General features: G+C 43.9%; 2 protein-coding genes and 1 long non-coding RNA gene across 3 annotated transcripts; all 3 read right to left on the bottom strand.

Moving 5' to 3' along the window:
• Positions 1-9,255: 9,255 nt before the first annotated feature.
• LOC120743238 (ribonuclease inhibitor-like) lies at positions 9,256-40,671 on the bottom strand. The gene is made up of 8 exons (XM_040046811.1): positions 40,079-40,671; positions 19,635-19,808; positions 19,216-19,389; positions 17,131-17,304; positions 16,721-16,827; positions 14,092-14,209; positions 13,767-13,940; positions 9,256-9,316 (listed from the first exon to the last, which is right to left on the bottom strand). Exons 2-8 carry the CDS (start codon positions 19,703-19,705, stop codon positions 9,256-9,258), a joined length of 879 nt encoding a protein of 292 aa, XP_039902745.1. The 5' UTR covers positions 19,706-19,808; positions 40,079-40,671.
• On the bottom strand, positions 32,242-42,298 carry LOC120743239. Its single transcript, XM_040046813.1, has 2 exons — positions 42,286-42,298; positions 32,242-35,114 (listed from the first exon to the last, which is right to left on the bottom strand). The coding sequence occupies exon 2, from the start codon at positions 34,577-34,579 to the stop codon at positions 33,743-33,745; it is 837 nt and encodes a 278-aa protein (XP_039902747.1). The 5' UTR covers positions 34,580-35,114; positions 42,286-42,298; the 3' UTR covers positions 32,242-33,742.
• Positions 42,299-56,688: 14,390 nt separating this feature from the next.
• On the bottom strand, positions 56,689-57,593 carry LOC120743241. The gene is made up of 3 exons (XR_005698119.1): positions 57,542-57,593; positions 57,356-57,457; positions 56,689-56,740 (listed from the first exon to the last, which is right to left on the bottom strand). It is a non-coding gene; the product is annotated as an uncharacterized LOC120743241 (long non-coding RNA).
• Between the last annotated feature and the right edge of the window lie 14,496 nt (positions 57,594-72,089).

Genomic DNA, 72,089 nt, shown 5'->3' on the forward strand with positions numbered 1-72,089 from the left:
TAAAAAAATCTTGTGAAAAAAGCAGCTGATCCTTATCTAGCTCTTCTTGCCTATAGAGCTACACCACTGCAGTCCGGATACAGCCCCGCAGAGCTTTTAATGGGCAGACGTCTGCGAACCACACTGCTGATGCTTCCATCGCAGCTGGAGCCTACACTGCCGGACAACGCACTGCTCGCTCAAAAGGAAAGGGAGAAGAGGATGATGGACATGGCAAACTTCAACAGGCGCCACCGCGCAAAACCTTTATGCAGCCTGTCCCCAGGAGAGCAAGTTTGGGTGACTGATGTCAAAACTACAGGCACTGTTATCCAAAATCACTCTACACCCTGATCATACACAGTGGAGTTACCACAAGGGACTGTGAGGCGTAATCGTGTGCATTTGATTCCTTTAAGTTCACCTGTGCATGAACCTGCTAATGTGCCTGTGTTGCAGAAGCCTCAAACACCCAGTGTGATCCCTGCTACACCTGTTAACACTGATGTGGTCAGAACCAAGTCAGGGAGGCCAATAGTTAAACCTAAAAAGTTAGATCTGTAAGAGAAAAAAAAAAGGTTGTTATATAACTGTGTTATAATGGTTTTGTAGAGCACAGTAAAATAAATCTAAAGAGAGTTGTCAAAAAAAGAAAAGAAAAACAAACAAACAAAAGGTTAAAAATGTAATGCAGATTGTTTGCCAGATGTTCTTGTATGGCTTTGAAAAAGAGAAAAAAAAGAATCAAGAGGTAGTCTGGTTGAAAGTTCTGTCCTGAGAAAAGTAATATTCTGTTTTTGTTTAAAAGGGGAGATGTGGTGTATTCATAATTGTCTCTGGTACATTTGTTGTATGGGCAGTATGTGTTCATTGTTTGATTGTGTAATTACGTGTTACGCACTGGCAAGGCATGCCGGGAGATGGTTATACAGGAAGTAAAAGAGATGGTCTTACCGCACACAGTGGTCCCGCGTACTTATTCAGATTCCGAGTAAGAATAATAATAATAATAATAATAAATTTTATTTATGAGCGCCTTTCAAGTCACCCAAGGACACTTTACAAGAATCACACAATGATCAAACCCCATTAAGAACTGTAATGCTGTAGAGAAGAAAATGCAAATGTTAGCGCTGCGCAGATGTATACACACTTTCTCACAGTAATCTCTGTGAGCAACACACAACACAAACCCATGAATAACACACCCCTGGTAGCTTCACAAACACAGAAAGTGGCATTTACAAGTTAAATCGGTACGGCCAAAGCTCACGCAACCTCAGATGTTGCTGTCATCTTTCTGCTCCTGTAAAAGAAACACACATAAATTCATCCACCCTTTTGTCCTGTCTAGGTGGAGGTTAACCTTGAGTCGTGGTCAAGTCTTGTCAGCTTTTATCAGCTTTTAGCAGTCAGTCAGATTGTTTTATTTCCAGTCATTCATTCATTCATTCATTCATCCATTCTTTCTTTCTTTGCTGATAGTGGAACCCATCGCCCCATTTAGATTTCCGCCCTCAGCAAAATGACGTCATTTCAAAAAGAAAAACAAGAACTTTAGATCGGATTACCTCACTGAATCCTTCTTAGTCAGGGACTCTCATTTTCTAATTGTCCCAAATAAGTGGCTTTCTCCAGAGCCCATTTTAATGTGGAGAAACTCACTTGCAACATTTTTCTTGACGACGTGTAGCGCTTTTAATTCCCGTCGTGCAGATCTGCTTAAAGAAAAGAAATTCACAAACAGAAATCAGTGCACTGTTCAAAAAATAAAATGTAAAATAAAAGATAAAACTGTCAAATAAAAGTAAATAAAAATACAGAAGCCCGGTCTTAGGACTTGTCACTCTTATAAGTGAAAAAATACCAAATCTAAAACTTGGTGCCATGGTAAAACCTTCCCCATACTTCAGAAACAAAAACAAAACAAAACAAAAACAAAAAAACCTGCTAGTTTCACTCATTTAAACTCTGGCTGCAGGATTCTGTTCACCCCTGCTATCATGTTCCCCAAAATAATACTAATTCAGTCATCTATGTATCAGTTCTCAACCCACTCAATAAACCAAACAGGATGATGGTAACAGTATTACCTACTTAAAATTGTGTTTGATCCTAATGAGCTGATCCTAATGAGCTTCATTACGTGTGTGTGTGTTTATGTTAGTCAGGTTAATACATTTTCTACTTCTATGTATCCTTTTATTTACCTTCCCCCTTTTTCCTGAAAGAAAACTCCGTTCACTGCAAATTTTGTTCCAGAAACATCTAAATGAAAAACTCTGTCCTAGTCAGGCACAGCTAAACCCCAAATGCTTGCAGGTTACCATAGGCAACCACGCCGTGTGTTGTTAACCCCTTCTACAAATGCCCTCTTTTAATTTGTCACACTTTATGTATGATTTTGTGTTATCTCTGGTGCATATTATGTGCATGTGTGGTGTCACTTTCCATTGTTCTAACAGTACACTTGCATACCTCAGTGCTTGTCTTCCTCCCCCTTTTGTGGTGGTCTGGACACTGTGTCAATCCTCCACTTCCAGGCAGTCGTTTGTCTCCCCGGATTCCTTAACCCAATTTGATTCCCCACACAAAATCAGCCGCCTCAGTCCTCTTCTGCTCCTCTTCTTCTCTCCCACTTTTCAGTCCAATGGCAGTCAGTTTTCTTCAGCTTTGTCCCATGTATCTCTTTGTCTCACTGTCGCTTTCATTGCCATCTCGCTCCAAACATGGCAAATGTCAAACTCAGACAGTCTTCTCAAAAGTCCTTCACACACAGTGAGGTTGCAGCTTGCTGGAAACGCATCTCCATCCATCCAATCTAGATGGTGGTTCTTCTCTTTCTGATGTCGTTTGCCCACAGCGCTGCTGGACCTTTCTGCTCAGAACTCTGGTATTGTCTCTTGGACTCCTGTCCACTGTTGATGTTCATGCTCGTGCTTCTGGAACTGCACTCGGTGCCTTCAGGGAGAGATCAGCTTCCTTGGAGCTTGCTTGTTCAGGATGAGGACGGGAAGCTGCAAAACAATTCAGCCAAAAATTCAGGCTGGGTGTTTCTATTTTGTTTCTAATGATTTTAACCTATAATTTTCTTCCGACTGCTGCCCGTGGAGAATTGATCCAGGTCCGTTCCCCACCTGTAAACGACAGACTGAGAGACTTTCATTATTCACTGTGACTCCAGATTTTTTAATCACTCCTAAAGCAACACATCTCTACTTATTTTTGTTTTGAACTCTACTGACTTTAAACCCCAAATGTGAAATTTTATTTGTTCTTAACCGTAAACACAAAAATCTTCTTGATGTTGTTATTAATTATTTTTATCCACCACACTCCAAATCATGTTTTCTTTTGTGTCCAGCAGGGGAAGAAGGTGACCTCTACTATCACTGCTTCCCCAGTTGGAGACAATTTCTCACTCACACTTCCACACTTTTTATTTTCTTTGCTTTCATCACTTTCTTTCTCTTTTTTCTTTCCTTTTTTACACGCACACATTAACCTGCTAACTCACTCTTCCAACCTCATTTTCCTTTCACCCCAACAGCTCTCATGCAGTCAGCCACCAAATCCTCCATTCATCCTTGGGTACTTGATCACCTTTAAATGTCACTGTTAATTTTATCAATTTATTTATCATTACCTTAACACTAATCCACTGTTTTAGTTTTCTGCATTTATTTTCAGTTCACTTTCTCCTATTTGATCACTATGATTCCTTGACCATTATTATTTTACAGAAAATCAACTGATCTACTTTTCCTACCTCTTCTGTCATCCAGGAATTCACACACACTCACAGCCTGGTCACTCGGCCCCCACCTTTTCTTTCTCTCTCACAGACACACACACACATTTTACTCCTCGTTCATTCCGCCTGTGAATCCCGCCCCTCGAGGCCGGCTCAGACACACTTCATGCTTTATGCAGTCCCATTCAAACTTTCTGCGAGACACTTCCTTCTCTTCTTATTCTGGACAACGCCCTAGACGGCACACAGAGCGGGTGCCATCCGCTCTTGTGCACCTCACAAATTTTCAAACTGCGCCACGGACTGTATACCGCAGTTTTTCTTCCTTTAAAAAATATAAAACCAAACTCAAGCCCCAATTGACTTCAGAGTTTGCAACAACTCGTGACACGGCCTCCTGCCGCGATTTCTACACACCACAAACACACACTATTTTGTTTAATCCTCATACACTCAGCTTCTGTATTAAATCACTTTCACAGCACACGCCTTCATAATCAATATAAGCAATTCACAAAGCCAATTTACACTTTATTTTATACTCAGACGTGTATAAACATGACAAAAGACACCAGATGCCAAGACAAGTTATTAACAGTTCCTTATTCTTATTCTTATCCTCTGTACTGGTACACCTAACTTTTTGACTAATTTAAAAGCCTCTAAGCCCAGGTCCAACCTTGCTGGTCAATCAACCCGCTTCGGGAACGCCCTCGCCGACAGCGGTCAAATTTCTAAGCCCTAATTAATTTATAACTGCTTCCCATAGCTTGACAGGGAGCTCCACGTCCAGCGTCTAAGCGCTTTTCCGCTTTACTAAAAGCTCACCTGTCAGTCACGTTGAATGGTCACGGCCGAGTCCAACTCTTCTCTCAAATAGCGCAGTACAAAGGTGGTCCTTCACCACCTGGCTTTTAACGGGTGTCCGAAACCCCGCGGGAGCCACCCGAGCTAATCTGGTCGCCGCCAGAGATAACCGCGCATCCACGGTTACCGGTCGTTGCTACACGCTGCACAAAACTGCGCTCTACGGAGTCCAACTCCGGTCTAGACTAATTTACATACTTTTAAAAGCATCACTGTGGACTCCAAGCCTCAACCAGTCTGTTATTTGATGCCCGAACCCAGTTCTGCTGATCAATCTGGGAATAAAATCCCTTAGCCAAATACCCTAACCTAAGCCTTTTACGTCACAGTCAACAAATATAACACATCAATTTAAACACGTAACATATTAACTTAAACACAAAACCTATTAACTTAAAATTCACCCCAGAATTAACAGCAATAAATTTTGTCAGTCAAATATTCCCAAAACTTTTATCACTAATTACCCAAAATCACCAAGGACATTTCCCAGAAACTCTACTGAGTGAACATTTAATTTAGCTTAATTTCAAATTCAGCACCTTTGGATATTACTTTAATCAACAGGTGGTGCTTACCTTTCTATTTCGGGCCCGTCACTCAGTCGACCTGCTGGCTGTCAGTGTTTCCTGCTGCAATTGCTGTAATCTTTTCACAGCAATGAAGAACAATGCTGATCATGTTCAGCAATGAAGATGCTGAACATGGTCCTTTCGGACTCAATGACTCAGTCTCCCTCGGAATGCTGTTGAAGCTCTGCCAGAGGTGTGCGTTGAAGATCTTGCGGACGGGGGCCTCTGCTAGACGTTTCCAGCACACCCTCACTGTACACTTGGATGCGCCAGGTCTATCCAGGGTCCTCCCTCGCCACATGGTCCAACTCACCACCAGGTGGTGATCAGTTGACAGCTCAGCCCCTCTCTATACCCGAGTCTCCAAAACATATGGCCTCAGATCTGGTGATACGATTACAAAATCGATCATCGACCTGTGGCCTAGAGTGTCCTGGTGCCACAGGCACTTATTGTCATGGTCCTGGGCCATGTTGGCCCAGTATTCTTGGTTCCTTGTATTTTCGCTCCTTATTTAGGCCATGTTTTCTGAGGTGTCCTGTTGTGGTGTTCCCTAAGTGTTTTCCCTTTGTGACTCTTACCCCCTGTGTGCCCCTCTGTGTATTTATGAGCTCTCGTCTCTCTTTGTGTTTATTCCATGTTTCCCCCAGTCTGTGTTCTCCCCGTGCTCTCTCTCCTCCTGTCTGAACCTCTGTGTACTTCCTGTTTTACTTTGACAGTCTCTCGTCAGTATGCGTCATGTTGTGTTCACTCCTGCCCTGTCTCGTTATGTTTATCAGTGTCACCTGTGTTCCCCACCTGTGTGTAATCTCCCTGTGTTCTCTGAGTGTATTTAAGTTGTGTCTTCTGTTATGGTAGTTGCTGGTTCGTCTGTGTTGTTTCCCCTCGGTCTCCCTGCGTCTCCCCGTATGTATTTCTCCGGACCTCCCTGCATCCTCATTCTGGTTTGTCTTATTAGTTTACCCAGTTTAGGTTTCCGGTTTCATGTTTTGTCGCCACCGCTGTTTGTACTTACACCCCTGCAAATAAACACTCACGTGCACCAGAGCTGCTGCCTTTTGGGTCCTATTTCATATTCCACACGGCTTGCCCCGGCAAACCGTGACACTTATGGACACTCGTATGTTCGAACATGGTGTTTGTTATGGCCAATCTGTGGTTTGCACAGAAGTCCAATAACAAAACACCGCTCAGGTTCAGATCCGATAGGCTGTTCCTCCCAATCACGCACTTCCAGGTCTCACTGTCGTTGCGCACATGAGCATTGAAGTCTCCCAGTAGGACAACAGAGTCCCCAGGAGGGGCACCCTCTGGTGCCCCACTCAGGGACTCCAAGAAAGCTGGGTACTCTGAACTGCCGCTTGGCGCATAAGCACAGACACCCTCACTGTCTCTGGTAAAGTAGATCCATTTGGCATCTTTCTTGGCCTTCAGACAACAATTCTGATGGCTAAAGATCAAACTAAGAAGACATGCAAAAAAAAAAATTGTATGTAACCATGAATAACGTGTTTTGGAAACTAACTGCAAAACGGGCAGCACTATTAGTTGTCTCAGTCTCCCAGAGTAGCATTTCTAATTTTGATTGAAACTGTCAGAGAAAACGGCAGCCTCGAGCAAGTCAGGATATTAGTTTACAGACGCTGAATTATATGTCTATCATTAAAATGTTGGTGACACAATAATTTCATTCTAATGGTACTGACATATTCATAGAGTTAAGTGTTGAAACAAAATATCATGAGGTACTCTCAGATAATGAGAGGAGAAGGCATGTGTTTGGCTCCTTCACATAGTGGACATTGAGTAGTTGTGTGGGGCACCAGCAGTCCATGTCTGTTTCTGTAACAGTAGTTCATGTTTAGAATAAAATATCCTAGCTCACTGATTTGATAGGGGCAATAGTGTGCCTAAAATGTTGCATAATTTTGCTGAGAGATCTTTTACTTCGTGGTGGTCTAAGATGAGTAGTTTTATGGACAGAAACCACAAGGTTATGCAAAAGAGATGTTGGTGTACTATAACTGAAGCAATGTTGTTAAGTCCTTAAAGTCATATTATTTTATTGTCATGACTGTATTTGAAGCTATTTTTTATTTTTGTATGATACCTGATTTATATGAAATATGGCTGAAGTAAACTAAAGTCTAAAATACTCAGTCATTTGTTTAATAGCAATTTAACATTATATTATTCACATATAAAACTATGAATTATAATTTTAAATGGTTTAAAAGCATGTACCATAGCATATGCAGGCAAGTATATTTCACCTTTTTTTTAAAATCAAGAAGCAAAGACAAAAAGGAAAAAAAAAAAGAAAGAAACGGCAGGTTACGGTGGTATAATCATCCATCCCCACCAATGCCAAAACCAAATCTACGCCCTTGAATCCTGGGATATGTTGGGCCATGAAGTATACCCCCCAACCCATCCTTGAAATCTGTGAAAAAGTACGATGCATTTGTTTCCACATTTGCAGGAGCCTTTGAATTTGGACAGCCAGTCATGTTGCTGTGACGTAATTGCCTACAAATACAGGCATCAAAGCATGCTCCCCCAGAATTTGGACACAGCTGAAGTTTACAGGGAATTATTTAGAACAGTTTAAAACATCAACTGATTGAATCCATGAATCTGAAAATGTGTGTCATGAACCAGCTGTGTGCAGGCAGCAGAGGACCCAATTGCAAACTCACCAAAACCAGGGTTTAACTCAAAATACAGCTTTATTGCTGGATGAAGGTGATATAAAGCAATGCAAAACTAAGCTGGGAAAATCATAACCCAATAACACAAGGAGGCACATAACAGGCAGCCAAGAGGGAGGACGGGACATGGAACTGAGGGAGACGCGGTCATAAATACACAGAAGGATAACAAGGGACATGAGAACACATGAGGAGAACAGCTGACAGGGAGAACCATACGGAGACAGGGGAAGCTAGACTAAACAGAATGAACATGAAAACACGGGACCTTCGCAATAAAACAGGAAACAAGATGCGGGAGTGGGGAGAGGGGAGAGGGAGTGAGGGAACGCAGACATGACGGGCAGGGGAAATGTGGCTAAATATGATGGAAGAAAACACAAGGAGAAACAAGACACAAAACACCTAAATACAAATCCAGATACCCTGGAGGAGACACAGGAGCAAAGATATGAGGGGAATCTAATAATCAAAAGCTAAACAGGGCAACCTAGGTACTATGGAATAAACAGTAGACATAAAACATAAATAATAACACCATATGACAAAAATACAAGAGAACACAAAACACCGGGTCAGAAGTCTCAGGACCATGACATCATGTTTCTGAGTGAAAGAGACAGACATGTACAGACTGAACTATCTGTTCAACAGTCAGAGTGTTTCTCTAACAGGAGACACTCTTTACACTCCACTCAGCACAGGGACACTGAGGAACCAGCAAACATAAACCCAAATCCAGGATAAAGAGTTTGAGTGAATGTAGTGTTGAAGGTGTGGAGGTGGATCAGAGAGTCAGAGGAGACTCTGTAGAAGGACAGAGTGCCAGCAGGACAGTCCACATACACTGCTACTCTGTTAGAGACAGAGGAGGAGGAGGAGGAGGAGGAGATGGATGTTTTTGTCTTATTATGCCAGAAAGACTGATGACCATCATCAGAGCAGATCAGACACCAGGACTGATCATTTTGTCCAAAATCACAGTCCTTACTGCGTCCTTTCCTTCTGATGCTTCTGTAACTCACTGATATAAAAACCTCTCCTCTGCAGTCGACCTCCCAGTAACAGCGACCAGTCAGACCATTAGTACACAACAAATGATAGCTCTGATCAAAACGGTCTACATGATCAGGATATGACTGATCTTTAATAACTTCTGTCACCTTCCTGTTGTTGTCAGACAGTTGAAGGTTTGTGTGTACTGTGTTTGTGTCGATTGTGAGTTGACAGGAATCTGATGGAGAGAACAAACACAATCCAGCTGCAGTTATTGATCCATCATCTGTTCATTGATTGACACTTTGATGATGACTCCTGACATGAGAATGATGAAGATGGTTGAATTTGTGCTGCCTTGTTTTCATGAATCACATCAAAAACACTTACACTTCCTCAGACCTGGTCTCAACCATTGGACTCCAGCAGGCTCCACCCTGAAAGGAGGAGGGGGGTCAGAGCAGCACAGTCAGCATGCACACATGGACATTACATGGCTCTCACACACACACTGTTACACACTGAGGATGGCTCAAAGCTCGGCTCCACTGTTTAATTCAAAGAAATCTACCTATATTTATTAGCACACACAGCTCTCATACACATATTGTTAGACACTGATAAAGGAACATTCCAACATTTTCATAAATACACCTCAATCCATACGTGGATAACTTATTCAAACTGTGACCTTCATTATCTTTATATTCCTCTTCTGTTTAGGTGGAAAGGACACCTTCCTGCCTTTGCTGCCAGCTATTTTTCTCCTCTTTCTGTGTCAGTGTGGTTACTGTACATAACCTCTGACCTCTGAGTGAGAGCAGAATGATAGCAGCAGAGACTGAATACAAGGATAACAACGTGCAATACTGTTTATTTTAACAGATTATTAGAGATTTACTTGGGAAATTCATTATGCAAACTAACTGCAAATAAAAAATCCTACAGAAAATAAACTGAAGATGAATATGCATTAAAACCATTACAATGTCTGATAATAAGAGGTGCCTGTTATAACAACATGACAGAACATTTGGCAAGGAAGCTACTGGGCTTCAGTGTCAGATGAAGCATCACTACTTCCTTCTTAAAGAATAGCACTGTAACTGTTCATTTCTCAACTGCATGAAACAAACAGGAAGTGAGTGAGCGACACAGGAAATGTTTCATCAGACACAAGCTGTGTCTCAATTGGAGGATTGGTCGGGTGTATCCTTCATGGCCCAACCTATCCTAGAATTCATAGTGCAGCCCTGCCTAATCCAGCTTCCGACAATGATGGCAGCTACCATAGTAGTAATATTAGTCGTATTACTCTTTTCAATACTTTAATTAAATTACTATTAAAATATTTTTATAATTATATAAAAAATGCTTTTATAATGTGGGAATGGTGGAGGAGAGAGGCTAAAGAGTCACAAATAAACTTTTAAAATATTTTCAGCCGGGAATGTAGCTGTGTATACTTCAACTCTGTGCTCGCTTTATCAAAACATCACATATTTGCAAAAGTGCTTCAACTTTTTCAGAGACATCTATTACCCACCTGCTCGATAGCTGACTCAGTGGTCAAAGCTCACTAGAGCCAGTGACAACAGCGGACTCCCGGCACATCTTCAGGCCCTGCATGGTCTTTTGCTACTCAGGTTAAACATGATATATAAGTCACTTAGATAACTAAAAAATATTATCGTTCAGCTTTTCCAGTGTTTTATGGGGGTAATCGTAGCTCAAGAGTTGGGAGTTCGCCTTGTAATCGGAAGGTTGCCGGTTCGAGCCCGGGCTTGGACAGCCTCAGTTATTGTGTTTGTTTTTTAACCATTAAAAACTGTTTATCTTGCCTTGTTTGGTGTCATTAGTTTTATTATTTTCAGTACAACTTCAGAAATGAATTCTGAAATTTCAGTTAATTTTTCATTTTGGCTTACTATATTAGCACAATTGATCTAAAGTCAGACAAAAAATTCAAAATCCGAGTAGAAAAAGTTATACTTTTTACTGTAAAACCTACAAACATGTTTAATAAATGATTTTCATAACTTTAAATACAAATATAAATTGTACATTTCTAAAAATTATGCACAAGTTTTGCAAACAGCAAAGTTATATGGTACTATTTACCTAAAAATTCAGCCAAGGCCTCAGGCGTTTTTATATGGTAAATGGTAAATGGCCTGTATTTGTATAGCGCTTTACTAGTCCCGCCTAGGGACCCCAAAGCGCTTTACACATCCAGTCATCCACCCATTCAAACACACACATTCACACACTGGTGGAAGCAAGCTACAGTTGTAGCCACAGCTGCGCTGGAAATAACCATTTAAAGCTATTTACAGAACAATCAGGTGTTCTGCATCAAATAAGAAGGCACACAAATTATTTGTGCAACTCCAAAAAATAGTTTGTGTTCAATATAACACAGAGGAGAACAGCACAGGGATAAATAGCAGCAGGTGTATCAGTTCAGTTTTCCATTTGGGGACAGCGTTTACACTGCAACCTGCCTTTGGTGGCTTTTTTGGAGCAAACATTCACTAGTATAACTGACACAAAACACAAAACAATAACTGCACAACACACTAACTATCAGTGTTGGGCAAGTTACTTTAAAAAAGTTATTCAATTATAGTTACTAGTTACTTCTTCAAAAAAGTAACTGAGTTAGTAACTGAGTTAGAATATTCTGAAAGTAATTAATTACTTGAAAAGTAAATATTGCGTTGCTTTAAAAAAAAAAAAAACGTTTAACCTTCTGGGGTCCATTGTATAATTAGACATTTTTTACTACTTTTGATTTTCCCTCCACATTTTACCTTTACAAACTTTTTACTTTGCCTTGTTTGGTATCATTCCTTTCAGCACAACCTCACATGTCTGAATTTACAGTTATGTTTTCATTTTCACTTACTGTATTAACACAACTGATCTAAAATCAGACAAAAACCATAAAATCAGAGTAGAAAAAGGTACTTTTTTTACTGTAACAACCACAAACATGTGTAATGAATCATATTTCATAACTTTAAATGTAAATATAAATTGTCAATTTTAAAATCCTATGCACAAGTTTTGCAAACAACAAAGTTATTTGCATCCATTTACCTTTTACCCTTTTTTAAAATAACCATTTCAAACTATTTAAAGAACAATCAGCTGTTCTGCATTCAATAAGATGCCGCACAAATTATTTGTGCCACTCCAAAAAAATATTTTCTGGCCCCTATAAAGGAGAACATCACAGCCTGATACCTGCAGGTCTGACAGCAGCAGGTGGATCACTCCTGTTTCTACCTGGAGACAGCAGTCGCCTCATTGTTCTGACACACAACACAAAACTATCCACAACACTACACACTAACTACACAGGACAACACATTAACTACACACTCCAAACACGCCAAACGTCACAAATTGCTCACATCTCAAAACTCGCTCTCTCTCTTTTCCTGCTCTCTCTCTCTCTCTCTCTCTCGCCATCAATCTTAAAACTTCCCCTGTTTTTTTGTTTGTTTTTGTTTTGCTCATAAGCAGAGAGTGCTTGCTAGCGTGAAGGTGACGAAACTATTGAGGAAAAAACGCTGCATATATATTGTTTATCATGACACTTTAAAAACTGGTATATATCACCTTGTTGCTTTGTCTTTAAGTGGTCATGTGACTGGCTTACCAGGACTACTTTATTCTTCTGCTTCAATCAAACAGCAGAACTCATGCAATTGTTTTGCCCCCTTAGCTCCAGGTGTTGTGCTCGACAGTGATCGTGATTACCGTCCGCGGGAGCGCGCAGCTGCTTAAAGCTATACTTACGTAGTCAGCTACTTCCGTGCAACTGATATAAGATTCGGTAAGCTGAACACAGCTTCAACCATCTGTTTGTTGAAAAATAGTAACGGACTGCATTTTCTTGTTAGTAACTGTAACGGCGTTGTAACGATAGGAATAGTAATTAGTTAGATTACTCGTTACTGAAAAAAGTAACGCCGTTACTTGTAACGCTGTTATTCCCATCACTGCTAACTATAGCCTCCAAACACGCTAAACGTCACTAATGTCTCACATATGAAAACTCTCTCTCTCTCTTTTTTTCGATCAACCGCTTACCATCACGGGTGTCACTCCTAAAACTTCCCCTTCTCCCTAAGCAACCAAGTCCCACACGTTGCCATATCATTTTTTTTTGATTGGGTGACATGGTACACTTTAACACCAATAGGGAAGGGGTGCTTTTTCATTTTCTTTTTTCACTCGCAAGCGGACAGTGTTTGCTAGCGCTGTCCTTAGAAAACACAGATTTTACAGTTTCGTCCCAATGTAAACACAACTGTTTTGTTCAGAAAAAAACAAAACAGTTATCATAACTCTGGTTTTACGTGGCCCATCGACACAATTCAAAAACTGGTATATAGTTTGAAGTCCACACTTTCGACCCAAATTGATATGGAGACTCTGAGTGGCTGCATCTTGTAGCTGTGTCAACGTCAATTGATCATGTGATTTTGACGCGCCTACACGTCCGTCGACCCCAGAGGGTTAAAGAGAAGTGTGAGATGGTAGAGAACTCAGTGGAGCTCACGGGCACGTCACTGCAACCCCCCCTGGCTTCTGCTCCGCGGCTGCTGAGTGACCCCTCATCTGGGACTCTCCTCAGCTCTTTCAAGGAGGGTGGCATGGTTGCCCCTCCGTTGGTCTTCCTGGGTCTCTCAGTGTCTGGAGCCTGGATCTCCTCCATACCTGCTTCATGCCCTGGAGGACAGGGCAAATCTAAAGGGTACACTGTCCAATTTCACTGCTGCCTGCTTCCGGGCTTCTCAGTCTTTGGAGACCGCAAAGGCTGGGTCCTCAGAAGGATGCAGCCCCTGAATTGAGACAGAGCTATTCTCTCCATACCTGAGAGTGTCCAGTCTCCAGCCTGGATCCTTCAGTCTAGCCGACAGCTGCTTCATTCCTGAGCCCCCTGGATGATTGTAGCTCAGGTCCAGCTCTCTCAGATGGGAGGGGTTGGAGCTCAGAGCTGAGGCCAGAGATGTACAGCCTTCATCTGTGATCAGACACCCTGACAGACTGCAGACACACAAAACAACAATCCATTTGTCAACAATTATTTTTTCTTAGGTTTTTTTTAAAGACACAATACAATCTATCCATTCCTAACCATCAAATATTATTTACATTTTGTATAACTACAATATAATATCAATGAGAAAGCCCCAACCATAAGACAATCCACTGTGAGCAGCACTTGGTGATGGTGGGAAGGAAGAACTCCCTTTTACGCAAAGATCCTCCCAGTGAAAAAAGGCTCCAGGAGGAACATCTAACATGACTGGTTGCTGGGTGAGGGGGAAGAGAAGAGATGAGCTCAGAGAGACAAGAACAAAACACAAACTAAGGAGAGAGAAGACAAAAGTTAAGATAGTGACTATAAAAGCATCAGGAGTGAGAGGGGAGTGGAGAACAAAGCAGAGCATCATGGGAAGTCCACCAAAAGCCTGAGCCTATAGCAGCATAACTAAGGGATGGTTCAGGGTCACCGAATCCAGCTCTAACTATAAGCTTTATCAAAAAGGAAAGTTTGAAGCTGATTAAAACGTCTTGATGCATTCTCAATCATCCAGGAAAGTAAATCTTAGGACGTACTAAATTTCACGGATCACATTAACTCGGTGGACCGACACATCAAATTCACCAGGGAGGAAATGAAAAGTGGCAGGTTAGCCTTCTTAGACTGTGAGATTTCCATCAGTAATGGGGGACATCTAAAAGCTGACGTGTATCGTAAACCTACACATACGGATCAGTATCTAAGGTTTGACTCTCATCATCCACTGGAGCACAAACTGGGTGTCATCAGGATGCTACAACACAGAGCGAGCACCATCCCCACTGACACAGCGGCTAGGGAGACAGAAGAACAGTACATCAAGAAGGCCCTGAGTAAATGTGGTTATCCCAGCTGGACTTTTGTCAAAGCTGGAAAGGCACCAAAAGAAAACTCCAGCCGATACAGGAGAGAAGGACAACCGCTGCCCAAGCAAAAACCTGTAGTGATCCCATATGTGTCAGGAGTATCGGAACAGTTGAGACGCATTTTTTCTAAACACCGGGTCTCTGTGGATTTTAAACCCCAAAACATGCTGCACCAAAAATTGGTCCACCCCAAGGATCGGGTCCCCCCGACACAAACAGAGTAACTTAGTGTACGCTGTTAAATGCCAGGAGGATTGCCAAGATTTATACATCAGGGAAACCAAACAACCTCTGGCGAAGCGGATGGCACAACACAGAAGAGCTACCTCGTCAGGCCAGGACTCTGCAGTCTATTTACACCTACAGGCCAGTGGACACTCTTTCAATGATGAGGATGTACACATCCAGGACAGGGAAGAACGCTGGTTTGAGCACGGAGTCAAGGAGGCCATTTACGTGAAAAGGGAAAGACCATCTCTGAATTGAGGAGGGGGCCTAAGGATACATCTTTCGCCATCTTACAATGCTGTGATTGCAGCCATTCCCCAACTCTCTGTGAATGGTACTCATGGCTATTGATCAGTGGTCTTTGATCAGTGGGTTTTGGTCAGTGGTTGTTGATCAATGGTCATGAGAATTTGCATAATTATGATTAAGGAACTGACCTCACAGCCCATTGTTCCTTCAGTGGGCTGGTTTCAGTCATTATGCAAATGTACTGTTTATAAGATTGAAACCTCCAGTCAGCTGAGACTGAGGAAGTCACTTGGATGAGTGACGAAACGTTTCTCCCACAAAACGTCCAGATGAACAGAATCAACTTTTGGAGATTTGAAGCTGATCTTAAAAGTAGAGAGGGTATGTGTCTCCTAAACTCAAGCTGGGAGCTGCTTCCACAGCAGGTTCTACATAGCCAGGCTTTCTTTGTGTTAGCTGGTTTGGCAAAACAGAAGGAAGGTGGTGCAGTGGTTATCACTGCTCCTTCACAACAAGAAAGTCCTGGGTTTTAATCCACTGTCTGGCTTGAGCCTTTCATGCAATTCAAATAACATGCAGTTACTGGGTTTATGTTAACTGGTGAAAATAAATTGCTAATAGGTGTGAATGTGACTGCGTGTCTGGAGTGGCAGATGAGTGGAGGTTGAAAGTAGGACCCAGGATGTAGGCAGCTGAGATGCGAGTGAGTTTATTCATAAAGTGGAACATAAACAGAAAGGGAAAGGTGTGGACGGAAATTAAGCAAAAACTTAAACTGGAAGAAGGTAACAAAATGCAGACCTAAAATGGCGATGCAGGAAGATGCGGGGAGATTACACAGGGAGATGCAAGGAAAGAACACAGATGAACCAGCAACGAGGACAAGATGACACACACTATAAATTAACACACAGGAACATGAGGGAACATGGAACAGGTGGCAATACAGGTGGAACTGATTGGGCATGACGAGACAAGGAAGCAAAACAGAATACACTAACATGAGACGCAAACCTTTAAAGTAACACAGGAAATACAGAGACACAGACTGGAGGGGGAGAGGGAATACTGAGGAGCACAAGGAAGTGCGCAGACACGCTGGGGAAACACGGGAAACATAACAGAATAAATGAAGGCACAAGAACTCACAACACAATAGAAACACAGACACATAGGGAGACACAGAGTGTAGAGACACTGTGGGAGAATCCAATAACCTAAACTAAACGACCTAATAACTGTGGAATAAATCATGAACTAACAAAAAAACAAAAAAAAACACATGAGAAGTTAAAACGCTGTGTCAAAATGACCCAGGGCCATGACACTTTGAATGCTTGTCTGTCTCTCTGCGTAAGCACTGGAGAGACTGATGATCTGTCCTGGGTGTACCCCACCTCTCATCCTATGACAGCTCTTTTTCTTCTTCTTTTTCTCTGCTCGGACGAGTTGTCTGTCAGACACATTTTCACCCACTCGTCCACACTCGCAGTGCAGCATCTTTCTATGATCAATGGATTTTGATCAGCGGTTGTTAATCAATGGTCATGGCAGTTTGCATATTAATGATCAAGGAACTGACCTCACAGCTCATTATTCATTGAGTGGGCTAGTTTCAGTTATTGTGCAATTGTACTGTTTATAAGGCTATGGATGTGAACTGCCAATAAAAACGCTATAACCATATGACAGATAAATCGAGAGAAAAATAAAAGGTCGTTTGAGAATTTTATAAAGGTTAGCTGTTTCTACAATAACATGAATCAGCTTTTAAATGCTTATTTGTGGGAAAACTCTGAATCCTGACCTAAGAATTTCCAGACTGCAGTGTGGACTCTCCACTCCAACAGACAGAAACTTTAGTCCTAAATTCTGCAGATTGTTGTTACTCAGGTCCATCTCTGTCAGACTAAGGGATGGGGAGTTGAGAAGTGAAGACAGGGTTTCACAGCTTTTCTCTGAGAAATTACAGTTATTCAGTCTGGAAAAGGAAACATAAATAATAATAATAAAATATGTTCTTAAAATCTAGCCATTGTTTCATAATCAGTTATTAGAGACTTATCAGTATTAAATCCTGATTTTTTTTTTTGCAGGAATTCTTAACCTTCTGGGGTCGATGGACGCGCCAGCGCCTCAAAATCACATCACCAATTTAAGACAACAAAGCTACAAGATGTCTCCATTTAAACTTGGGTCGAAAGTGCGGACTTCAAACTATATACCAGTTTTTGAATTGTGTCGATGGGCCACGTAAAACCAGAGTTATGATAAAAAATAGGTGCAATTTTTTTTCTGAACAAAACAATAGTGTTTACAGCGGGAAGATCAGTAAAAATCTGTGTTTTCTACAGACAGCGCTAGCAAAGACTGTCCACTTGTGAGTGAAAAAAGAAAAAGAAAAACACCCCTTCCCTATTGGTGGTAAAGTTTACCATGTCAGCCAATCAAAAAAATTATATTGCAACATGGTGTTTAGGGAGAAGGGGAAGTTTTAGTAGTGACACCCGCGTATGTCTCATTTGTGAGACATCAGTGACGTTTAGCATGTTTGGAGACTATAGTTAGTGTGTTGTGTAGTTATTGTTTTGTATTGTGTGTCAGTTATACTGCTGAATGTCACATTTGCTCCAAAAAAAGCCATCAAAGGGAGTTTCCAGTGTAAACGCTGTTCCCACATGGAAAACTGGACTGATACACCTCCTGCTGTCAGACCTGCAGGGTTTAGGCCTGTGGTGTTCTCCTCTGTCTTATACTGAACACAAACTATTTTTTGGACTGGCACAAATAATTTATGTGTCTTCTTATTTGTTTCAGAACACCTGATTGCTCTGTAAGTAGATTTAAATGGTTATATAAAAAAACGCCTGAGGCCTTGCATTTTTAGGTAAAAGATACCATATGCCTAAATTCCCGGACCAAAGAGCGCACCTGACTAAAAGCCGCATGCTCTAATTTTAGAAAGTAAATCAATTTTGTACCGGATTTTAAGCCGTATGCGTTTCACTAGTAATATGAGATATTTACACAGAAATATTACACGTGAGGATTTTTAACGTTTAATTTAATCCGTAAGGTAACATAAACATGGTAACATAAACGTTATGGTAACATACAAAAATACATACTGCAAATGCTTTTTTTCCTCGAACAGCACCTGTAACATGGCTACCTTTAAGTATACGTACGTATCGGTAACACACACATTACGTTGTTTATGTTTTTTTTACGGAACAGTGCAAAAACAACATTACAATGTCTCTTAACAACCGGTATAAATATATACTGTATATATACTACTTATCAATTTTATTGGTCTACTGTTACCAGGCAAAATGTTTTTGGCCGCATGAAAAAAAAATGCATTAGCCGCACGTCAGTATAAGCCGCAGTGTTCACAGTGTGGGAAAAAAGTAGCGGCTTAAGACCCAAAAACTACGGTAACTTTGTTGTTTGCAAAACTTGTGCATAATTTTTAGAAATGTACAATTTATATTTGCATTTCAAGTTATGCAAATGATTTGTTTAACATGTTTGTGGGTTTTACAGTAAAAAATATAACTTTTTTCTATTCGGCTTTTGAATTTGTTGTCTGAATTTAGATCAATTGTGCTAATATAGTATGCCAAAATAAAAAAAAAAAAAACCCTTAAATTTCAGATATTTGAGGTTGTGGTGAAAAGAATTATACGAAACAAGGCAAAATAAATAGTTTTTAAAGCGGTAATATAGAGGTAAAATCAAAAGTAGTCAAAAACGGCCAATTATACCCTGGACCCCAGAGGGTTAATGCTCTACTAAGATACAACAAATAAATTAAGTTGATCTTTACTAACCCAAATATTTTATTGGTTAATAATTTGATGAAAAATAATATATCACTGGAACTTACCTCAGAGTACTCAGTTTATATTTTGGACTCCACAGTCCAACAGAGAGGAGCTTTACTCCTGAATCCTGCAGATCAGAGTTACTCAAGTCCAGTTCTCTAAGACTAGCACAATGGAAGCTCAGAACTGAGGACAGAGCTTCACAGTTCCTCTCTGAGAGGTTACAGAGATTCAGTCTGGAAAAGAAATTATGAAAAATTGAACAAACCTTATTGTTGACGTGTGATCCGGGTGCAGTAAGAAGTGTACTATATTTACTATATTTAGTAACAATAAGCCTGTTTTAAGGAATCCGTATTGCCTAATGTTATACAGGTTTGAAATGTAGTTTTCAAACCTGTATAGTTAAGCTTTCTTAGGTTAGGTTAAGACTCTCTATAAACAAAAAAAATAAAAATTAAGGGATACAATTTCAATTGACCTGAGAGATTCCAGTACACAATTTGGACTTTTCAGTCCTGCAGACAGAATCTTCCATCCCGAATCCTCCATGCTGTTGATACTCAGAACCAGATCTCTCAGCGTAGAGGACTGGGAGCTAAGAACTGAAGCCAGGGCTTCACAGCCTCTCTCTGAAAGGTTGCAGATATGCAGTCTGAAAAAATAAATAAATAAACATAAACAACAACAAAAAAATACTATTGATCAAATTAAATCACTGTGGCTGAGGTGTGATTTTTGGCCTGCTTCAGAGGAGGGGTGACGCAGTGAGCTCACAGGGCGGCATGGAGGCGGGGAGTAACAGGGGCACGGAACTGACTTAATGAATGTCTTGCAGTGAAAAGGAGCCAGTGTGACACAATTAAAGAGTTGGAGTGGCTGCGTCCAGGGCGAGAGCCAGAAACTGCAGGGAAAACAATGTTATATATAAAAAGCACTGTCAAACTGATAGGCCAGAGTATCTTTCTGTGGGTCGGGTGTCACAGTGGTGTAGAAACCCCGTTGCGGCAATGTCGGGGCCCACGCTGGATCAGCCTGCCGCCCAGCCCACCGGGTAGCTGCCCATCCAGCCTTTGCAGAAATTGGGGCAGATAATGCAGGATCTGGCGGCAATGTCTGCTCGCCAGGTGGTGGCCCAGGATGCGCAGCTGGCTTTACTCCGCCAACTAGCAGTGCATCACACGGCGGTGTTGCAGCAGTTGATGGGGGGGCCCAGCGTACCACCATTGTCTGTGACGTTGCACCGGATGAGCGACCTGGAGGATCCGCTGACTTTTTAGAGACACTCCAGGCCACAGCACTTGCTTGCAGTTGGCCTGAGAAGGAGTGAGATCCCAGGTTGCTGCCGCTGCTGCTAGGGGAGGCACAGACAGTGGCCCTCACCTTGCCTCTGGCATCCCGGGGAGTTTTCATGGAGGGCCTGCCAGAGGCCACCGGCTGTTGGGTTCGCTGCCACCGGCCACTGGACCTGAACACAGCGGTTATGCTGGCTAAGGATGACCTGGCGGCGGGACCGTGAGAAAAATCCAGAGCGTATAATGGCTCGATTCTATTGGCCAGGTATTTGGGCTGATGTGCGCCGCTGGTGCACGTCGTGCTCAAATGCCAGCTGGTTAACCAGCCGGCCAGCCCACAGGTGCCATTGTGCCCATTGCTACTCAGGGAGGTCTCATTTGATTGCATTGGTATGGACGTCATCGGACCATTCCACTGGAGTGCACGCAGCTATCGCTTTGTGTTGGTCCTGGTGGATTACGCAGCGCAATACCCCAGTGCCCGCGTGCACAATTTCGCCATAAAATGTGGCACAGGCACTGTTTCAGGTCATATCCTGAGTGGGTATTCTGAAATAAATGCTGACTGACCAGGGCACGTCATTCATGTCTCACACACTGAACGAGCTATACGAATTGTTGGCCATTAAATCTATTCAGACCACTGTCAGGTTTATATGGTTGATTGTCATTTATGCTTAGAAATATTTACTTATATATGCTTAGAGTTTATAGTCACTGTCATATTGATAAGAGTCTGATCTATAGTAGTCTGCAAAGACTTTGTGTGCATTCCAGAGTGTTCTGGCATACACACTCAGATCCTAGGGTCATGGGAAGAGGTCATATCTTCTCTTACTGATATATGGTATGGCAAACACAATTATATCTGTTTTAGTCTAAGTGCCTTTTGTTTAGATGGACTGCTGGACTTCCAGACCAGCAGGCTTAGGGAAATCGTTTATGGGTTCACATTCTGACCCCCCCCCACACACACACACACACACACACTTACATAATGCACAGGCAAGGTACTCTTTGTTTGTATGTAAACCTGTGCAAGACGTCATATGTTAATGAACCTATGTATATTTATGTAACCTCAATAAAAGAACAGTGTTCACAAGGGAGCGGATAAGAGCAACTGGGGTTAAGCGAAGGAACGGTGTTTGTCCAGTTGGTCTTCCACGTATACGAGTAACACAAAGAGCTCTGGTGACTTGTCTTGCTTTGCTGTGTAGTAGAATTGTCTTGAATGTTCCAGCGAGTAGGTTTATGCTACAAACCTATCAACCACCATGTACCACCCTCACGCCTGTGGGGTGGTACATGGTGGTTGACCCTTGGAGCGGCTGAATAAGACTTTAAAGTCCATGATTTGTAAGTTTATTCACAAGGATGAACGCAATTGTGATCGCTGGCTAGACCGTCTGTTATTTGCAGTGCAGGAGGTGCCCCAGGCCTCCACGGGATTTTCTCCCTTTCAGTTACTGTATGGCAGGCAGCCGCAGGGGGTGCTGCACAGGTTGGTTTGTCATGGGAAAATTTGCTGCAGCGTCAACAAAGCCTGTACAACAGAGGGACTATGCTCTGTCTCCTAGTGAAAATTGCCTAAGTTATTGTATTGTTCCCTTTCTTTCCAAATTACTTGCCAAGTGGCAAGGGCCCTTCGTGGTTACCGGTGAGTGGGGGACGCCGACTACGAGGTAGCAAGGTCGGACAGGGGAGGAGCTGCGCAGATTTACCACCTCAACCTCCTTAAAGCATGTAGAGCCTAGTCAAGGAGAGAGATGAGTTGGGGCCAGAGGTGCCAAATTCCACCATTTCAGCCTCCCTCCATTGTGATGACATTTCACAATTTGTTCAGCGGAATTGAATGAGATGCGGAGTCTGGGAGTAATGGAACAGTCGCACAGTGCTTGGTGTAGCCCCATAGTTCTTGTAGTGAACAAAGATGGGTCTATACAGTTTTGTGTCACGGTTTGATGCATACCCAATGCCCCGGGTCGACGAGGTCCTGGACCAGTTAGGCACTGCTCATTCTTTTACGACGCTGGATTTAACGAAGGGCTAGTGGCAGATTCCCTGGTCTGCAGAGTCAAAGGAAAAAAAACTGCCTTCTCCAAAAGGAGGTGAGATGGTTCATGGGGTTGGCGGATTACTACCACTTGTTCATTCCGAGAAATGTTCCCTCTAAGCTGTGCACGTGCACAATTGCGCACAGCTGGCACGGTCTCTGCGCACAGAAAATCTGTGTTGAGCACAAAAAAAAATCTAACCTGAATTGAAATTAAAATAAATATGTTAATAATTCTGTTTTGCAGTGTGAGTCAGTAAGTGACTGGTGACTGGCTGCTCCAGCCAATGAAGCAATTCACATTTGTATATATGCAGCTAATCAATGTCGTTGACAGGCTATGACAGCGTCCTTATGTGCCGACACCGGTGTTTTAGCTAGCAAAGCGGCGTGGCTGATGTGGAGTGAAGCCACGTTAATGACGTGTACAACCATTGGAGATGTGAGCAGGACAGACAGAACAATTGATGGAAAAAGTGTGGACGTCATACCAGTTTTTAAATTGTGTTGATAGGCCACTTAAAACCAGAGTTATGATAAAAAAAACAAAAAAACATATGCAATGTTTTTTTGTTTTTTTTTCTGAATACTATCGTCATTTATATTAACTGCGGGAAGAAACGTAAAAACGGTGTTTTATAAGGAAAGTGCTCGAAAGCACTCTCCACCTGTGAGCAAAAACAAACCCAAAAACCCCCACCCTATCCTATTGGTGGAAAAATATACCATGTCCAATTTCCTTTGGAAAAATATACCCCCACATATAAGCTTAAAAACACTGCAAAAGACCAAGGAGAAAGGAGGATTAGAACTACCTAACTTTCAGCACTACTTCTTAGCCAACAGGCTTCAATTTATCTCAGGATGGCTAAAACATACCCTCTTAGATGAACCTTGGCTAGATGTAAAACAAGCACTTTGCAATAATCTAGAGATTTCAGAACTACCATTTATCAGCTCAAACATCCAACGACATGAATGCTTCTGACACCGTTCCTCTTCACCCTCTACACTGCAGACTTCTCCATCAACTCCCCACGCTGCCACCTACAGAAGTTCTCTGATGACTCTGCCATAGTCGGCCTCATCTCAGGTGAGGACGACTCAGAGTACAGACAGTGGACTCTGGACTTTGTAGACTGGTCTCAGCAGAAACACCTGCTGATCATCACTGGGAAAACCAAGGAGTTGGTGGTGGACTTCCAGAGATGCAGACCCACCACACTGACACCAGTGAACATCCAGGAAGTGGACATTGAGATAGTGGACTCTTATAAGTACCTGGGTGTTCACCTGAATAATAAACTGGACTGGAGCCACAACACTGATGCTCTTTACAGCAAGGGTCAGAGCAGACTCTACCTGCTGAGGCGGCTGAGGTCATTTGGAGTACAGGGAGCGCTTTTAAAGACCTTCTATGACTCTGTGGTGGCATCTGTCATTTTTTACAGTGTTGTATGTTGGAGCAGCAGTTTATCAGCAGCTGAGATGAAGAGGTTGGATAAACTCATCAGGAAGACCAGCTCTGTTCTGGGATGCACCCTGGACCCAGTGCAGGTGGTGGGAGACAGAAGGACTCTGGCCAAAATTACATCTCTGATGGACAGAGTCTCCCACCCCATGCATGTAAATGTTGCTGAACTGCAGAGCTCCTTCAGTGAGAGACTGCTGCATCTTAGATGCATGAAGGAGCGTTTCCGCAGGTCCTTCCTCCCTGCAGCTGTCAGATTGTACAATCAGAACTGCTCCCAACAAACATAGATGTTTACATCAGCACTGTAACTGCAATAAGTTAATTAACCGATTTGCACACTACAACCTGTTTGCCTCTTATCTGTAGATATTTTTATTTAATTTAATAACCGTACAATACTCTATAGCAACCATTGTCCTTAATGTAAATATTTAAGAAAAAAATGTGTATGTTTCTGTTCTGTATCCTGTGTACTGTTTGTTGTATGTGTGTCTTTTGGGTGCTGTTACAACCAAATTTCCCCTTGTGGGACAATTAGAGGATTATTCTATTCTTCTATTCTATTCAAAAGCATCAGCATCAGCTCTTCTCTGACAGCATGGTGGGAGTTTCTAAAATTGACAGAGTCTTCATTAACCCTCTAAGACCTACCATAGAACCAAGTCCGCCAGAGCTTATATTATATTTTTACATGGTGTGGTGCCATTTTTGGGAGCATTTCAAGTTGCTATACATCAAGATTTTAATAATATGTATTCATTAAGTGCATAGTAATTACATAAATTGCAATATAGTGCAATAAACTACAAAAACATTGAAAATCGTTTTTGCTTTTTTAACATATATTTCTAGTTAGAGAAATTTAAGAGGCTTATCCCTCAAAACTGTAAATACAAAAAAGTTGCACAAAATAGTTTCCTACCACATGAAATTTATTTTGAGTGTCTTCATAGTTTTATTTTTGAAATACACCAATTTTTATATACTGCAGGAAAAACGAAAATAAATATTATACTGCAAATTTGCAAAAAAGCAGCATATGCATCAAAATAAACTATTTCCAGCAGTAAAATATGTGTCCTAAGCATCCCAGAAATGACACAGAAAGTCATAAAGTCAAAGATAACTTTTAAAAACAGGAGTATAGGCCCTGAGGCCCTGATGGTAAAAAAAAACTACATTTCCGCGAAAATGATGTCACTTCCGGTTTCGGGCAGGTAATGGTGGACATGCAAAAGTTCACGCTGACATCTATTCAACGTAGGAAGTGTTATGAACCGCTGATCGGATCGGCAAAGCGTGTTTCTGGAATATTATGTTTTTGTTGCTGCAAGTGCTTTTTATGCAGTTTTTGCAAAGCTATATGTGGAAGGAAACTGTGACCTAGGACAAGCTGATGGCATAAGATGTAAGTACAACTCCTCCGGTTTCATATGCAAAAAAAATTATTGTGCTAGCTTACGTGGTTGCAGAGCTACTGGGATTTAAAAATAGTTACGCAAAACAGAGCGTGCCCGCTCCGACCGGCTCTAAAGGGTTAATCCCATGCAAATGTACACCTATCTGGAACAACCCCGACATATTACAAAACAATAATATGATAAACTTTCCAGATTGCAGTGGTAAAGGAATCAAACATTTAGAACATATACTAGAAGGAACAGAATTTATTCCATTTGACAGACTAGTTACACAATATGGGATCAACAAAAAAATATTTTTAGAATATCAACAAATCCATAATAGAAATTTAAACCGGGTCAAGTTGAACTACAAACACCACCAAGTGTGGTTCAATTTCTTACTCTTAAAACCCCCAAATTACTATCCAAAATATACAGAATGCTTTCTAAAACAGATGAATCAATATCACTTCCTATTGCAAAATGGGAAGTGGATTTATCAGTTAACTTAGACCTAAACTTCTGGTCTCAGATATGCTTCAAAACCTTTCATTTAATTAGAAATCCCAGTCTTCAATTAATTCAATACAAAATACTACATAGCGTACACGATACAGGTCATCGGATGTTCAAGATGGGCTTTACATCTACCAACAACTGCTTACACAAATTCACCGGACAATTATATCCACGCTCTTTGGTTCTGTCCACCAGTTCAGAAGTTTTGGTGCGAGATATGTGAAGACTTATCGAAGTGTCTGAAATGCAAAATTCCAACTTCCCCCTTAGTGTGTTTGTTGGGCAGCTTAGATAATGTCACTTCAGAAAAGAATATCGCCCATATGGTTTTCACTGCCCTATGCATAGCCAAGAAAACAGTCCTCATGAACTGGAAAAATAAAAAATAATCTTAATTCTAACCGATATAGAAATTATCTATTAGATTACATTAGTCTTGATACAGCCTCTGCCACCACATCAGATCAATTGCTCTGGGCTCCTTTGATCAGCTCCATCACCTAGAGGGGGTGGGGGGGTCATAGTTTGGTCCCACCTTCGCTGTTCTGATTGGTGTGGGGGTAGGGGCAGGGTTGGGGCATCGGGGGATTCCCCAGTAGCATCTTCCTTGGAGGGCTCAACCCGGGGTTGCGGTCATGGCCTATTAAGGGCTTTGTTGGCTCTTAGGTAACGGTTTCCTCGTCACCTAAGAGCCAAGAGTCAATTAAGACCCAAGCCCCCAAGGCCCAGCCAGGGCCTTGGGGGCTTGGGTCCTGGTTGGTGTGTTGCCGGGGTTGTGGGCGGGTGGGTGCATGGGGGCCCAGCCCTGGTGCAGGGTGTCGCCAGTGCGTCGAGCCACCTGGGGGGCTCTTCAACTGGTGGGGGAGGCTGTTACATCTTGCCGGAGGTCTCCTCTCTTCAGGAACTCACTCTGCAGGAGGGGGAGGTATAGGAGAGGTTGAGGAAGATCTCAGCCTGGCCGTCTATTGTCTTGTCTAGTCTGGAAGATGAGTGGATGATGGGGTGGGTGCAGTTTTCTCTGTGGTGGGGTCGGGCTCTGTGGGGCCAGGCTGCGCTGCTGAACTGGGCCCCGGTTAAATTAACCCTTTGAAGCCGGTCGGAGCGGGCACACTCTTTTTTGCATAACTATTTTTAAATCCCGGTAGCACTGCAACCGCATAAGCTAGCGCAATAATTTTTTTTGCATATGAATCCGGAGGAGTTGTACTTACATCTTATGCCATCAGCTTGTCCTAAGTCACGGTTTCATTCAACATAAAGCTTTGGAAAAATTGCATAAAAAGCACTTGCAGGAACAAAAACATAATATTCCAGAAACACGCTTTGCCGATCTGATCAGCTGTTCATAACACTTCCTACGTTGAAACAGACATCAGCGCGAACGATCACATGTCCACCATTTCCTGCCCGAAACCGGAAGTGACGTCATTTTCGCGGAAAATGTAGTTTTTTTACTTGTGGGCCTTAAGAGCCTATACTGGTGTTTTTACAAGTCATGTTTGACTTTATGCTTTTCTGAATAGTTGCTGGGATGCTTAGAACTCGAATTGCACTGCTGGAAATCGTTTATTTTGATGCACATGCTGTTTTCTTTGCAAATTTGCATCATAGGATTGTTTTTCGTGTTTCCTGCAGTATATAAAAATTGCTGTATCTCAAAAATAAAACTATGAAGACACTCAAAATAAATTTCCTGTTGTTGTAAACTATTTTGTATTTAAAGTTTTGAGGGATAAGCCTCTTAAATTTCTCCAAGTAGAAATATATGTAAAAAAACCAAAAACGATTTTCAATTATTTTGTAGTTTATTGCACTTTTTTGCAATTAATGTAGTTATTATGGACTGAATGCATACATATTATTAAAATATGGGCTATAACAGTTGTATTGATATATAGCAACTTGAAATACTCCCAAAAATGGCACTACAGCATGTAAAAATATAAAGTAAGCTCTGGCGGACTTGGTTCTATGGTAGGTCTTTATTCTCTTGCCGGTCGTGCGATCGAACATTGCAGCCGACCACACAGCATATACGAACCATGGCTGTTGTGTGTGCCTTCGCTCCTTTTTTGCTTGCGCTTTGTTTAGACCCCCAAAATGGCGGATCGGGCCAAAATCCTTTCCACGCCCACCCCCGTGACATCACGCTCCAAAGCCCTATGCAACGTGACTACTGAATGCTCGTGTAAGACTGTTGTTTAGACTAGAGTGGGACAGCTTGTAAAAATACTGTTAAGCGCACACCGCCATTTCGTGATTCGCGGCAGAGTGTCATGCAGGACGCATCTTCCTTCTAGAAGTGAAGAAAAGTGAATTAAAGTGAATAAAAGTGTTAAATGATCTACTGAGCAGTCAAGTAATTTTAGTTTATATAAAAAGACATCAAGTGTCAGCCAAAGTGGTAAACAAAGGGATAATATGATAAAAAGAATTAAAATAAATAAGGATGAAAACATTATAGAAAACAGTGTGTTGTCTTCCATCGAATGCCTATGAGGAATCAAAATAACTTGGTGAAGTGTTGATATTTAACAGACTACAATTCATGATTAGCTAAAAATAATGCAAAATTTCACCCGAGCTGTGAAGGTGGGTCTTGTGCTTCTATTGTTGAATGATTTTCTGGTTCATGTTCATGTTATTTATTTAATTTTTGTACGTTTTCTGTGGGGCGTTTTTTAAAAATTGTTCTCATTGTGTATTTTGGTTAAGGAGTATTGAAAACCCACTGTAGACAAACTGCCTTGCAGTAAAATGTGCTTTGAACTACTACAACTTACTATTGTAAGTTCTAAAAACTGATGGTGTCAATTGTCTTGATGCATGCTCAATCATCCAGGTAAGTAAATCACAAAAAGTTAATTCTGTTCATCCTGATATTTTCAGCGTTTTCAGTGGGAGAAGGGCTTCACCACTCATCCATGCTTCGGTCTCAACTGACTGCAGGTTTCCCCAATCTTATAAACATTACATTTGCACAATAACTGAAACTAGCACCACTGAATGAATCGAAGTGACAACTTACTTACAACTGGGTTCGTCAGGCACTCTTTTTGGCTGCAGTGGTTATTATTATATTTACATGGTTCCATCTCCCGTTTATGATCGGTGAAAACACGTACTTTTTGTCTCTCTATTTTTGTTAAAGTGAATTTAAAATGTTGTCATTTTTATGCTTACCATCTCTACATTGTTTTAACTCTGTGATGAAAGGATTCTTCTGTCCTTCCCCCCAGATTCTCGAGGCTCTGGGTGGGGGGCTGTAGTCTTTTATTACAGACACAGCCTTGTGAACGTCTGTTTGATGTAAGCTTCCTGCCCAGCAAAAGGTCACACACACACACACACACACACACTCTTACATACATACAGAAGTTCACACATATACATACAATGCCTTGTCTTAGAACCATGTGGGCGTTGCTTTGCTGTGATGTGTTTTGTGTGAACTGTTTCTCAATAAAAGGCAGCGAGAGGAGGCCAGATTTGGGGTCATTTTCGTGGTAGACACCGACGAGGCCTCCCTTGCAAGTAAATTGATCGATCGCTGACTGTCTTGTTTTCTTCATGACGAATAAGTCTCGAAACCAGCAGGGCTTGTGGAAACACGGACCCAACAATTTTCTCCCTCCCTTGCGCTCCCAGACAATTCAATTCAATTCAGTTTTATTTATATAGCGCCAAATCACAACAAAAGTCCCCTCAAGGCGCTTCATAGATACAGAGAAAAACCCAACAATCATATGACCCCCTATGAGCAAGCGCTTTGGCGACAGTGGGAAGTAAAAACTCCCTTTTAACAGGAAGAAACCTCCGGCAGAACCAGGCTCAGGGAGGGGCGGCCATCTGCTGCGAGGGTTGGGGTGAGAGAAGGAAGAAAGGATGAAAGACATGCTGTGAAAGGGAGACAGAGGTTAATAACAGGTTTGACTCAATGCAGAGAGGTCTATTAACACATAGTGAGTGAGAAAGGTGACTGGAAAGGAAAAACTCAATGCATCATGGGAATCCCCAGCAGCCTACGTCTATTGCAGCATAACTAAGGGAGGATTCAGGGTCACCTGGTCCAGCCCTAACTATATGCTTTAGCAAAAAGGAAAGTTTGAAGCCTAATCTTGAAAGTAGAGATAGTGTCTGTCTCCTGAATCCAAACTGGAAGCTGGTTCCACAGAAGAGGGGCCTGAAAACTGAAGGCTCTGCCTCCCATTCTACTTTTAAATACTCTAGGAAAAACAAGTAGGCCTGCAGTGCGAGAGGGAAGTGCTCTAATAGGGTGATATGGTACTACAAGGTCATTAAGATAAGATGGGGCCTGATTATTTAAGACCTTGTATGTGAGGAGCAGGATTTTGAATTCAATTCTGGAATTAACAGGAAGCCAATGAAGGGAAGCCATAACAGGAGAAATATGCTCTCTCTCACATAACAGGTATGCCAGTCCATTGTACCTGTAGCACGGACTACACTGCCCATGAGGCTACATTGTTTAGGGCTATGCCTGTAACACTCTGCCATACTGCGTTCATGTTAAATCATTTTTTGAATAATAATTTTTAAAAATATTTCTTCACGTCACTATGTGGACCGCAAGAAGGGGTGACGTGGGCCAAGAGATTGGGACCCAGGCATTAGAGCCTCTTAATGCGTGTTTTGTTTGTGTTTCCACCGGCGTGGAATTCCCAAAAAATAAAGAGGGCATAGCCTAACATATGAAACAGGAAAAGAAAAAGTAACTGTATTCTGAATACCACCTTTTTAAACGGTAACTGTAACGGAATACAGTTACTGATATTTTGTATTTTAAATACATAATGCTAGTACATATATTCTGTTACTCCCCAACACTGCAATTAGGGTAGCCAAAGAAGAGTTAACAGGGAGTGCAGAATTATTAGGCAAGTTGTATTTTTGAGGAATAATTTTATTATTGAACAACAACCATGTTCTCAATGAACCCAAAAAACTCATTAATATAAAAGCTGAATGTTTTTGGAAGTAGTTTTTAGTTTGTTTTTAGTTTTAGCTATTTTAGGGGGATATCTGTGTGTGCAGGTGACTATTACTGTGCACAATTATTAGGCAACTTAACAAAAAACAAATATATACCCATTTCAATTATTTATTTTTACCAGTGAAACCAATATAACATCTCCACATTCACAAATATACATTTCTGACATTCAAAAACAAAACAAAAACAAATCAGCGACCAATATAGCCACCTTTCTTTGCAAGGACACTCAAAAGCCTGCCATCCATGGATTCTGTCAGTGTTTTGATCTGTTCACCATCAACATTGCGTGCAGCAGCAACCACAGCCTCCCAGACACTGTTCAGAGAGGTGTACTGTTTCCCCCCTTGTAAATCTCACATTTGATGATGGACCACAGGTTCTCAATGAGGTTCAGATCAGGTGAACAAGGAGGCCATGTCATTAGTTTTTCTTCTTATATACCCTTTCTTGCCAGCCACGCTGTGGAGCACTTGGACGCGTGTGATGGAGCATTGTCCTGCATGAAAATCATGTTTTTCTTGAAGGATGCAGACTTCTTCCTGTACCACTGCTTGAAGAAGGTGTCTTCCAGAAACTGGCAGTAGGACTGGGAGTTGAGCTTGACTCCATCCTCAACCCGAAAAGGCCCCACAAGCTCATCTTTGATGATACCAGCCCAAACCAGTACTCCACCTCCACCTTGCTGGCGTCTGAGTGGGACTGGAGCTCTCTGCCCTTTACCAATCCAGCCACGGGCCCATCCATCTGGCCCATCAAGACTCACTCTCATTTCATCAGTCCATAAAACCTTAGAAAAACCAGTCTTGAGATATTTCTTGGCCCAGTCTTGACGTTTCAGCTGGTGTGTCTTGTTCAGTGGTGGTCGTCTTTCAGCCTTTCTTACCTTGGCCATGTCTCTGAGTATTGCACACCTTGTGCTTTTGGGCACTTCAGTGATGTTGCAGCTCTCTACCAAACTGGTAGCAAGTGGCATCTTGGCAGCTGCACGCTTGACTTTTCTCAGTTCATGGGCAGTTATTTTGCGCCTTGGTTTTTCCATATGCTTCTTGCGACCCTGTTGACTATTTTGAATGAAACGCTTGATTGTTTGATGATCACTCTTCAGAAGCTTTGCAATTTTGAGACTGCTGCATCCCTCTGCAAGATATCTCACTATTTTTGACTTTTCTGAGCCTGTCAAGTCCTTCTTTTGACCCATTTTGCCAAAGGAAAGGATGTTGCCTAATAATTATGCACACCTGATATAGGGTGTTGATGTCATTAGACCACACCCCTTCTCATTACAGAGATGCACATCACCTAATATGCTTAATTGGTAGTAGGCTTTCGAGCCTATACAGCTTGGAGTAGGACAACATGCATGAAGAGGATGATGTGGACAAAATACTCATTTGCCTAATAATTCTGCACTCCCTGAAGGAAGGTATGGTTACGGTGTAACCTTAGTTCTCTTAGTGAGAGACTATCTCTCCACACCGTTACATATTCCATATGTACGGGGTACGACCCCCCTTGGTCATGGCGTGTGGATATTTCTTTAAGACACTCCGGCACGCCCGGCTACGCCCCACAGCTTACGTATAAAACAGCTGTGCGGACGTGACACTGGTGATAGTTTGATCGGAACGCGTCTCCGAGCGGCCTCACGGTGGAGAGATAGTCTCGATATGCTAGAGAACGTACGGTTACGGTGTAACCTTGGTTCTCTTACTGAGAGACTATCTCTCCACACTGTTACATATTCCATATGTACGGTGTAACTCTGTAAGACACCCCGCGAGTACACTGTGCAACCGAACCGCCGAGAGTGAAGGTGCCGGGAGTCAGCACACCGAGCTGCCAAGTAGCATCCCGCTGGTCACATAGGCCTACGACATGCGAGCAATGCCAGACAGAGTCGGCGCTACAGGCTGGAGAACTCCCACTCGCACACCGAGGTCTAACTGGAGTGTACGCCGGCAAGTGGACAACACGCCCTGGGAACGCCAGGGGAACAGCCAGCAACTGCGGGTGAAGCTTGGGATGTGACCCGTCCAGCCATAAAGCCGAACCCACCCCGAGCTGTTCACAGACAGGGAGGCGGGGGCCTGGCCGCGTAAGTCTGTTACACACAGGCAACGCACCAACAGGGAGCCATCATTGCAGGCTGGGGACGTCTCACTCACTGGCCAAAATGTCAGATACAGCAAGGTCTGACAGCCGCCACCCGCGGCATGAGGTTGGAGCAACGGAATGCCAGAAGCATGGGCGGTCGGCTAGGACAAGCCCGCTTCCCAAGGATCTCCAGCTGGAGCCTTTGGTGCCAAGGGCCCGAACCTGGAATCCCAGGAGCATAGAGAGGAGAGGAAGCGTAGCTCACTCAGCCATCCAATGGGTGCCTGCAATAAGCGGGAAACGCCAGATAGGGAGCCAGCGCCGCAGGCTGGGGAACACCCACTCATTGGCTGAGGTATCAGACACGGCGAGGACCGACCAGCGGGCAAGCCGGCAACGCGGCAACACGCCAGGAGAACACAGCCTGTAGTCACAGCCGCCTATATGCCAGACAGAGACTGGCCAAGGAGGCTGGAGAACACACATTCACTGGCGTGTAAGTCTTCAAATGCGGGCAACACGCGAGGGGAACACAGCAAGCAGCTCTAGTGCAGCTGCTGGAGAGGAGCTCCAAGCCAGGGACGCGACCCACAGGTCGCCCCAGGTCCAAGCGGCACAACACATTCGGCGGCTGGCTTATCAGGCACAGCGGGGCCCGGCTAACATGTAACAGGTGAACCACCTGCAGGGGGCCCGGCAATGCGGGCTGGAGAACACTTGCTGGCTGAACATCAGACACAGCGAGGTCCAGCCGGTGTGTAACCGGCGAAGCGTGGGCAATACGCCAGGGGAACAAAGCCTGCAGCAGCAGCAGTAGCAGCAGCAGCAGTAACAGCAGCGGCGGCGGCGCCTGAAGCTGCAGTTAGAGCCGAGAAGCCGCCCCACTTGAGCAAAGACAGGAGCCCCGCCGGCCGTGTGAACCACGCACTGCGGGCAACACGCCAGACAGAACAGGCCACACTAGGCTGGAGAACACTCACTCGCCGGCTGAGCAGCAGACACAGCGAGGTCCAGCTGGCGCGTAAACCGACGAAGCCTGGGCAATACTCCAGGGGAACACAGCCTGCAGCTGCAGCAGTAGCAGCATTAGCAGGAGCAGCAGCTGCAGCAGCTGCAGCTGAAGCTGCGGTCAGAGCCGAGAAGCCGCCCCATTCAAGCAACAACAGGAGCCCTGCTGCCCGCGTGAACTGCGCACTGCGGGCAACACACCAGACAGAACAGGCTACACTAGGCCAGAGAATGCTACCGCAGAGAGGTGCGACTGGCATGTAAGCTGGCAAACACCGGTAAAACACCAGGGCAACACAGCCTACCAAGCCACTCGAGCACAGCAGCTGGCTATCGCTGTGACAGAAGCCCACGATATGTGGAAGACGCCCCAGAAGGGAAGGCGGAGCCACCAGCTGGGGCAGCCAAGCCACAACAGAGCCCTGCCTGGCACTAGGCAGTGACACAGTGCCAGGGAGAGAGAGCCTGTCGAAGCATCGCGGCCACCCAGTGGATTGGCCGAGGTAGGACGAGGCCCAGGGCCGGTCCCAGGAGTAGAGCAGCTGACCTGCACCATCCATGACAGGGGAGGGGCCTGCGGCTCAGGCCACTGAGGGCCCAAGTGAGGGGCAACCCAAGGTTCGTCACCAGGGCATAGCAGCCACTCTGCGCTGTCAGTAGACAGGGGCCAGCAAGAGTAGGCCTGAGGAGACACTGGCGGACGGTCAGGAAGTGTCAGCTCACTGAGTGGGCACCTGCTGCCCATGTGACCCGCGACACAGGGGTAACGCACTAGACAGAGAGCCAGCGCCGTGAGCTGGAGAACACTCAGTCGCCGGCTACACGCCAGTGGAACACAGCTCGCAGCAGCAGTACAGCTGCAAGACGCAGGGCCAAGGCAGGGATGCGACCTGAAGGGTCCATCCAACCATGGAGCCGCCCAGCCGTCCACAGATGGGGGCTGGTGGTCCGGCCCGCAAAAGCCAAGCGGGGACTTAACCCGTAGGACCCAGGGATGAGCAGTCACTAGCGCCGTCCGCAGACAGGGGAGCAGCAAGAGCAAACTTTGAGAACGAGACACTCGTGCACACTCGTGCACAGCACTGCAGGCACTCGCTGGCTGAAGTGCAGGCAATACGCCAGGGTAACACAGCCAGGAGCTGCAGCAGCTGATATGCCAGAGAGAATCCAGCTAAAAAAAATAAATAAAAAAGGCTGGAGAACGCTCACTCGCTGCAGCGAGGTCCAACTGGCACGTAAGCCGGTGAATGCGGGCAACACACCAGGGGGAAGGCAGCCTGGAGCTGCAGTGGAGCCAGCGGCGTGACTTGCAGGGGGTGTCAGCTCACTGAGTGGGCGCTGCCGGCCCTGTAGACCCGCACATTTGGGCAATGTGCCAGACAGTGAGCCAGCGCCTAACTGGAGTCACAGCAGTGGCAGCCATGTTCCCCATAGTAGCCTGCTCTCTCATTTTTGGAGGCAGGAGAAGGGGGAGGGGCGGGTCATTTAATGCTTTCAACCCAGTACGATCTGCCTAGTCCGTGCTGGCAACAAAGCAGTGCATACAAGGCATCAGCTACTTCAGCCAGCACAGCATGCTCTAGGCTGCTTTCATATTAGTTATATATCTGCCCGTTTTCACCCAGGCATAGCCACACTGCTCATGCCTACCGTAAAGGGCAAAAATGCCATACGCAGACATGTTTGGGACGTGTGGGCTGCCATACTCCTGCTATCAAGTAAGGGGGCGGGGCCACACGCTAACCAGGAAGTGCTAACAGGTAGCCGGCGCTAGCCGCAACATGGATTCCCCTGTCACTGTTTATTAGCCCCTGCGTCACAGTGCTGACAGGCAAAAGCATATGCTTGGAACCCTGACACATTTCCCCAATGTAGCCGAGCTACGAGTGGAGCCCAGCTGGCCGCGTTACCCACGAGCTGCGGGCGACACGCCAGACAGGCTAACCAGCCGGAATGCTACTCGCAGGCCGGCTAACGATTAACTGGCACGAACCGTAGCATAATTCCCCACTGTTTATTCCCCACAGTGTTAAGCAGGCCAACAGCGAACGCTTGGAACGCTGAAGCCGTATCCCCTCTGCGTTAACACACAAAGCAGCCGAGCTGCACAGTGCCAAGGCAACAGCGTATACTTGAACGCTGAAGCCGTGTCCCTGCTGTTTTTTCTCACTGCAGCCAAGCTACTTGATAGTCGGCAGCCGAACAGCGTGGTCCGACCGGCACAGAAGCCTTTATGTATTTATTTATTTGAGGCAATAAGCAGGGGAAGGGAGGACCAAGCTAAGGGATACCAGGGCATACCAGGGGAATACCAGGGAACACCAGGGCATACCGGGGGAATACTGGGGCTACCAGGGGAATACTGGGGCTACCAGGGGAATACCGGGGCTACCAGGGGAACCTAGAAGCGAGAGAGACATCGCCCACGGAGGATGCTGAAGCACGCTCCAACAGACACAAGCACACAGCACTCTCAAGGTAAATCACGCACACACACACCAAGTGGAGATCAAACGAGCACCGGTGTCACGTCCGCACAGCTGTTTTATACATAAGCTGTGGGGCGTAGCCGGGCGTGCCGGAGTGTCTTAAAGAAATATCCACATGCCACGACCAAGAGGGGTCATATCCCGTACATATGGAATAAGTAACGGTGAGGAGAGATAGTCTCGATATGCTAGAGAACTATGCAGAGAGTGATATACAAACTGACCATTAATTAATGAGATTTGAAAATAAAGTTATAGCTGACTGAAGCACATATATTAGAAATGAAGAACAAAACTTGGGGAGACGTGGAAACAAGATTAAAATTGAACATGAGGCCGACAAACCTAGGATCAATCTAGTGTTGTTATTTTGGTAAAATGAAGGACTGGCAGTGCTTGATCTTCAAAGTTGAACTTTTCAAGAGAGTGTCCATTGTTTTGCACCCGTGGTAAATAATAATGCTTCACCAAGAATCTTAAGATAACATTTTTATTTGTATAGCACTTTAAGAACACACCAGGCAGACCAAAGCGCTGAACAACACAGAGTCAAAACAACTACCAAATTAAAAAATACCATAAAATCATTTCATACAATAAAATAAATAAGAAGGTGCCAGTTTCCTACAGAGTTAAAAGCCAGGGAATAAAAATAGGTTTTCAATCTGGACTTAAAGACCTGCACTGATGATGCTGGTCTAATTTGGAGGGGAAGGTTATTCCAGAGCATCGGAGCCGCAATTGAAAAAGCTCGGTCTCCTCTGCATTTCAGCCGCGACTTAGGGACCGACAGCAGCAGCTGCTCAGCTGAACGAAGCGAGCGAGGAGGAACATGTGGCTTCAGCAAATCAGATAAGTAGACAGGAGCCAGACCATTTAAAGATTTAAAAACCAATAAAAGGATTTTAAAACGAACCCTAAATTCAATGGGAAGCCAATGCAAGCAAGCCAGAACCGGAGTGACGTGATCGAATTTCCTACTACCAGTTAAAAATCGTGCCGCCGCATTTTGCACTAACTGCAGGCGTGACAAGGTGCCCGACCCGACCCCTATTAAAAGGGAATTACAATAGTCCAGACGTGAGGTGATAAAAGCATGAATAAGAGTTTCCAAATTGGGTTTGGAAAGGAAAGGCTTAACCTTTGACAGGTGTCTGAGGTGATAAAAAGCTGATTTTACCACCCCATTTACATGACCTTCAAAAGTAAGCGCGGAATCAAGTTTAACACCAAGATTAGTGATTGAACTTTTCAGATGGGAGGTCAAATCACCAAAATCAACATCTGGGGTATCAGTAGAACGATGCGGGCCATATAAAATTGCTTCTGTTTTGCGACCATTAAAATTCAAAAAATTATTAGCCATCCATAATTTAATATCGCTAAGACAGTCGAGCACTGATTGACATGGGGAGGTATCCAAATGACTAAAAGGTAAATAAAGCTGACAGTCATCGGCATACAAATGAAATGACACTCCGTGTCTACGAAAAATGGCACCAAGGTGGAGTAAGTATAGCGAGAAAAATAATGGCCCAAGGATAGATCCCTGGGGCACACCCCAAAGCAGAGGGGCCACAGAGGAAGCGGTCAGTCCCAGCTTGACACAGAAACTCATTTCGGAAAGATATGATTTTATCCATCCCAGCTTGACACAAAAACTCCTTTCGGAAAGATATGATTTTATCCATGACAATGCCAAATCAGAAATTCCCACGCAGTGGTGTAAGCGGAAGATCAGCAGGTCGTGGTCCACTGTGTCAAATGCAGCTGTCATGTCCAATAACACAAGCACAGCATATCTACCACGATCAGTAGCGACAAGAATGTCATTCATAACTTTAACAAGAGCTGTCTCTGTACTGTGAAAGGGCTTAAAACCAGATTGGAAGATTTCAGACAGTTGCGAGTCGTTCAGGTATTCCAACAGCTGGGTATGTGCAATCCTCTCCAAGATTTTGCTTAAAAAGGGAAGCTTGGAGATAGGTCTAAAATTTGACATATTAGAACTATCAGGGCTAGGTTTCTTAAGTAAGGGGTGTATGACTGCATGTTTAAACCCACTAGGAACTTGGTCAGAGGGCCCGGTGGCGCCAGTGTCTGGCAGCCTCGCCTCTGTCAGTGCGCCCCAGGGCAGCTGTGGCTACAATGTAGCTTGCCATCCCCAGTGTGTGAATGTGTGTGTGAATGGGTGAATGACTGAATGTATTGTGAAGCGCTTTGGGTTCCTTAGGGACTAGAAAAGCGCTATACAAATGCAGGCCATTTGACCGGTTAACAGACTAGTATTGATAATTTTCAGGATATAAGGTCCAATGATGGGAAATACTTTTTGGAGAAAGCGGGGAGTAACAACATCATTCGGGGAGCCACAGGGCTTAGCATGTAGCACCAACTCCTCTAAATCACGCAGAGAAATCGGTGCAAAAGCAGGGAATAGGCTTGAGCAAGGAGCATGCATGGCCGGATCAACAATAGGTGGAATTAGAGGCCTCAGGCTAGCAATCTTGTCCACAAAAAAGGTGATAAACTTATTGCACATAGCCTCAGAGGACGGCAAAAGGTCATAACCTTCCAAGTTAAGTATAGAATTTATCGTATTGTATAAAACACGAGGGTTATGAGAGTTGGCCGAAATAAGTTGAGAAAAGTAGGAGTGTTTATCGGCCTTAACTGCCCTCTGATAAGTTTTCAGTAAGTAATCTATGCTATGTGGGGCGATCGTGGCTCAAGAGTTGGGAGTTCGCCTTGTAATCGGAAGGTTGCTAGTTCGAGCCCCGGCTTGGACAGTCTCGGTCGTTGTGTCCTTGGGCAAGACACTTCACCCACTGCCTACTGGCGGTGGCGCCTGTGTCCGGCAGCCTTGCCTCTCTCAGGGTGGCTGTGGCTACAATGTAGCTTGCCATCACCAGTGTGTGAATGGGTTGTGTAAAGCGCTTTTGGGTCCTTAGGGACTAGAAAAGCGCTATACAAATACAGGCCATTTACCATATGCTGAGTTGTTGAAAAAAAAATTCTAATAATGATTGCGTGAGATTTTTCTTACATCTGTCAACAGGGACCCACAACGAACATAAGGAATATAATTTAGTGTGTCAGTAGTGGCAGAACCTAGGCATAACACTACAAATAAAATTTGCCAGTGAGGCTCATTGTGAACTCACATCTTCATATAAGCAGTGTAGTACTCAATTTAGTTGATAGACTCAGACAAGGAATGAGTGTTAAATGAAAAATACAGTATCAAAACAATGGCGTGTTCCATATGATTTCAGCATGAACAAAACATGTCAGATTTTTCTTTGTATTTGTATTCATTTTGGGAGAGATAATGAGATAATTATCTCCTATCAGTCGACATATGTTGAGTCTGAATAGTCTTTTGATAATAGTGACCCACAAGTGCTTCAGAAACACTGACACTTTATGAACCCACGAAACATTAAAAATAACATATCTGACTGTGTGCCGATGCTTTTTTCATTCAACAGTTTCAGAATATATATAAGAGATGCAATGCTACTTGAATAAACATTTTAAAAAGAAAGGGATGTGTATATATTTACTTACAGAGCTTTGTTGGAGGCTTTGACCACTGGTAGTAACCCCAAAAGACCCTTTTCTAAAGTAGAGTATTTCTTCAGGTCAAACACATCCAGATCTTTTTCTGATGACAGTAAGATGAAGGCCAGAGCTGACCACTGAGCAGGAGAAAGTTCATCTGTGGAGAGACTTCCTGATCTCAGGGACTGTTGGATCTCCTCCACTAGAGAACGATCATTCAGTTCATTCAGACAGTGGAACAGATTGATGCTTTTCTCTGCAGACAGGTCTTCTTCACTGAGTTTATTCTTGATGTATTGGACTGTTTCCTGGTTGGTCTGTGAGCTACTTCTTGTCTGTGTCAGTAGGACTCGTAGGAGAGTCTGATTGTTCTGCAGTGAAAGACCCAGGAGGAAGCGGAGGAACAAGTCCAGGTGTCCATTTGGACTCTGTAAAGCCTTGTTCACAACACTCTGGTAGAAGTGTTTCTCTGCATATTCTATTATTTCAGACTTCTTGGAGGTTGTTTTTTGTTCTTCCAGCAGATTGAATCCAGTGTTGATGAAGGTCAGATGGACATGAAGAGCAGCCAGAAACTCCTGAACACTCAGATGGATGAAGCAGAACACCTTGTCCTGGTACAGTCCTCTCTCCTCTTTAAAGATCTGTGTGAACACTCCTGAGTACACTGAGGCTGCTCTGATATCGATGTCACACTCTGTCAGGTCTGATTCATAGAAGATCAGGTTTCCTTTCTGCAGCTGATCAAAAGCCAGTTTTCCCAGAGACTCAATCATCTTCCTGCTCTCTGGACTCCAGTGTGGATCTGTCTCAGCTCCTCCTTCATACTTGGCCTTCTTCACTTTGGCTTGAACCACCAGGAAGTGGATGTACATCTCAGTCAGGGTGTTGGGCAGCTGTCCTCCCTTTCTGGTTTCCAGCACATCCTCCAGAACTGTAGCAATGATCCAGCAGAAGACTGGGATGTGGCACATGATGTGGAGGCTTCGTGATGTCTTGATGTGGGAGATGATCCTGCTGGCCTGCTCCTCATCTTTGAATCTCTTCCTGAAGTACTCCTCCTTCTGTGAATAAGTGAACCCTCTGACCTCTGTCACCATATCAATAAACCCAGGAGGGATCTGATTGGCTGCTGCAGGTCGTGTGGTTATCCAGAGGCGAGCAGAGGGAAGCAGGTTCCCCCTGATGAGGTTTATCAGCAGCACATCCACTGAGGTGAACTTTCTAGGGTCAGTTAGGATTTTAGTTTTGTGAAAGTCCAGAGGAAGTCGACACTCATCCAGACCATCAAAGATGAACACAACCTGGAAGTCTTCAAAGCTGCAGATTCCTGCTTCTTTGGTTTCAGTAAAGAAGTGATGAACAAGTCCCACCAAGCTGAACTTTTCCTCTTTCAGCACATTCAGCTCTCTGAAAGTGAATGGAAATATGAACTGGATGTCCTGGTTGGCTTTGTCTTCAGCCCAGTCCAGGCTGTATTTCTGTGTTAAGACTGTTTTCCCAATGCCAGCCACTCCCTTTGTCAGCACTGTTCTGATTGGTTAGTCTCTTCCAGGTGAGGCTTTAAAGATGTCTTCTTGTCCGATTGTTGTTTCTGGTCTGTCTGGTTTCCTGGATGCTGTTTCAATCTGTCTGACCTCATGTTCATCATTGACCTCTGTAGTCCCTCCCTCTGTGATGTAGAACTCTGTGTAGATCTGATTCAGAAGGGTTGGGTTTCCTGCTTTAGCGATCCCCTCAAACACACACTGGAACTTCTTCTTCAGAGCAGATTTAAGGTTACGATAAAAAACTGCAGCAGGAAGTTCTGAATAATAATAATAAAAATTCAACTTCAACAATCATATTTTACAAAATGTTCAGTCATTTCTCAGTGGGTCAGAAATTGTCATCAGCATGTGACACCAGTGAACACACTGGTGTCACAAGTCTCTCATTTATTCAGCAGCTTAAATCTTTAGATAAATCCTCTTACTGCTGTGCAGACGGTCAGCTACCTCCTCCTGCTTCATTCTCCTCAGGAAGTCCACTGTGATCTTCACAAATGCCTCTCTGCTGTTTCTTCTCTGCTCATCATCCTCCCTCTGAAACTCCAAGCACCGGGGCTTATTTGGATTCAGAGCCTTCTGGATCTTCTTCAGCTCGTTCTTCACAAAAGTGATGATGTTGTCCTCCAGCAGCTGGAACAGAATACTTTATGAATGACCCACCACTCTGAACTTCAGTTTACACAACATCCACTTCTTTACGATCAAGGGGCATATCATCCACGAACTCTTTACCAATTGTAAGTCTGACTTTATCTGATTAACTGAGACATTCTCCACAACTCCACGATCCCAAAAAGTTCATTCTGTTCATATGAATGCAGTGATTTCAGTGGGAAAAATATTTCACTGGTGTTAAGAGCTGCCTACCAATGGCCTGAGAATCAAAGCCAGAAACTTGGAGATGTTATAAGTGACTGAGTTGATCGTACAGCCAACTGGTCTTAAAGGTTCACTCTGTTTACACATACAGATCAGTATTTAAGGTTTGACTCTCATCATCCACTGGAGCACAAACAGGACGCTACAACAAAGAGCGAACACCATCCCCACAGACACAGCAGCCAGGGAAGCAGAAGAACTTCACATCAAGAAGGTCCTGAGTAAATGTGAATGCTGGTTTGAGCGCAGAGTCAAGGAGGCCATTTATGTGAAAAGGGAAAAACCATGTCTGAATGGAGGGGGGGGGGGGCGCTAAGGGTACATCTGTCACAACAGTCAATGGTCTTTGATCAGTGGTTATTGATCAATGGTCCTGACAATATGCATACCAATGATCAAGGAACTGACCTCACAACCCATTGTTCCTTCAGTGGGCTGGTTTCAGCCATTATACAAATGTCCTGTTTATAGGGTTGAAAACCTGGATGATTTAGCATCTAGACACAACTCTGTGACTTTTCTCAGTTGAAGAAATCCACTCCTCCAGGTTTGTTTACAGCTAATAGCCACGTGGCACCGCCCAGGGACAGTAATCTATGTGAGAGGTGGAAAGTCATACAGGTGTCTGCTCCTGCCTTCAGTTATTTTTATCTACTGTGTGTCAACTGGCTGAACCTACTCCAACTGTATACCATCCCCCTAAACTCAACAATGACTTAATGATCTATCCATTCTCTGACCAAACAAATCCTGCTGCAGGATGTTAACATAGCAGCACACTGATGATCCCACTCACTGTGAACAACACATTTGGACACGATTTGCTGCTTGAGAGGTTCTACAGAAAAACTGGACTTGTCCACAAAAAGATGTATAAAAATCATAAACTACATTACAAGGGCAGCATTGCTTAATCTATTCTAGTCTAAGGACTTTGGAAAGAAAAGCGTCTGGACTTCTTTAAGTTGCTTGAAGACGTCTCACCTCTCATCCGAAAACCTTCTTTTTCTAAGGTCAAATGGTGGAGAGTCCCAGATTTAAACCCTATGGGAGTTTCCCCCCAAGAGGGACAAAAGGACCCCCTGATGATCCTCTACCTAACCACATGAGCCAAGGTGTGAAAATGGGTGTGGGTCACAATCAGCCAGGGTTTCGGGTGAGCTCATTGTGAAACCTAGCCCCACCCCATCATGTTATTTCTTGAGGTCAGATGGCCCAGGGTGTGAGTGGGCGTTAAGGTGTGTGGGAAGGTTCTCAAAACTGGATTATAGATGGCAGACATTTGGTGTCGTAAACCACCGCCTCTTCTTTCACTCCTCTTTCAAACCATCTGTCCTTTGTCTAAAATGTGAACATTTGCATCCTCGAAAGAGTGACCTTTGTCCTTTAGATGCAGATGGACTGCTGCATCTTGTCCCGTGCGGTGGCTCTTCTATGTTGTGCCATGTACTTGTGAAGTGGCTGTTTCCAATGTAGAGGTCTGGGCATTTCTCGCTGCACTGTACAGCATACACCACATTGTTAAGTTTGTGTTTTGGAGTTTTTTCTTTCGGGTGAACCAATTTCTGTCTCAGTGTGGTGCTGGGTCTAAAGTACACTGGGATGTCGTGCTTGGAGAAAACTCTCCTGAATTTCTCTGATACTAAACTATCACTTGGTGTTCGCTCTCTCTGTGGTAGAGTATCACTTCCTGTTCCTGCTCAAACACAGTGGTGTTTCTGAGTAGCTTATCTACTTAGCATTTTAATTAAAAACTTTTAAATACATTCTTTTTTCATAGTATGATCTTCACATGCTTCATCCGAAGGACATTTTCTGTGTATTCACTACCTAATTTATAGCCAAAGTATTCACTCACTGTCTCTGTACTGTTTCACTAGCTTAGCTTAGCTCATAGCCGAATCGTTAGCACCATGGCTACTTCACCTGTACCTCCTGCACTTTCCTACTCATTGTGTCAGATGTTTAGTTACTCCTCGGCCTCCTTTAGCCGATAGTTGTAGTTGTAACAAATGTAGCATATTTGCAGCTCTGGAGGCCAGGATTACTGAATTGGAGACTCGGCTTCGCACCCTTCATTCACCCGTAGCTAGCCAGGCCCCTGTAGCTGGTACAGCCGAAGATAGCGTAGGCCCCGCTAGCTGTTTCCCGGCAGACCCCAAGCAGCTGGGGAAAGAGGGGGGCTGGGTGATGGTGAGAAGGACGCATAGTCCTAAAAGGAAGCCCCAGGTACACCACCAACCTGTTAATGTGTCTAATAGGGCTGGGTATTGTCACCGATTTCTAGAATTGATTCAATTCCGATTCACAAGGTCCCGAATTGATTCGATCCACGATTCAATTCAATTTGATTCAATTCGATTCAATTTGATTTGAATCTGGGAAATTTTGACAGTCAGAAATATTATAATTCAGATCAGTATATTTACATATTTCTGTATCAATAAAAAGGAAGCTGACACTTGCAAGACTTTATCAAAGGTGTGAGCGTCACAGCAGATGCCTTTGTGTCAAAGTAGCTGAAGATAAAACACAGAAAAACATGAAGGTGATTTTCCTGGCCTGGGATTTTATATAAATATTCTGCAGTACATCAAAAATGAAAGAAAACCAATAATCAACATATGAGCGTTACCTCTGACTTTACAGCGGTTTTATTATAGACACGGTTAAGCGTTTTGCATTTTGCATAATTTTAAAAAGTTTAAATTTGTTCAGTATTGAACAGCAGAAATGAGGTTTTCTCTTCGGAATGTAAAAGGGAAAAAAAACAGTGGCCGACAGCGCTGTAAACAACGGTAGACTTGTGCGTGACAAGCAAGCAAATAATGAAGAAAACAGATTTTTAGACGGGAAACTGTTCTTGAAGTATAGAGAGAGAGAGAGAGAGAGAGAGAGAGAGCTGTGCATCGTGGTGGAGGCAAAACAGTAAAAGTCAGAGTGAATTCATGACGATGTTTATGTGAAGCATAGTTTGGATCTTCTTTTGCTGCTGGTTCGGTCAATATTGTTTGGAGAGAGATCAAACTAACAGCTTTAGAATCAGCGCAAAAAGGGCGTGAACACAAAGCGCGGACCTGCCGACAGTGAGCTGTCGGCTTTCAGCCCCAACTGTGAGAAAGGCGACATCTCACTGATTCTGATCCGCGGGTCGCGCTGTGTGTTTAAGTCTTTGTGCAGAATCCGTGTTCCTGCACTCATTTACTGTCTTAGCTATTTGGTGGTTGTTGAAATTTTGTGAGATTTCACCAGAGATTCGGGCATTTCAGGCAAAATTTATATTAAAAAATCGATTCAGGATTTTAATGAATCGATTTTACGTTATCCAAGCCAGAATTTATTTTAATCGATAAATCGATTATAAAAACCCACCCCTAGTGTCTAACTGTTTTTCCCCACTCGGTGACACACCCGCCGGGGGTAAAACTCTGGTAATTGGTGATTCTGTTCTCAGACATGTGAAGACCGGCAACCGACAACACCAGCAACCATAGTCAATTGTCTTCCAGGGGCCAGAGCAGGCGAGATTGAAGGAAATTTAAAACTGCTGGCTAAGGGTAAACGTAAATTTAGTAAAATTAGAATTTACGTAGGCAGTAATGACACCCGGTTACGCCAACCGGAGGTCACTAAAATCAATATTGAATCGGTGTGCAACTTTGCCAAAACAATGTGGGACTCTGTAGTTTTCTCTGGTCCCCTCCCCAATCAGACCAGGAGTGACATGTTTAGCCGCATGTTCTCCTTAAATTGCTGGCTGTCTGAGTGGTGTCCCAGAAACAATGTGGGCTTCACAGATAATTGGCAAACCTTCTGGAGGAAACCTGGTCTTGTTAGGAGAGACAGCATCCATCCCACTCTGGATGGAGCAGCTCTCATTTCTAGAAATATGGACAAATTTATTAAACCCCCCAAAATATGACTATCCAGAGTTGGGACCAGACAGCAGAGTTGCAGTCTTACACGCCTCTCTGCAGCTTCTCTCCTCCTGCTACCCCCCCAAAACCCATCACTATTGAGACTGTGTCAGCTCCCAAACAGACAAAAACAAACTAAAAACCAGCAATAAACAACTTAAACATAAAAAAATCACAAAGAAACATCAATACAGTATCCACGTCTGAACCAAAGAGTAAAACAGTGAAATGTGGATTATTAAATATTAGGTCTCTCTCCTCCAAGTCTCTGTTAGTACATGACTTAATAATTGAGCAACAAATCGATTTACTCTGCCTTACAGAAACCTGGTTGCAGCCGGATAATTATGTTAGTTTAAATGAATCAACACCCCCCAAGTAGGGATGGGTACCGTTATCCGGTGCCATCATGGCACCGGTTCTGACATAAACGGTAGTAACCAGACCGAAAAGCAGCGCACATTTCGGTGCTTTATTTCGGTGCTTTCTTTTCCTGAGCTGTGATGACTTTAGATTCTAGCCAATCATTTTACGTTTCCGAGGATAGTAGGCGGGGCCAGGTATGTACGTTCTTTTAGAGCAGAGCTACAGATTAAAAATGTCCAAGGCGAAGTGATCAAAAGTCTGGCTGTACTTCACAGCAAAAGATGCAAACTCAGCAGCCTGCAACAAGTGCTTTAAGCTGATACTGTGATACTGTCAAAGGAGGTAACACCTCAAATCTGATGAAACACCTGGCGATGCATAGCGTTTTTTTAAAAGCCGAGAAATGCGCCGTATTTCATAGCTTGCTGCAAGACCTCACACCGGCACATCTACTGTGGGTGTGGTGCCTGTTATCAGACCGGAGTTAGCAACATCCCCCAAAAACCCGAAGAGTAGAGTCCTGGCCCCTAGCCCTGCCAGCATAGCAGAAATGATGAGGATGATGATGGCAGCAGCAGCCGTTCTTCTCTGCGTGAGTAGCTTAATGTTGTTCGTGTGTAATTCACATGAGAGGTTTTTGGTCAAAGTTTGTGTTTTTTCCATTGTTTAAGCACTCCTTCCAGCCAAGAGTTATGCCATATATGCTCTATAGCTGCAGAAAAGGCTAACATTGTTATCTTTTTACAAAAAAAAACAGCTGAACATGAGAGGTTTTTGGACCAATTTTGTGTTCTCCATTCTTTAAGCACCGGTTTGAGCACCGTTTAAGCACCGCCACCGTTTCAAAAGTACCGGTTTGGCACTGGTATCGGATAAAACCTAAACGATACCCATCCCTACCCCCAAGTCATTCTAACTACCAGAAATCTCGAAGCAAAGGCCGAGGGGCGGTGTGGCAGCATTTTTTCACACCAGCCTATTAATTAACCAAAGACCCAGACAGACTTTTAATTCATTTGAAAGTCTGATGCTTAGCCTTGTCCACCCCAGCTGTAAAACCAAGAAACCAGTTTTAATTGTTATCATATATCGTCCACCTGGGCCTTACACAGAGTTTCTCTCTGATTTCTCAGACTTTTTATCTGATTTAGTTTTCAGCTCAGATAATTATTTTATCTGAGCTGAGAACTAATAATTATTGTAGGTGATTTTAACATCCATGTAGATACTAAAAATGACAGCCTCAACATGGCATTTAATCTGTTATTAGACTCAATTGGCTTCTCTCAAAATGTAAAAGAACCCACCCACCACTTTAATCACACTCTAGATCTTGTTTTAACATATGGCATAGAAACGATCGTTTCCTGATAACATTTACATTTACAATAATTGATTACACAGCAGTGGAGAATAGACTTTATCACAGTAGATGTCTTTCTGAATGTGCTGTAACAAATTTAAGAATATAATCCACCCACTGTAATCATCTTCAATGCTCTGTACCAACATAGAGCAGAGCATCTATCTGAACACTACTCCAACAGAGGTCGATTAGCTTGTTAATAATTTTACCTCCTCATTACATACAACTCTGGATACTGTAGCTCCTGTGAAAACTAAGGCCTCAAATCAGAAGTACCTGACTCCGTGGTATAATTCTCAAACATGTAGCCTAAAGCAGATGACTCGTAAGCTGGAGAGGAAATGGTGTGTCACAAATTTAGAGGATCATCATTTAGCCTGGAGAAATAGTTTGCTGCTTTATAAGAAAGCCCTCCGCAAAGACAGAACATCTTACTATTCGTCAATGATTGAAGAAAATAAGGACAACCCCAGGTTTCTCTTCAGCACTGTAGCCAGGCTGACAAAAAGTCAGAGCTCTTTTGAGCCAACCATCCCTTTAATGCTAGCTAGTAATGACTTCATGAACTTCTTCACAAATAAAATTCTTATCATTAGAGAAAAAATTACCAACAATCATCCCACAGATGTAATATCGTCTACAGCTACTCTTAGTACCATTGATGTTAAGTTAGACTCTTTTTCTCCAATTGATCTTTCTGAGTTAACTTCAATAATTACTTCCTCCAAACCATCAACATGTCTTTTAGACCCCATTCCTACAAAACTGCTCAAAGAAGTCCTGCTATTAATTAATTCTTCGATCTTAAATATGATCAACTAGAGCTGGGTGATATAAGATTTTTTCATATCACGATATGTTTTTTCATTTCAGGCGATAACGATATATATAACGATATAAGCCAAATAACTATATTTGTAAGATTTAAATGTGCCTTAAACGTTGCTCACAAGTAAAATGTGAAATAATCAGCAGCTTGTTTTGATTTAAATACTTGTTTCCCATAATAAATTCAACAGGGCAGATGTACTTAAGAAACATGAGACTTCAGTTTCAGATAAATAAGGGCAAATATTGCAAACTACACATAAAGTAGCCGCTAAGCATTTAAGTTTTGAAATAGAACAAACAAAACAAAAATATTCATTCTAAAAATAAATCTTAGTTTGTTTTACAGAAGCACAGACAAAATTGACTAACTTTTATCAATATCAAATAAACTGAGAAATAAAAGGAAATTCTCAATCTCTCCTTGTTGTATAGCTTAGCTATTACCTTAATTAGCTGCTTGAATCCTTCATTTTCAACCGTGTTTATTGGTAGCATGTCTTTAGCAAGACAGTAGGCTATGGCATTCGTTATGTCGCTATGTCTCTTCGCTTTTTTGTCATATGGTAAGACGCTGGAGAAAGCCGACTCAATTGACTGTTGCTGCTTCGCAGGGATTCCCCTGGTTGTTTTCGATGACGAATTAGCACTTTCAGTCAGAGATTGACCGTGCTCTAGTGCAGCGGTCCCCAACCTTTTTTGCGCAACAGACCGGTTTATGCCCGACAATATTTTCATGGACCGGCCTTTAAGGTGTCGCGGATAAATACAGCAAAATAAAACTAGTACCGGTACCGTAAAAAAGAAAATTTATTCATTACACACGTGAAAAGACCAAGGAAAACTGAGTAAACAATAAAAACGATAACAAAATAACGCTGAAAACTGATTAAAAACCCTGAAAACTATACATTTCACACCTGAGCCTCAACTCTCGCGGCCTGGTACCAAACGACTCACGGACCGGTACCGGTCCGAGGCCCGGGGGTTGGGGACCGCTGCTCTAGTGGGTGGCACTGCTTCAGGTGATTAAAAAAAAGGCTTGTTGTTTTTCCAGACTTTGTGGGAACATGTTTTTGGCTAAATTTACAGTGCGCGCTACTCTATTTTTTGTCAGACTTCAAATAGTTGAAATTTCTCTGGCCCTTCTTTTCGACAATCTCTCCGGCATTGGAACTTTCATCTGTGTTCTCCTCAGTAACCTGGTCACCCAAGCTCTCGGTTGATTTTTCTCTAGTCGGCACACTCATTTTCAAAAATTACCCGGTCGGCAGGGCGGCTGGCTCCTTCCCAAACAATTACACGTGCGGCTTCGCACTTGTGCTGTACGTAGCAAGTCACGTACCATGACGCTGCGGCTGTGCTTGGTTCAGCTACTTAATTTGGATTGGCTGTTCTTTTTTTTTTTGTTTTTCTTTTTTTTTAAAAAAGAGAGGAAGCGAGAGAGAGATGAGGTCTATCGCAATAGTCTCATTTTTCTATCGAGAAAAAGTTATTTCGCAATACATATCGTTATCGTTCTATCCCCCAGCTCTATGATCAACCTATCTCTAATAATCGGCTATGTACCACAGGCCTTCAAGCTGGCTGTAGTTAAACCTTTACTCAAAAAGCCATCTCTAGACCCAGCAGTCTTAGCTAATTATAGGCCAATTTCCAACCTTCCTTTCATATCAAAAATCCTTGAAAGAGTAGTTGTCAAACAGCTAACAGATCATCTGCAGAGGAATGGCTTATTGAAGAGTTTCAGTCAGGATTCGGAGCTCATCATAGCACAGAAACAGCTTTAGTGAAGGTTACAAATGACTTTCTTATGGCCTCTGACAGTGGACTCATCTCTGTGCTTGTCCTGCTAGACCTTAGTGCAGCGTTCGATACTGTTGACCATAATATCATATTAGAGCGATTAGAACATGCTGTAGGTATTACAGGTACTGTGCTGCAGTGGTTTGTATCATATCTATCTAATAGACTCCAATTTGTGCATGTAAATGGAGAGTCCTCTTTACCCACTAAGGTCAATTATGGTGTTCCACAGGGCTCGGTGATAGGACCAATTCTGTTTACATTTTACATGCTTCCCCTAGGCAGTATCATTAGAAGACATAGCATACATTTTCACTGCTATGCAGAATGTCTTAAAGACATAAACACCTGGATGGCCACTAACTTTCTGCTTCTTAATTCAGATAAAACTGAGGTTATTGTACTCGGCCCTGAAAATCTTAGAAATATGGTATGTAACCAGATTCTTACTATGGATGGCATTACCTTGGCCTCCAGTAATGCTGTGAGGACTCTTGGAGTAATTGTTGACCAGGACATGTCCTTCAACGCACATATTAAACAAATATGTAAGACTGCTTTCTTCCTTTTGCGCAACATCTCTAAAGTTAGAAATATCCTGTCTCAGAGTGACGCTGAAAAACTAGTTCATGCATTTATTACTTCCAGGCTGGACTACTGTAATCCATTATTATCAGGATGTCCTAAAAACTCGCTGAAAAGCCTTCAGTTAATCCAAAATGCTGCAGCAAGAGTCCTGACAGGGACTAGAAAGAGAGAGCAGATTTCTCCTGTTTTGGCTTCCTGTTAAATCCAGGATTGAATTCAAAATCCTGCTCCTCACATACAAGGTCTTAAATAATCAGGCCCCATCTTATCTTAATGACCTTGTAGTACCATATCACCCTATTAGAGCACTTCCCTCTCGCACTGCAGGCCTACTTGTTGTTCCTAGAGTATTTAAAAGTAGAATGGGAGGCAGAGCCTTCATTGAGTTTTTCCTTTCCGGTCACCTTTCTCACTCAGTATGTGTCAATAGACCTCTCTACCTCTCTGTCTGTCTTTCACAGCATGTCTTTCATCCTGTTTTCCTTCTCTCACCCCAACCGGTCACAGCAGATGGTCCCGCCCCTCCCTGAGCCTGGTTCTGCCGAAGGTTTCCTCCTGTTAAAAGGCAGTTTTTCCTTCCCACTGTCGCCAAAGTGCTTGCTCATAGGGGGTCATATGATTGTTGGGTTTTTCGCTGTATCTATGAAGCGCCTTGAGGCGACTTTTGTTGTGATTTGGCGCTATATACAGTGGGGCAAAAAAGTATTTAGTCAGCCACCGATTGTGCAAGTTCCCCCACCTAAAATGATGACAGAGGTCAGTAATTTGCACCAGAGGTACACTTCAACTGTGAGAGACAGAATGTGAAAAAAAAATCCATGAATCCACATGGTAGGATTTGTAAAGAATTTATTCGTAAATCAGGGTGGAAAATAAGTATTTGGTCAATAACAAAAATACAACTCAATACTTTGTAACATAACCTTTGTTGGCAATAACAGAGGTCAAACGTTTACTATAGGTCTTTACCAGGTTTGCACACACAGTAGCTGGTATTTTGGCCCATTCCTCCATGCAGATCTTCTCGAGAGCAGTGATGTTTTGGGGCTGTCGCCGAGCAACACGGACTTTCAACTCCCACCACAGATTTTCTATGGGGTTGAGGTCTGGAGACTGGCTAGGCCACTCCAGGACTTTCAAATGCTTCTTACGGAGCCACTCCTTTGTTGCCCGGGCGGTGTGTTTTGGATCATTGTCATGTTGGAAGACCCAGCCTCGTTTCATCTTCAAAGTTCTCACTGATGGAAGGAGGTTTTGGCTCAAAATCTCACGATACATGGCCCCATTCATTCTGTCCTTAACACGGATCAGTCGTCCTGTCCCCTTGGCAGGAAAACAGCCCCATAGCATGATGTTTCCACCCCCATGCTTCACAGTAGGTATGGTGTTCTTGGGATGCAACTCTGTATTCTTCTCCCTCCAAACACGACGAGTTGAGTTTATACCAAAAAGTTCTACTTTGGTTTCATCTGACCACATGACATTCTCCCAATCCTCTGCTGTATCATCCATGTGCTCTCTGGCAAACTTCAGACGGGCCTGGACATGCACTGGCTTCAGCAGCGGGACACGTCTGGCACTGCGGGATTTGATTCCCTGCCGTTGTAGTGTGTTACTGATGGTGACCTTTGTTACTTTGGTCCCAGCTCTCTGCAGGTCATTCACCAGGTCCCCCCGTGTGGTTCTGGGATCTTTGCTCACCGTTCTCATGATCATTTTGACCCCACGGGATGAGATCTTGCGTGGAGCCCCAGATCGAGGGAGATTATCAGTGGTCTTGTATGTCTTCCATTTTCTGATGATTGCTCCCACAGTTGATTTTTCACACCAAGCTGCTTGCCTATTGTAGATTCACTCTTCCCAGTCTGGTGCAGGTCTACAATACTTTTCCTGGTGTCCTTCGAAAGCTCTTTGGTCTTGGCCATGGCGGAGTTTGGAGTCTGACTGTTTGAGGCTGTGGACAGGTGTCTTCTATACAGATGATGAGTTCAAACAGGTTCCATTCATACAGGTAACGAGTGGGGGACAGAAAAGCTTCTTACAGAAGACGTTACAGGTCTGTGGGAGCCAGAGATTTTCCTTGTTTGAGGTGACCAAATACTTATTTTCCACCCTGATTTACGAATAAATTCTTTACAAATCCTACCATGTGAATTCATGGATTTTTTTTTCACATTCTGTCTCTCACAGTTGAAGTGTACCTCTGGTGCAAATTACTGACCTCTGTCATCATTTTAAGTGGGGGAACTTGCACAATCAGTGGCTGACTAAATACTTTTTTGCCCCACTGTAAATAAAATTGAATTGAATTGAATTGATACACCGACTACATAGGGGATGACAATGTTGTTGCATCTGTCTTTCTTATCGTCCCTCGCTGGTGTCTGGTCTTCTTTTCTGTGCATCTTTGCTGACTTTATAAACGCCCAATTAGGATATCTGCATGTTTTGAGTGCTTCCTTTAAATGTGTGAGGTCCTTCTTTTTCCCTTCAGGCTTAAAGGGAAAATGTTCTGCCCGGTGGTGTAGGGCCTTAATTACTCCAAGTTTGTGTTCCAGAGGGTGATGGGAATCAAAGAGGTACTGGTCCGTGTGTTTGGGCTTTCGGTAAACTTCAATGTTGAGGTTGCCATTCTCTTCAATCTCCAAAAGTTGATTCTGTTCATCTGGACATAGCGTTTTGTGGGAGAAATGTTTCATTACTCATTCAGGTGACTTATTCAGTCTCAGCTGACTGCAGATTTACCCAATCTTATAAACAGTCCATTTGCATAATGACTGAAACCAGCCCACTGAAGGAACAATGAGCTGGGAGGTCAGTTCCTTAATCATAATTTGGGATGGGTATCGAAAATCGGTTCTTGTTGAGAACCGGTTCCCACTGTTTCAATTCCTTTGAATTGTTTGCCATTTTTGCAAACTACAGGCTGTAGTGGGTACAAGCTATGTACAGGCTATGAACAGGATATAAATATGAAATAAAAAAAAACTATACAGAAATCTGAGATATACAGTTATACAGAAATGTGAACTATGCAAGTTATAAACAGTTGTAGGATTAAAAATTATCGTATTTTATACTTTGTTATTGCTACAGAAGAATATTTATTTTATTATTTTACATTTACAATTTTTTTCGGGAACCCTGTGACACCCCATTGAAGACCCGTAGGCTGTGGATCTCTTAAGATCTCACTGTTGGGTTTGTAAGGCCAAGTTATTCCTAAATTTATATCTTGTTCAAAGAGAAGATATATAACAAAGTTCTAAGCTAATCAACGTTAGTGTTCTCCTGTTTTAAAAAAAAGAATCGTTAAGAGAATCGATAAAGAATCTAATCGTTAAACAGAATCGAAAATGGAATCGGAATCGTGAAAATCTCATCAATACCCATCCCTAATTATAATTATGCAAATCCTCATGACTGGTCAATGGTCTTTGATCAGTGGTTTTGATCAGTGGTTGTTGCTCAATGGTCATGAGAATTTGCATAATTATGATTAGGGAACTGACCTCCCAGCCCATTGTTCCTTCAGTGGGCTGGTTTCAGTCATTATGCAAATGCACTGTTTATAAGATTGGGGAACCCTGCAGTCAGCTGAGACTGAAGAAATCACTTGGATGAGTGACGAAACGGTTCTCCCACAAAACGCTACATCCAGATAAACAGAATCAACTTTTGGAGATTTACTTTCCTGGATGATTGAGTATGCATCAAGCCATTCTCTTCAATGTGCACAGCGCAGTCCAGGAAAGGCAAACAGTCATCCTTTGTGTCTTCCCTGGTGAACTTGATGTTTTTATCCACAACGTTAATGTGCGCAGTGAAGGATTTCACTTCTTGTGTCTTGATTTTGACCCAGGTGTCATTTACATATCTGTACCAGTGGCTGGGTACTCTCCCTTTAAAAGAGCAGAGAGCCTTCCTTTCCACTTCGTCCAAAGGTTGGTTGGTAAAGGTTGGTTACAATAGGTGACACAGGAAGCCCATGGCACAGCCATGTTTTTGTCTGTAGAAGCCCTCGAAGTATTTGAAATATGTAGTGGTAAGGCAGAGGTCTAACAGTGTGCAAATCTGATCAGGTGTGAAGTTGGTCCTGTCTTCCAAGGAGCTGTCTTCTCTCAATCAACTCTAATTACTATTGCCATGTTATCTCTTCTAATTAAGGTACAGCCACTCAAACTTGCTGCTTTCAGTGTTTCAGTGAGAAGACAAATGTCTGAATATGAGCTGGAAACTGCTGAGAGTCCTCCCTCATTCCCGTGGGGTTTACTTTCTCTACTACTTTCACTATAAACACGCCCCTTTCATGCACCTGCAGAGGGCCACCAGCAGATGGAGCTGTCTTAAACAAATCCACTTGGATAGTTAGCTGTTGATGTTTTTCTTAGTATGATTGTAGTATTTTGAGTTATTCTTTAGATTTATTTCAACTCTTATATTGTGCACAAGCGTTGAGCGACCCATAATTTCTCTGTACTTTTCATAAGAGCAGCCAGACTTTCAGCTAGTTTTTCTTTTTTAAGTGCTCTGCAGGTTTTATGAAGGTGTGTCAAAGTTGTTCTTTGGACATTTGGCTGCTTTTTAAATCATTTTCAGTTCTCATACAGGAACATTCTTCAAGATAAATCCAAGTGTTTTGGACCAGAGTTAACTTGATAGATATGCATGGGTGTGTAACTCTTAGAAGCTGATTGGCTGCTTTTTATGGGGCCTGGGTCTTTGGAAAGTGAACAAACAACAGTTTTAGTAACACACCCTGAACTGCATACTTTAACAAACAACATGAGATTTTAACTGTAATGTAAAAATCTAAAAATCCTGTGATTCATTGTTATTAAGCACAAACACATCTATGGCCCCGTTTCTATTAGTACCTGCTCAGATCGACTCACCACAGGTCGCCACGACTGGACTGGATCCACTGGTTTCCATTACAGTTGAGGACCACCTAATGTGCTCGTCTCAATACAGCCGAGTGTCAACTCACATCATTAGTAAGTGCTAATGCTGCTAATTTCCTTCATATTTGTCATTTACAAAGTTTTTGAAGAAACAGTTATTCAGCTTCATTCCCACTGATCTCGACTACAAACTGTTTCACTTTGGTTTTTGTTTAAAGCCTCGATGTTTAAAATGTTTCCCTGTGATCACATTTGCACCGTCTGATTTCAAAGTTTGTTTTCTTTTGGTCATTTAGTCCACAGAGTCCTTGGTGTTCTGAAAGGGACCTATAAATAAATGCATTATTATTATTAATAATAAAGTAGTTGTTGTACATGTACAGACCATAAATATGGAGTCCAGCTGTGTTTGATGCTGCAGATCAGACTGACCACTGGGAACCTCTGAGCTCTGCTGCTCCACTCTTTGGAGGAACCATGGACACACAAACACACACACACACACACACACACACACACACACACACACACACACACACACACACACACACACACACACACACACACCATTTATCCCTTTGTCTCAAACACACACACGTGTATTCAAAGCCTCGATTTGTTCATATTTCATTTGTTGTGTTTTTATCTTCAGCGTTTTCAGTGTTGCTGCATTTTACACCAAAAATGTTTCCACTGATGAATCAGATTGATTTGAATGTGTTTCACACACATCCATACAAATCCCTCCCTGGTGGTCACATGACTCTATAACATAACAGGAGTCATGTGACAAGAGTTTCATGCTGTAAAATGTCAAAATGGTTGAATGTGGTGGAGTAAAAATGTGAGATGTCAGCTACTTTTCTTCAATATGAAATGTTTGCAGGGCCTGACAGGAAGTGGACGGACGCTCTGATCACTTCCTGTTTGCTGAAGTGGATTTTCAGTTGTTTAAAAACCAAAGGCTTGTTTTAAAAGACAGTTTAAATGGGACTGAGGGAACGACGTGTTTGCACTGCAGTTTATATCCAACCACATCAAGCAGTTAAATCAAAGAGTTCATGTTACTAACAGCTCACCTCTCTGCAGCAGACACAGGCTGGACTTTAAAATCAACGAAGTGACCTTTAGACCAGTCACTCTTTAAGGACACAGAGCTGGGTGGAGGTCCAGGCTGGTTCCTGTGAATAATGATGGAGCAGTGATGTGAGTGCTGAGCTGTGACATGGAGAAGAGTCATGGACAGTTAGAGATGGTCATCTCACCTCTGAGCTTTGGTCTGGCTCTCATGTTCCCCACACAGAGTGCTTTTAGAGGGAGGGACTCCCTCCTCTCTGTCCTCACACTGATCCATGCTGCTCAATTCAGCTCACACACACTTTCTACCTGCAGAGGAAACACAAATCATTCATGTGCACATCAACTGCAATCCTCCTTTCCGTCATGTGTGCTGTCCAAATATCAGCTGCTTCTTTCCTGCTTCATCTCAGTGTCAGCTGGATGCAGTCAGACAGCAGTGTGAGGCAGAGGAAGCTGCCATCAGCTGCTCTGCTATCAGTCCACTAGATGGAGCCGTGAAGCACACACGATGCATTCACTGACACACACTGATTCACTGTGACTGGAAGCTTCAGTCAGTCCAACACCTGTGAACAACATTTTAAACGTTTCAGCTGATCCAGGATTCAAAGAGGATCAGCAGAGTTAAAGCTTCACACTAATTCTTCCTGCTGAGTTTGCAGAGAACTGCACACACACTGATTCACTGCTAATGAGAAGCTTCTTCCATCCAGTAATTCATCATCCATCAGCTCTGCTGCTGCTCTCAGTCCTGGACTCTGATCACACACTAAAAGCAGCTCTTTAACTCGTGTCAGAAAGAACTCTTAGTGTTAGCTTAGCGTTAGCTTAGTGTTAGCTTAGTGTTAGCTTAGTGTTAGCATGCTGTGTGCTAGCTCAGCGTCAGAGCTCTGCAGGTGTCTCGTGTGTAAATATTAATCACAGTGACAGTAAAGGAGGTAAAGGGCTGTGACGTCATCACGTACGCTGCGTCCTCTGTGGGCTCTGAGTGAACTCAAAGTACAAACTACAAGTACACAAACACGAACGTAGCTCAGAGTGGCGGACACACTCGGCCTCGTTGGTCCAGCTGTGAGTCCGTTACCGTGAACTATGGAGCGGCAGATTTGTGCTGAACTAAGCTGCACACAGCTGATGTTAGCCAGGAAACATTACACACTGACTTTAATGGAGAGACCGGAAATACAAACACACACAGTTTGTTGTGTGAATAAATCAAACACGAGCTGAACAAACAGTAAAGTTCCTAAAGACAAACTGTTAAAGGAGGAAACAAAGCAAACTTACAGTTTCTTCACACACCAACAACAAGCTCCACTCCACACCTGGACACTAAACACGGACACACAGGTGAGCTGCTTCCTGGAAGGAGGCGGGGCTACACCTGAAACTCAGCACAGGTGGGAGGGGCTCAGCTCTGTGTGTGCTGATGTGTTAACTTTAAAAATATGCCGTCTGACTGCTCAGACTGAGTCAGAGTAAAGTTCACATGCTGACGTGTGGAGACATGAAACCTTGTTGTAGCTGCAGGTGTGAACACACTGATCCCAGATCAGCTCTGCTGTAACATGAACATTTCTGCTGCAAAGCTTCAAATGTTCAGCATGTTTCTCTGTTTCCAGTCTATAGATCCAGTCACACTTTCTACCTTCACCTGTGCAGTAAAGACTGAGAGCAGAGCTGAAACCAAGCGTCCAATCAGTGAGCAGCATCAACACCTGAGCTTCATTCAGACTCTGTTATTGAAGATGTTGTTGGTACAAAGTTCATCTGCTGCTCACATGAATCCATGAAAGATTTATTTCACTGAATGTTTCTTCAAAGCTCATTTCAACCTGTTGAAGTCATGAATGAAAGTGCAGACTGAGAGTGGATCACATGATGTTTGAGGTGTGTCATGTGACATGTTCAGTATTGTCACACATGTCTAGATTGTCCCTGATATCATAACTGCTCAAACACTGATGATTATATTTGAAGAATTATTCCTGATGGCAGCAAAGTTTGAATGGAGCTCTCTGTCTGTGCTGATTTGTCGCCCTCTGGAGGTCAAAGCACAAACTGCATGATGTCACTGTAACCACCACAGTGACAGGAAGTGTTTTTATGACTGAAACACTGAAATGATGCTAACGGCTGTCGTTAGGCTCACTGACAGCAGTGCTGATGTGTTCATGTCAAACACTGGCTCAGGTCAGACTCCTTCATCCTTCTCCAATGTGAGGCCGCCCTCAGACCCACAGGAGCTCTGACCTTTGACCTCCTGACCCTAACCATTTTAGTCTTGTTGCATCTTTAAATGCAAATCCATCCAAACTGTAGCCGAGCAAAAGAAGCTGGAAGTTGTTCTATGAATGATGTTGTCGAAGGAGCTTGGAAAGAAAAGCGTCTGGACTTCTTTAAGTTGCTTGAAGAGGGACTTGGACGTCTTAACGCCCACTCACATCCTGGGACATTTGATCACAGGAAATCACATGATAGCGTGGGGCGAGATCTCACAATGGGTTCACCCAAAACCTTGGCTGATTGCGACGCACACCCGTTTTCACACCTTGGCTTGTGTGATTAGGTAGAGGATCAACAGGGCTCCATGTCCCTGAATTTAAACACACCATATACAATAGAATAGAATGGAATAGAATAGAACAGAATAGAATAGAATAATCCTTTAATTGTCCCACAAGGGGAAATTTGGTTGTAACAGCAGCCAAAAAGACAAATATACAAACAAACAGTACACAGGACACAGAACAGAAACATAAACAATTTTTCTTACATATTTACACTCAACAAAAATATAAACGCAACACCTTTGTTACTGCTCCCATTCCCCATGGGATGGACGTAGAGACCTACAATTCATTCCAGATACACAATATAACCATCCCTCCCAAACAGTGGTCACAAATCAGTCCAAATGTGTGGTAGTGGGCACATCTGCCATATTGAGATAATCCATCCCACCTCACAGGTGTGCCACATCAGGATGCTGATCTGACATCATGAGTAGTGCACAGGTGTACCTCAGACTGCCCACAACAAAAGGCCACCCTGGAATGTGCAGTTTTTTGCGCTATTGGGGGTCTGGGGACCCAGAACCGGTCAGTATCTGGTGTGACCACCATTTGCCTCATGCAGTGCAACACATCGTCACATGGAGTCTATCAGATTGTCAATTGTGGCCTGTGGAATGTTGGTCCACTCCACTTCAATGGCTGTGCGAGGTTGTTGGATATTCGTGGGATATTCACCTCCTACATCGTTCCCTCTCTCACCTGGAGACCGCTGGAAGCACTGTGAGAATCATGTTCTTTGATTTCTCCAGTGCCTTCAACACCATTCTTCCCTCGGTTCTGAAGGACAAGCTGGTGAACTCTGGAGTGGACCATCACCTCACTACCTGGATCCTGGACTACCTCACCAACCGACCACAGTATGTGAGGACTCAGGGCTGTGTGTCGGACAGGGTCGTCTGCAGTACGGGGGCCCCACAGGGAACGGTTCTGGCTCCGTTCCTCTTCACCATCTACACTGCAGACTTCTCCCACAATTCCACCCAGTGCTTCCTGCAGAAGTTCTCTGATGACTCTGCAATAGTCGGCCTCATCACTGATGGGGACGACAAGGAGTACAGAGGTCTGACCCAAGACTTTGTGGACTGGTGCCAGCTGAACTACCTCCAGATCAACGCCAGTAAAACCAAGGAACTGGTGGTAGACTTCCGCAGGCACAAGCATTCTCCACTGCAACCACTGAACATCCAAGGTATGGACATTGAGGCTGTGGACAGCTACAGGTACCTTGGTGTTCATCTGAACAATAGACTGGACTGGACTCATAACTCAGACGCCCTCTACAGGAAAGGGCAGAGCAGGCTGTACCTGCTGCGGAGACTCAGGTCGTTTGGGGTGGAGGGCCCACTCCTGAAGACCTTCTATGACTCTGTTGTGGCTTCTGCTATCTTTTATGGTGTGGTCTGCTGGAGCGGCAGCATCTCTGCTGGGGACAGGAAGAGACTGAACAGGGTGATCCGAAGGGCCAGCTCTGTTCTAGGATGCCCTCTGGACCCAGTGGAGGTGGTGAGTGACAGGAGAATGGCGGCTAAGCTGTCATCCCTGTTGGACAACATCTCCCACCCCATGCAGCAGACTGTGACAGCACTGAGCAGCTCCTTCAGTGGGAGACTGCGGCACCCACGGTGTGGGACGGAGAGATTTCGCAGGTCTTTCCTCCCCACTGCTGTCAGACTCCATAACAAAGACTTTAACTGATCAAACACACACATCCACACATGTGCAATAATACTAAGTGCAATAATCCTTTCTGTCATCGTTGTATTTTTACTCAGTTGTATATAGTATTTGTATTCTATTTTTATCTTATTGTATATTTATTTTATTTTATTCTACTGTATATAGTATTTTATTTTATTCTATTCTGTACAGTTGTGTACTGTATTTATTCTTATTGTATCCTAATTTTTGCCTCATAACTTTTGCACTGTCCACTCCTGCTGTGACAAAACAAATTTCCCACGTGTGGGACTAATAAAGGTTATCTTATCTTATCTTATCTTATCTAACTGGTACACGCTGTCGTATACGCCGGTCAAGCACATCCCGAACATGCTCAATGGGTGACATGTCCGGTGAGTATGCTGGGCATGCAAGAACTGGGACATTCTCAGCTGCCATCTGCCCTGAACAATGTGAACCATGATTCATCCGTGAAGCGCACACCTCTCCAACGTGCCAGACGCCATCGAATGTGAGCATTTGCCCACACAAGTCTGTTACGGCGACGAGCTGGAGTCAGGTCAAGACCCCGATGAGGACAACGGGCATGCAGTTGAGCGTCCCTGAGACGGTTTCTGACAGTTTGTGCAGAAATTGTTTGGTTGTGCAAACCAATTGTTCCAGCAGCTGTCTGGGTGGCTGGTCTCAGACGATCTTGAAGGTGAACCTGCTGGATGTGGAGGTCCTGGGCTGGTGTGATTACACGAGGTCTGTGGTTGTGAGGCCGGTTGGATGTGCTGCCATATTCTCTGAAACGCCTGTGGAGACGGCTTATGGTTGAGAAATGAACATTCAATGCACGGGCGACAGATCTGGTTGACATTCCTGCTGTCAGCATGCCAATTGCACGCTCCCTCATTGCTTGTGGGATCTGTGGCATTTTGCTGTGAGACAAAACTGCACATTCCAGGGTGGCCTTTTGTTGTGGGCAATCTGAGGTACACCTGTGTACTACTCATGATGTCAGATCAGCATCCTGATGTGGCACACCTGTGAGGTGGGATGGATTATCTCAATATAGCAGATGTGCCCACTACCACACATTTGGACTGATTTGTGACCACTGTTTGGGAGGGATGGTTATATTGTGTATCTGGAATGAATTTTAGGTCTCTACGTCCATCCCATGGGGAATGGGAGCAGTAACAAAGGTGTTGCCTTTATATTTTTGTTGAGTGTACATTAAGGACAATGGTTACTATATACAGAGAGTACTGTACAGTTATTAAATTAAATAAAAATAACTACAGGTAAGAGGCAAACCAGGTTGTAATGTGAATTGGTTAATTAACTAACTTATTGCAGTTACAGCGCTGATGTAAACATCTATGTTTGTTGGGAGCAGTTCTGATCGTACAGTCTGACAGCTGCAGGGAGGAAGGACCTGCGGAAACGCTCCTTCATGCATCGACGATGCAGCAGTCTGTCACTGAAGCAGCTCTGCAGTTCAGCAACATCTACATGCATGGGGTGGGAGACTCTGTCCATCAGAAATGTTATTTGGGCCAGAGTCCTTCTGTCTCCACCACCTGCACTGGGTCCAGGGTGCATCCCAGCACAGAGCTGGCCTTCCTGATGAGTTTATCCAACCTCTTCCTCTCAGCTGTCGATAAACTGCTGCTCCAACATACCACACTGTAAAAAATGACAGATGCCACCACAGAGTCATAGAAGGTCTTTAAAAGCGCTCCCTGGACTCTATATGACCTCAGCCGCCTCAGCAGGTAGAGTCTGCTCTGACCCTTCCTGTAAAGAGCAGTGTTGTGGCTCCAGTCCAGTTTATTATTCAGGTGAACACCCAGGTACCTATAAGAGTCCACTATCTCAATGTCCACTCCCTGGATGTTCACCGGTGTCAGTGTGGTGGGTCTGCGTCTCCGGAAGTCCACCACCAACTCCTTGGTTTCCCGGCATTGATCAGCAGGTGTTCCTGCTGACACCAGTCCACAAAGTCCAGAGTCCACTGTCTGTACTCTGAGTCGTCCTCACCTGTGATGATGGCAGAGTCGTCAGAGAACTTCTGTAGGTGGCAGCGTGGGGAGTTGATGGAGAAGTCTGCAGTGTAGAGGGTGAAGAGGAACGGTGCCAGCACAGTTCCCTGTGGGGCCCCCGTACTGCAGACCAGCGTATCAGAGACAGCCCTGTGACCTCACATACTGTGGACGTTCTGTGAGGTAGTCCAGTGTCCACTGGGACATGTGGTGGTCCACTCCCGATAGCTCCAGCTTGTCTCTCAGAAGCCGTGGCTGGATGTGTTGAAAGCACTGGAGAAATCAAAGAACATGATCCTCACAGTGCTTCCAGGCTTCTCCAGGTGAGTCAGAGCTCGGTGCATGAGGTAGATGATGGCGTCCTCCACCCCGATGTGTGTACCAGAAGTTTATACACAGGCTGGAGATGGACCAGGTTGTGATCTGAGCCCTCCAGGGGAGGAAGAGGTGATGAGCTGTATGCCTCCTTGGTGTTGGCATACAGTAAGTCCAATGTTTTATCTTCTCTGGTGTAGCAGGTGACATACTGGGTGAAGGTGGGGAGAGTGGAGGACAGGGAGATGTGATTAAAGTCCCCAGAGATCAGGAAAAGGGCCTGAGGGTGCTGTGTTTGGAGTCTGCTGGTTACAGTGTGCAGGACCTCACAGGCTGCTGCAGCGCTAGCAGAGAGCGGGACATACACAGCTATCATAATCACGTGTGTAAACTCTCGCGGTAGATACTACGGTCTCATGCTAACCGCTAGCAGCTCAATGTCCTTACAGCATAGCGTCTCTTTGATAGAGAAATGCCCAGAGTTACACCATCTATCGTTCACAAACACAGCCAGACCCCCTCCTCCCTTCTTACCACTCTCCATTGTTCTGTTGGCCCGGATCAGATGAAAACCATCCATGTTTACGTGTGAGTCCGGAGTTAGTGCAGGTAGCCACGACTCTGTGAAGCACATCAGGCTGCACTCCCTGTAGCTCCTCTGATGTCGGGTAAGAGCCGCCAGTTCGTCTACTTTATTGGGGAGAGATCTCACATTCCCCATAATAACAGATGGAATCGCTGGCCGGTACCTCCTGACATTACTGCGATGTTATATTAAGGTTGAAGAATCAACAATAAGCTGATGTAATCAACGTTTCACAAAATGGTCAGCAGCTAAAATCTGGAGCCGTTCTTTGGTGGTAATTAACAGTTTGTTCTTGTTAGCTAATTATGTAATTAAAGGTAGCAGCAGAAGCCTTGTGTTGAAAGCCCATTCACTCACACATTCACACAGTATGTGTGTGTCTGTGTTACACTGTGGACATCCCTTCTGTTGGAGCGCCATCTTGTGGCAGGTTTAAGAAATGTTCTTCTTGTAAATCCAAACTGATGCACCTCCATAGCAGACTGTGGAGGCTTTCAGTGACATGAAGACTTGATTTCTACTGTCATATTCTCCTGTTACACAAAGCACAGCACGCTGAACATGGATGAACTGAAACTCCCAGCATCTGACTGAGGAAAAGCACAAATCATTCTCACACTGACTCCTGCTTGATTTTAGATTTGCTTTCAAATCCTCACACTTTCATATGAAGCACTAAATGGGCTCCAGACTGTTTATCTCAGCTTCCTGTCAAACACACTGCTGCTCACACCGAGGCTCAGTTTACTCCTCCAGCCTGGCTTAACCTGCTGTCTGTTAAAAACAGTCCCACACTCCTCTGTTTAATCCTTCTGATCAGACTCTTTGATTTTGTATTGTTTTTACCTGAAGTTGTGTTTTTGACATGGTTCTGTCTGTGAAATAAACCTCACACACACACTGCTACAGTCCTTCATACACTTAGAAATGAAGCTGCTCCTTTCCTCAGTGCTGACACAGAAAGAAGAGTTGGTTTTATATCCAACACGTCTCTGTTCCAGAAAACAGCTTCAGCAGCCTCTGAGTCTGAACTTGGAGTTGGTTATAAGCCACAGGCCTGTGTGCACAGCAATGAGGAAATATAATGCAGTAAGTGAAACATGGATGTGTGGAACAGATTATCCCAAAGGTTGATTCTGTTCATCTGGACGTTCTCAGTGAAACATTTCGTCTCTCGGTCAGGTGACTCCTTTAGTCTCAGCTGACTGCAGGTTTCCAAACCTTTGTCACTGGATCACTCACTTCATCTCCAACGTGTCCCTGACACAGACAGCTGGAGCCGTTACAGCAAAATCATTGATCATCGTTTTTACAACATTAGCTGGTGTTGGTGGGCAGGCTAGCAGTGCTAATTGTTAGCACTAGTTCTGCTGCTCTCCCTTTGTCTCTGTTATTGTTGGTCTTTAGTGAACAATATAAAGTGTCTTCATGAGACTGTTGCCTAATGTTCAAATGTAGATAACACCACCTGCACCAACCTGTTACACAGCACAACCCTCTGGTGTAGCTTTGGCTGGAGCACATATTGGCAGCTCCAGTGACATCACCACTCCATGGTGACATCATCTCTACAGACTGTGGCTGTTACATATCCTCACGTGGTAATAATAAGACTGTCCTCAGCTGCACACAGCTCCAAGATGAACAAACTAAAGTAAATACAAATTAGAGTTACCATAGATTGAAATCTTGTAATCAGAGCTAATTCTTAGTGAAACTCTCACAACATCATATCCTGATCCTGGGTTAGTGTCTCGGTCTCAGATCACAACATCAGCACAGGCTTGGCTTGGGTGAGGTATTGAGTGGTTCTTGTCCATGACAGCTGCAGGTACAGTGCCATCAGCCATGCTGCACCACATGTCTGCCCAGGAACATTAGTGTGGCTGAGTCTCATGTAAACATTGTGCTAAAGTGGTGGGAAAGTGGCTGCAAGCTGGCTGCACTGTGTCCAATACTCTCAGTATGATATCCACAAACCTCTGAGTGTCACAGAGTGGGCCTGTGCTCAGCTCACTGTGCCCCATTCAATTCTACTTGCATAGTTTTACAAGTAAAATTAAATATACAAGTTGCTCAATGATAAGTTATTGTAGTAACAACTAAGTCCATGGTCATTATTTGTTAATAGTAGCTTAAAGCTTCTGCACCAATCATGGAGCAGCAGGTTTAGAGCATGTGGATCTACAAAAGTAAGTCCCAGTAAAATGGGCTGAGCCTTACATACTAGAAGAAACATGTCATTCCCAGCAGATGAAGCGCCCTTTAAAGCAGGATCTCACTTTAAACCTAAAGAACTTGCTATGAGCATGCAGTGCATTCATGGTTATTATTCATACGATTGTGGGTAGCTAATAAAGTGCAACTATCACATTACATTTTATTATTAAATTGTTGTTAACAATCCCTTCACTTCTGCTTATCTAATTCATGGTTGCAGGATGGCTGACAGCTTCCATTAGGCAGGAGGTAATGTCCATTCTGGCCACAGTGCAACCCACAATGTGTAACTGACACTATTATATTGCATTATGTCACATTGTTATATCTTTTTAATAAATGATGACAATCAGCTGAATTTGCTGCCCCCTTGGTGGAGGACATCAGGATCAGCAGCTGCTGCTCCATCACAAACACCACAGAAGAAGAACAACACTGGATCAGATTATCTGGACGTGTTTGACAGGGACAGTGTTCATGTTCATGGACATCAGGACAAAAACAGACGATGGAAACCTGCCAGATTTGAGCTAAACTGCTCGTTTCCATGTGTAGTCCCTGGGAGGTCACATGACCAACAAAGACACACAAGCTGTGTCCCAAAACGTCGGCTGCATCCTCCGGAGGCCGCATTTGAAGGCCGATGACGTCACAGCCAGGCGACGAAGGCTGTCCCTATTCCTCGACTCCTTCAAATGCGTCCTTCATTCCCCCGAGTTTGAAGGATGGGTCGGGTGTGTCCTTCGTGGCCCACCATATCCCAGAATTCATAGCGCGGCCCAGCCAAATTTCAGCTGCCAACAATGACGGCCGCTACTAAGTTTTAAAATTAGTCTTATTAATCTTTCTGGGCCACAAAATAAACTTTTAACATATATTAAGGGGAGAAAGTAGCTGTGTAAACTTCAAATATCTGCTGGGTTTATCAAGACATCGCTGCAAAAGTGCGCCGACGTTTTCGGAGACGTCTGTTACCCACCTGTTCGATAGCAAGCAGGGGGGTTCAATGGTCACTCCAGCCGGCGAGAGCAGCGGACTCCCGGCTTCATCGTTTTCAGACCCTGCTCTTTGGCTACTCAGGTTAAACATGATATATAAGTCAGAGGGCCCGGTGGCGCCAGTGTCCGGCAGCCTCTGTCAGTGCCCCCCAGGGCGGCTGTGGCTACACTGTAGCTGCCATCACCAGTGTGTGGATTTGTGTGTGGATGGGTGGATGTGTGAAGCGGTTTGGGGTCCTCAGGACCAAGTAAAGCGCTGTACAGGCCATTTACCATAAGTCACTCGGATAACTTAAAAATGTACCGTACTTTCTGGACCATAAGCCGCTACTTTTTCCCTAGGTTTTGAGCCATGAGGCTTATACAAAGGTACGGCTATTCTGTGGATTTTTCTTCCACCACTAGGGGGACTCTAACCAGAATTAGAATAAAAAACAAGATAGATGAAAAATCAATGCAAAGAAGAATACACTACTTTTTCTTTAGCAGATAGAACACGCACAACAAATTACCAACTGGTAATTATTTTCAAATCCTCGCCCCTTCATCATGGAAACCACACGAAGAAGATCGTATGATGCAAGTTTTAAGTTGAAGGCCATCGATCTTGCTATCCAGGAGGGAAACCGCGCTGCTGCACGCAAGCTTAGCGTCAATGAGTCTATGGTGAGACGTTGGAGGCGGCAGCGGGAAGAGCTCATGCAATGCCAAAAGTCGAGAAAAGCTTTCAGAGGACATAAAAGCAGGTGGCCTGAACTTGAAAATGTCCTGGAGGAATGGGTGAACACACTGAGAGCAGGTGGCCGAGGTGTATCCACTGTACAGATCCGACTGAAAGCCAAAACAGTCGCCCGCGAAATGAATATTAAAGATTTCAAAGGTGGGCCGTCATGGTGTTTCAGATTTATGAAACGTAAAAACCTGTGCGTCAGGGCACGGACCACTCTCTGTCAGCAACTCCCCCCTGACTATCAGGAAAAAGTTGAAAACTTCCACAAATTCGTTGAAAAAAAGATACAAGAAAACTCCATCGGACCAGACGACATAATCAATATGGATGAAGTACCTTTAACATTTGATCTGCCTCTGACCAGGACCGTTAACAAGACAGGTGCATCATCCGTGTTGTTGAAAACAACAGGCCATGAGAGGACGCATTTCACCTGCGTTCTGGCATGCACGGCATCCGGACAAAAACTTCCACCAATGGTGATTTTTAAGCGCATAACTATGCCGAAAGAACAACTCCCGAAAGGCATAGTGGTCAAAGTTAACACCAAAGGGTGGATGATAGAAGGTGTAATGAAGGAATGGTTAACGGAGTGCTATGGGAAGCGCCCGGGAGGATTTTTTCAACGGAAAAAAGCACTGCTTGCTTTGGATAGCATGAGGGCCCACATCACAGATTCTGTGAAAGCAGCGATCAAGAAAACAAACTCCATTCCAGCTGTGATTCCTGGAGGTACAACAAAGTTTTTGCAGCCACTTGACATCAGTGTAAATCGGGCATTTAAAGCTGCACTACGGGTTGAGTGGGAGACTTGGATGACAAGCGGTGAAAAGTCATTCACAAAAACTGGCCGCATGCGAAAAGCATCCTTTTCTGATGTCTGTCAGTGGATCCTAACAGCGTGGAGTGCTGTGAAAGAATCCACCATCACCAATGGGTTCCGAAAGGCTGGACTGCTGCGCGAAGAGAGCGGCGCACCTTCAGAGCCAACTTCACCGGAGGATGACAGTGACACGGTGAGCGAGACTGATGGAGACAGATGTGATGAAGTGCTTCTGAGCCTGTTCAACTCCGACACTGAAGAAGACGACTTCATGGGTTTCAGCGAAGATGATTAAAGTGACATGTGGTTTCAAATACAGGAAAAATGGAGGTAAATAAATAGCGGTTATTTTCTCTTGGTTCTGTTACGTTTTAATCAGCAAAGTTGCTGCCGTGTTAAAAGGCATTGTTCGGAAAGAATCTGTTCAGGTACATACTTGTACATTTGCACTACAAGATTGTTCTGTACATGCAGTAAATATCTATTTTTTCATCATAGATATCTGCGGCTTATAGCTGGGTGCGGCTTGTATATCTTTTTTTTTAAAATTTTTTAAAAATAGAGCGGATGCGGCTTACATACCGGTGCGCTCTATTGTCCAGAAAGTACGGTAATTGTTTGCCTTTTTTCTGTGTTTCATTTGTTCCGGAGTAAATCGGTTTGGCTGAGATCAAAGTTATTAGATTATTAGATCAAATACAACTTTATTAATCCATCGGTGGGTTCCTGCGGGATTTTCACACAGCTGAATAAACGTCAAACAGAAAACTGATTAAACAGAAGTGTGAGACGGTCGAGAGTTTACTCCAGTGTCCTGTAATATTTTAGATAGCAAGAAGCAGACGGCGAGTTTATTAAACTCCACCCACACAGCGGTGACACAGATCTGAAGGCTGGACCATCCCATTTCACAGCCTCGCACTTCTGGCCTTCTCGGTCTTTGCAGGACCCGGCCCACGTAGGCTAGGAAGGCTGGGTCTTAGATTTAAGCCTTACTCTCAGACAATTAACACCACTGAAGCTGAAACTGAGGCAATAAATGGCTCCTTTCGATGCAGAGGAGCAGCTGCTCTACTCTGACCACCTGCTCCTCCCCTTATATCTAAGGCAGAGGCCAGCCAACCTCTGGAGAATGCTGATTGACCCCTTTTACGGTGCTTTGGGTATCTGACTATGATGCCTCCTGGGTGTCCAGAGGGTTTTGGGGCATGAGGAGGCCCCAGGGAGGAAGCAGGATTTGCTGGAGTGATTATATGTCTCGGCTGGCCCGGGAACGCCTTGGTGTTAACCTGGAAATGCTGGAGGAGGTGGTCAGGGAGAGGGAAGTCCGGACTTCTCTGCTTAGGCTGCTTGCCCCACAACCCTGTGGGGTGCTGTGGGTGCAGGGGGCAGTGCCAGGGGAGGATGGCTAAGATGGTTGAACATCACTCTGTCACAGTCCTGGGTTGGTGACCCAGTGTTGTGTTTGTTTTAGAAGTTATCATGGCTTTTTGACTGCTAGTGTTTTAGTCTGTGTTTAGTATTCTTTCTTCTTGGTTTGTGATTTCTTGTTCTTAGGTTTTGGTTCCTGAGCCTCTCAAGTCAAGTGTAGCTTTAGTTCTGTCTTCATGTTTTTTCTTGTTCCAGTCATTTCTCTAGTAACTCTTGTCACTGTGTTCTGTATCTAGTCCGTGCTTCTGTGCTCCTGCTTTTGTTTTTCCTTCGTTTCTTGAGTTTAGTTTAGTTTCTAGTTTTTCTGTTAATTTCCTATGAAAGTATTTCTAGCGAATGAAGCTACGCTTTAAGTTTCCATCTGTGAGCCCTTCATTTGGGTCCTTCCTGCATGTCACACAGCACATCATGACAAACTCAAAGAAACACTCAGTTTTCATCAGTCAGATTCTGCTGTGTCCTAATCTTAGAGTTGTGATAATGGTCTATCTGTGAACTCACACCACTGACATGTCTGTATTCAATACAAAATATTACATACATAGAGTGCACTATACAGGTCATCGGATGTTCAAGATGGGCTTTACGTCTACCAACAACTGCTCACACTGCCAAACCAATTCACCGGACAATTATATCCACGCTCTTTGGTTCTGTCCACCAGTTCAGAAGTTTTGGCGCGAGATATGTGAAGACTTATCGAAGTGTCTGAAATGTAACATTCCAACTTCCCCCTTAGTATGTTTGTTGGGCAGCTTAGATAATGTCACTACAGAAAAGAATATCGCCCATATGGTTTTCACTGCCCTATGCATAGCCAAGAAAACTGTCCTCTTGAACTGGAAAAATAAAAACAATCTTAATTCTAACCAATATAGAAATTATCTATTAGATTACATTAGTCTTGATACAGCCTCTGCCACCACATCAGATCAATTGCTCTGGGCTCCTTTGATCAGCTCCATCACCTAGTGGGGGTGGGGGGTGATAGTTTGGTCCCGCCTTCACTGTTGTGATTGGTGTGGGGGTAGGGACAGGCTTAGGGCGTCGGGGGGTTCCCCGGAGGCATCTTCCTTGGGGGGCTCAACCCGGGGTAGCGGTCATGTCCGGTTAGGGGCTCTGTTGGCTCTCAGGTGACTGTTTCCTCGCGGCTGCGTGTAGCGGGGCTAGGGGAGGGTCTGTGCTGACGGACGTGGGTTACTGACCTGGTAGCCTGGCTGCCCCTGGGTGGGTCCGGGATGGGCGTGAGGTTCTGGGGGCGCTCCGCCTCTGGGCTGGGGCCCGGGCTGGGCCTCGGGGGCTCGGGTCTAGGTTGGTGTGTTGCCAGGGTTGTGGGCGGGTGGG

The sequence above is a fragment of the Simochromis diagramma genome, unplaced genomic scaffold, assembly GCF_900408965.1.
Source record: "Simochromis diagramma unplaced genomic scaffold, fSimDia1.1 OVJJ01000053.1, whole genome shotgun sequence".
Taxonomy (NCBI): Eukaryota; Metazoa; Chordata; class Actinopteri; order Cichliformes; family Cichlidae; genus Simochromis; species Simochromis diagramma.

Bases quoted from the DNA above. Each gene is read 5' to 3' on its own strand.
- LOC120743238 (XM_040046811.1), bottom strand. From the start codon at position 19,705: ATGGAGGATTCGGGATGGAAGATTCTGTCTGCAGGACTGAAAAGTCCA. The intron at 16,828-17,130 runs GTCAGGATTCAG...CATTGATCATAG, and splicing joins TGCAGTCTGGAAATTCTTAG to AAAGATGCTGCACTGCGAGT. The intron at 13,941-14,091 runs GTTGGGGCTTTC...GTGTGTCTGCAG, and splicing joins TCACAGTGGATTGTCTTATG to TCTGTCAGGGTGTCTGATCA.
- LOC120743239 (XM_040046813.1), bottom strand. From the start codon at position 34,579: ATGGATGGTGCAGGTCAGCTGCTCTACTCCTGGGACCGGCCCTGGGCC.